The sequence below is a fragment of the Pogonomyrmex barbatus genome, unplaced genomic scaffold (genome assembly GCF_055798465.1).
Source record: "Pogonomyrmex barbatus isolate J1 unplaced genomic scaffold, ASM5579846v1 scaffold1, whole genome shotgun sequence".
Classification (NCBI taxonomy): Eukaryota; Metazoa; Arthropoda; class Insecta; order Hymenoptera; family Formicidae; genus Pogonomyrmex; species Pogonomyrmex barbatus.
In genome coordinates this window covers 5,789,247-5,861,335 of record NW_028297098.1, presented here as the reverse complement: position 1 = coordinate 5,861,335, position 72,089 = coordinate 5,789,247, and the positions used below count along the sequence as shown (strand labels likewise).

At 40.6% G+C, this 72,089-nt stretch overlaps 1 protein-coding gene across 1 annotated transcript; it reads left to right on the top strand.

The window, feature by feature from the left end:
- Window positions 1-24,307: 24,307 nt before the first annotated feature.
- On the top strand, window positions 24,308-60,815 carry LOC105432409 (uncharacterized). The gene is made up of 3 exons (XM_011647209.2): window positions 24,308-26,228; window positions 40,791-40,963; window positions 58,276-60,815. Exons 1-3 carry the CDS (start codon window positions 25,316-25,318, stop codon window positions 58,549-58,551), a joined length of 1,362 nt encoding a protein of 453 aa, XP_011645511.1. The 5' UTR covers window positions 24,308-25,315; the 3' UTR covers window positions 58,552-60,815.
- The last annotated feature ends 11,274 nt before the right edge of the window (window positions 60,816-72,089 follow it).

Genomic DNA, 72,089 nt, shown 5'->3' with positions numbered 1-72,089 from the left:
ATTTCTATTACGCAATACATGAAATTAGCAAAATTCTCTCTTGAAATTTAACAAATTATAGACCGTCTCTAAAGCAGGCTTGAACAAATAGCGTCTTTAGTTCTTGCAACTAAGAGAAATATTAAGAAAGTTTTCAAGTTGTATGACTTCACGCCAGTCGTTGCTCATAATATCAAGAACCGCTCTCGATTTTATCGGCGGCTACGAGTTAATCATCGATAAATGATTAATGCGCGTTCCGCAGGAAATTAAAGCTCCTCGTCGTAAAGTTGTGCGCGGGAACACATATCGGTATGGTTTAATAATAAATTTCAACTTAATCAACACATGGGAAAAAGGAAAGAGAAAAAAGAGCGAAAGAGAAAGAAAAAGGGAGAGAGGGAGAGAGAAAGCTGGCGCGTCTTGCGAGTCTTGTTACACGTTATGAAAGAGACGGGCCGTTAATATCTGAGAAATCCGGTCTTTAGGCGAGATACATACCGAATGTTCTCTCATAGTATTGTTTGACTAATTGGATATTTATATTTTCTAAACAAGGATATGTATATAGAAAGGCATATCTTTCGGAAACTTAACGATTAAAAGCAAAGTTTTCAAAATAAGTTTCAAAATGTCAAATATACAACAGAGTAATAATTTCCAATTAATCTCTAATTTTAATTTAAATTTTAATCTTTAATCGAAATTTCATTCTTACGTTTACAAAGAAATATGTAATCATCGATCATTTATTAAATATAATCATTTATTTATAGAGAAATTTTTAATTTTCGTTAAAAAGAAGTTAAATTGGCCAATAATTTGTCACAAAAAACATTCAATGTTTTGGTTTGGAACATTTTATATGCACGATGGACGGGCGGTAATAATGTTATCGGCATTATTAATCGAAAAGAGTGGTTCACAGTTAACAGTTTATTTTTGGGCATAAATTAATGTCGCTCGGCCGCGACGTCCTGTTGAAATTACCCGCGATGATTAATATAGTCATTTTGTTTGCGATATTTATCAAGTTAGCGTGACAAATCCTTCAAAACGTGTCATTTATATCGATAACTCGCTACTTTCTAGATGAAATCTTGGTGTTATTAAAATTTATAGATAAATTTATAAATATCAAGGTAACTTGCGCCGTGTCTCTCTCTCTCTCTTTGCCGAAAGGCGAAAGGTCTCTGTATGAGTCTCTGTATCATAAAAATTTGTGAGGAAGATTCCCCATAATTCTTTTTCGATGTTTAACGACGAAGCGATCATCGCGCTTGTCTCGCTTTACGAACGTAAATATTGAGCGCGCGGATTTCGCATAATGAATTCGGCGGCGGATCCGGATGATTGATGAAATATCATCGAAGAATGCCATAATCGGCGATCGACTTCTACTAGACCTCATTATGAGCGGCCCCGAAGTCAGCTGGACCGTGTCTTTATCTCGGATCTAGGGGAGACTAGCCTTGTTAGCAAGCTGAACTATGGACTATTACATTTATCTAACCTGATCCGACCGAAGTCGGAACACCGTCGTGTCGTGGGTTTCTCAGTAAGGCAGTGATGGATACCTCACGGTTAACGTCCTGACACCGTCGCACGGTGAACCGAAAGCCGCGTTCTCTTCGCGCCGTGCTGCGCACGAGGGAAGAAACGTGTCTCGCAAACCTAATTTCGGCCCCGGCCCTTCCCTCACGATCGTCAGGACACGACCCGGGATACCGAATTTTTCAGCCCGGCCCTTCGTATCTTATCAGGTATCGTGTTTTTTTGGACCCTCGCTGCTGAAATACAGCCAAAACAAAGTCCCTTTATATTAAAAGCGTTCAAGTAAAACCTTTACGGAGATAAAACACTAGAACTAGAGCTAGGCGCCAAAGGGCAAATTCACAGGAGGAGACAGAATATAATAATAACGATAAAGAAATAAAGGTTATTGCGTAATTTATGAGACGAAGGTTTCGAGAAAGTGGATGGCCCACACAAAAGTCGACACTTGTATTATAAATCATACACGATCATATTTCATTTCGCGTGGAAGTTCGTGTTGCTTTTGGCAAGATGATAATAACGACGTCGAGTTCGCCTCGCTCTCATGATTATTATACAACCGCCATCGAACAGTAATCTCCGTTACTCTTTCTCGTAATATTATTCCTCATGGTGCATGGCCGTTTCATCAATTTCGAAATCACCATTAGATCACGAGGAGTCGCCGGGCGAGCGGACGTCGCGACGTCAAGCCACGACGGCGCTGCCGCCCCGAGAGATAAACCCAGAATTATGATGATGCCCGTTTAAGACAATTAAGGTGGAACCGGTTAGCAACACGTGTTACAACGAAAGTCCTCCCCATGAGGCTCCGGCATCGGGCTCATAACCCGGCGTCATGTCTTCTAACTAGGGCCCGCTTAAGCCACCCTTAAACTGCGGCGAAAGTATTGACCGTTCGGACCGTTCGTCGACGGGGACGATCGCACGACAATACTTAGACCGACCGACCGACGGTCGACTGGCCAAGTGTTGTCCCGGGTCCGACAATGCCGCGGGCCTCGTCGGGCCCGACAATATTTGCCCCGTCGTCGTCGTGCGCGAGATGAAGAGATAGCCAGCCGGCGACTATACGCCAGTTCGACGATGTCATTTGTTACGGCTGTATCAGATGCGCGACACGTACGCTTGAGCGCGGGACGGCGGGGCCCAAAATCGCGGCCGCCATGACACGGTGACATGTGCCGAAGAGGACACTGCGGGCCCCGCCGAGGTCTCGAGTTAAGCTTGCCGGGGCAAGCAGGGCCCCACGGAGAAGCGAACCGGCGAACCGGCGGCGACTGGTCAGGCCCGTTTTCCCGCGGACGAATACGTGAAGGAGCAGGAAGAGATGGAATTTAGATTATGAGGGCCCGCTCCGCGATGTTGATCACGTTTCCGACGAATTTTGAGAGGACAAAAGGGATCGTAGAAACGGGAATCGGATCGTTTGTGACTTTTATAGAGTAAACGATACGAGAATAGACTGCTTAAGACCGGTTGAGGTGTAGAATTCTTGAAAAAAAATCTATCTGCTAGTTCCTTTTTTTTTTCTTATGTATCTTTGTCTTATAATGTTAATAAATATTAATGAATTTTTACTAAAATACACAGAGCGTATAATAAATTAAAAAAAAAGATTAAACATATCGCGATGATCAGTCTGACGTTTTAATTCGTTAAGATTTCAAGATATATAGATGCGAAATATTCAAAATATAGATGGATTTATTGAAAAAAATGATTTTTTAAGTAGAAACAAACAGATTGATCAGACAACTTTGATAGCTCTTCAGTTATGGATATCAATTGCGATATCAATTGTATCGAATCGTAAGGCGTATCGAGGCATACGGAAGCGAAGCGTCGATATTCAGTGAAAGTCAAAACAGTGCTACTATAGTAGCGAGGCAGGATGATCAGGATGATTCGGAAGATTTCGGTGTGGCGTTGCGGAATTTGTCGCGTCACAGGATGACAATTGCAGATACCGCGGAAAGTTTTATTCGTCTGACGTTATTAATAGGAGGCACGTGATGCGCTTATTCTTCTCGAACCAGCAGATGTAAGCCGGATAAAAGGAACGACCGAGGAACACGACTCTAACTCGAGTTATGAACGTTTTACAATGTATTACATGGTAATACATAAAGCTCGCTTCGAAGAGATGTATTTTTGCAAAAAAAAAGTTAAAAGTTAAATAACAGCTTTTAATTAAAAAAATATATATAACTAGCTATAAGTAGCTATAACTAAAATAAAATTAATTAAACTAATAACTATACTAAACTAATAACTATAACTAAATAGCTATAACTAAATAAATAACTAAATAAATAAATAAAATAAAGAGTAATATTAATAAAAATTTTTTTAGAAAATATAATCCATTTTATATATAAAGTAATATATTGCATAATAATTATAATTTTTTTACATTAATGTTGTGTGTAATATTAACAAAATTCATCGATTTCCGGAGAATTATGAAGAAATATGCGAAAAAAATCTTTCAGAGTAATGTAATAACATCAATATTAGTCTTAATCGATTTCTCTAGTCCCATTGTTTCTCCGCTTTTATCTTCACAATAAGTCATTCTACTTCTTTCTGGCGAATTACTATATCCGCTTGGCGAATGTCTTAATTCACGAATACATTTTACTGCCTGTGGCCACGGAATGAGCAAGACGAATTGCCACCGACTTACATTTAAGCGGCAGATAAAGCGTACCCGGGAGCAAATTAATTTGCCGTTTTATTTCTTTTTTGCGGGCATGATTGTATCAGACGAGGTGGCTAAGCTTTCGAGAACACGACATGTACGAGTATTCATTCTTTGATCATTTTGCAACTTATCAAATTGTCCAATCGACTATTACGTTCAAGCTTAGTCCATTGCGATGCTTTTGTCGTCTGTCGCTTATCAATTATTTGATATATATTCTTTTAAATGAAGATTGATTGAAGAAAAACAAATAAATTAAAAATTTCTTTAATGAATTTGAAAATCATATATTAATAATTTAAAAAAAAAGTTTAAAGGAAAATTCCGATTTATCTATCAATTTAATATCATTAATGAATTACAAAATATTTCTGTACATGATAATTGTACATATAAAAATGAAATACTTTGGTTAGTCCACGAGACGATTGCGTTATTTGTATGCTTGCATGTGAATTGATATTAGAGCCAATTAAATACCGTTTGTGACGGTAGGAGTTTGACATGTCATCTCGCATGCCGGATATGGGTAATCTTCAACTTAATTTGTGATGATGATACGGATATACATATATTTAAGAATGCGTATCGTGGCGCGGATTTTTTTTCGAACATCTGATTGGCAGATTATCATCTATACTAGGATGACGTTTAATCAACGCGCATCATTCCGTGCAAAACTAATGCACTGAAACGATGTGCAATTATATAATGACGTGGAATGAGGAATCGCAAACTAACTCTTTTTTGCGAGTTATAACGGTAATGAGCAGTTAGAATAGCGGAATATTCTATTAATAGAATTATATGGTAATGATATAAAAAAATTAAAAATTTTCTCAATCAAATTTTTTTCAATCTTCTTATTATAAAACCTAATTATTACAAAAAATAATAAAAAACAGATTTTTTTGCATATTTAAAATAAAGTTTAAGTAGCATTTGTTGTTAAAAAATGTTGTTAATAATGTTAAAGATATTATTAAATATTTAACACTTGTACTTAATAATATTTCATTATTTTTATACCTTTTATTATTCGATTAATTAATAAGTTTTAAAAACTACCTTTACTACTTAATTAACAATAAGATATTTCGTTTGAAAAGATTCTCCATTAAATAATAAATGATTTGTGATGTAAAACTTTATTACAAATAATTTTCATTATAACAATCTATGATGTGTTCGCCGAATTTCTTTATGTCCTTTTAATTCGTCATTGGTAGGACAGTAACACTAGTAATTGAGACATACATTATTCATCGGTCAGGATATGGAAAAAGACATGAAATCAGATAGGCGTAGTTGAAAACACGCCGTTGTCGTGGAGTCGATCTGAGAATCAATTTGACGATTGCTCGTTCAAATGGCCATTCAAATGACCCGGATAGATTCACACCTGCGAGCGTGGGTGTCGTCCCTATCTTCGAGCAGATTGCCACATTTATTGTGACATTAAGTCCGATCCATTCGTCAATTATAAGAATTTTTGTAACAAGAAAAAAAAAGGAAGAGTCTGCGACTCAATTACTTCGTAGAAATTTTTACGGATTTGTCTCTCTAAATTTCTCGTTCAATCCAATACGCAAAAGAATGAAAAAAAAAATATATATATATATATATATATATATATATATATATCGGTAAAGAACTTTCACCTGTATCGAGAGAGATACAAATTAATTGCACCGGTAGTTGTAATTTAGCGAACGTAATCGTCGCGAGTTATGTTGTCCGGAGTAACAGAGCGCCCCTCCGACACGTTGATATTTCACTGGTTACGACCCACCCCCGTCAACCCCTTCTGCTTTCGTCCTGCCTCGTAATTATATTTGACTTGTATGATTATAGCACGTGCACACATTATTATTTCGGTCTGAATTATTCATGCCGCCCGGTTGTGCGAGAGAAGAGTTCGCGCATCGCGGCCGAAATTGAAGTTCGGATCGTATATCGCGCGATCTATCAAGATGAGCATTAATCCCCGTCGATATCGTTGTTATTATTATTATTAACGCTCTCCCTCTATCCGTTGTCGGATTTATTTTTTCTTTCCCTGTCCTTTTTCTCTTGGTGCGTCGTTCGCGGGAGACGATGCGGCGCGATCCCGCTCCAGGTAAGAGGGGCTCGTCGATCTCGATCTCGTTGGGAACACGCCTCGATCCTCCACCCCGCATTGTCTCGTATCGCGATGCCTTGCTTTTCGACGGTTCGACATTTTTCGTTGTATTCATTCGACTGTATTCATCCGATGCCTCGATGAGCATAGAGAGATTATCAAAAATTTATGAACGGTGATGTCACACTTATATATGTAGCAATTTCAAAATATAATCTGCACCCGCAAATGTTTATTATAATTTATAAATATATTACTAAGTAATTATATTTTTTTTATTTGGAAAATAAACAGGTTTCATGCACGATTATTTATTCGGTTTGCACATTTGTCTGAAATTTGTCTGTTGTTGTTTTGCTTTCGCCCTAGCGTTTTCAGTATTAACCCTTTCCCGTTCTGTTTCTTTCTCCCTTTGATTTGACGAGCAGACAGAGGGAAAGAGGGAGAGACGGCGCTCGAAACGAGGCTTGTTGTACATTCGAGTCGAGAGATCAATCACGCGACTATTTTGCCCTGTAATCATACGGTTCTGTAACGCCGCGAGACGAGAGTTAGCGACGTTTAGAGTAGCGAACGGCGATTCTGACGGTAATTAACTTTAATTAAAGACGCTGCGGTTAAAGAATCCTTCAAAATTCATAATCAACGCCCTCTCATTTAACCCCGAGAGACCGCCTGACCCGTACAGCTCTCCAACTTCCCTCTTCTCAGTTCTCTTCCTTTCACAACAGTGATGTACTTATCACTTGACTACTTTGTAAATTTATTTTGCAATTTTATTTTATTTTTTTTATGTAAAAGAAACTTTTATCGCATTATAGTTAGAATTGCTAAATAATTAATGGAATATATCAGCAGCTATCTTTCATTAAAATGAGAGAGATAAATAAATGACATGTCAACCATTCCGATCATAGAATCTGATTAGTGTTTGGGAAGTTAATAAATAACAAGTATAAAAATCATGTAATTTATAACAGAGTTGTATATGTTTTGATGTTATATATTTATTATTAATCTCGTAATTTTTCGTAACCTTTTTACAATACAATGATTTTCAATTTATAATAAAAACATAAATTTTACTTGCCTCTACGTGTTTATCATTTTCTATAATAATCCATTATTAAAGGGGGTTGTACGAGCTCTCGCAAAGATTAATTTTTAAAATAATGTGTCGAGGGCCCGCGGCGCAGTTTCACATTCCTGGTGTTCGTTCGCCTCATTCGAACGATATATTAGAGTTGTAGGACCGGCTCTACTCGAGAAACTATTTTGACATGTTGATTATACACACCCTCTTTCCCCAGAAGGCAGCAGAAAAACAGAATTTCTACAATGACGGGTCTCTCCTAATTTCGATGGAGATTCCACTAAATATTTCGACCGTGCGCGCGTTATAATGATCTCCGTAATCCGTCTAACTATTACGGTCACGGAGGAGGAGAAGGCAGCGGCGGAGGAGGAAATAATCGCAGGTGGAAGTCTCGTGTTAAACGCAAGGTGCTCAGAGGTGCCTAATTTTTCTGGACAGCCTCTTACGTACGTGCTGCCGTCTACTTAGTTTTTAGATCTCGATGAATCTGTGCACGGACGCGACAATAACGCAAATTGTAATTCACATAATAATAATTTCGAAATTTATCAACATCTCCAAGTTTAATACTTTCAATTTTTTATTGAAGAAGAAGCGAAACGCGTACGCGTTTCATTATCGCGATTTAAAAATCCGGTCACGCCAGTTAAACGTCTCAATCGCGTTCTTCTTGTACGAGTCGCGCCGCAGATTACACGACATGTCGTGCGCTCAGCGCTACGTCGTATTGCGTTTCTCTCCGATGGAAAACAACGATCGTGTGCGATCTCGTTACGTACGTACATACATACACGCAACCCTTCAACCTCACGCTCGCGAAATAAATAACGCTAATGCGAATCGGGCAGCGTGCAGCGCGCATCTCCTTTCCGTCACGCCGCATGATATAAAGACATAGACATCTGGCGATGTAACGAAGAGAATCGTGATTTGCTCACGCAAATAGGTCCTACGGTGATGAATGCCAGCGCGCCTCCACTAGGACGCTATCGATGGCATCTTCAGCAGCTACCCTGAACGACCGGCCCGATCGCAAGTCATTCTCTTCGCGTCCGTTCGCGACAGTTAATGTAGGCGGGTGACTCTACGGATGATAAAACATGCCTCCATCCGATCTGGGATATCCTCCGTCCGAAATAAGAAAGACAGGATTGCAAATTTTAGCTTCGGACACTCGTTAAACCGACAAAATTGCAAGTCATAAATTTGACGTGCGCGAATTAACTACTGTATGAAAATGATATATATATATATATATATATATATATATATATTTCACGAGTTAACGTTAAATTTATTATAATTAAGTCTACTTCGGATGATATATAATCCAAGTTAGAATTTGAAGTAGAATTTTATTCACAAATTTATGTGCCGCGAAATGTACTTGAGATGCGATCAAAATGTACAACATAAATAAAACATATAGATTAAAGATTATATAGACATATATATCAAAATACATGGAATGTAAAATTATGAATAAAATTTACAGAAATGATTTTAATTACAATGTTTAATGGGTATTTTATTTTTGATTAAATGTTATACGCGCATAGTGATAAATTGAAATTTATGAGTTCAGATATGTCTTAGATATTGAAAGAAGAATCGTGCAAATATCTTGCACGAAACTATATAATTTTCAATCTGCATGACAGTTGAGTGGCTCGATAAATTTATTCGTTCACATATAGCCGAGTCATTAACATATCAGAAAATGAAATCATCTCATCCTCCATTTATAAATTTTAATTGATTTCATCAAACATTTTATGATATATTTTTCATATTCATTTATAAATACCAATTTTTTAGTTTCAATCCACGGTAGACGCGTTTAGATCGGATATGCCTTTTGATATATTTGCGACACGTTCGCGCGGTGTTCGCGATATTGCATATAACTTCCGCGATCGATCTCTCGATCCCTCAATTGACGTCGGAGTCCAAATAGCGGATAGCGGCCGCAATAGGAGACCGGCGGTACACGCAGGAAATCCGACAGGGCATCGGCAGTCACGCCCCGCGGCTTTAAACTGTTGGTAGATGTGAGAGCGGTTTGTTTTAGACACGGGTCTAATGCACGAGCAACCTGTAATCATCGCCGAGGGAGAATGGGTGGGATTGGGCATATATCATGGCAAACGAAACGGAATCGGACCGTCCACCTTGCCAGCGATGCTTCGGCATTCGAGAAGGAAATATTTTTCGCCTCTCGCGCTCTAGTAATCCCCTCTCTCTTTTCGAAGGAAACGGATATAAGCCTCATTACGATATGTTTTAATCCTTTTTTTTTCTAAAGGAAGAATTTGTTTAAATGAAGACACGTTTTGGAACGTGCAGAGACGGGAACATTTCTTAAGCTCGGCTTTTGAAACTAAACTAAATTTTAATCTTCTTAATTTTTAAATTAAGGTTCCTCAAATGTGTATATCGAACATACAACAAACATAATGTTCGTATCAGAAACGAGAGTGAAACCGGTATAATTTTAATGGGATCGCATTTTGCATCTCTATAGCATCGGAAATTGCGCCCGAAAGTGCTCCTGTTATTATAGCGATTACACCGTCTTACGTTCGCGGGATCGCTCTGAATTTCTTTCCTTATTTATTTTTTTTTTTTTTTGCTTTTTCATAACGTGCGCAGATTTCCGCGAAAGTGCCCGCGTTTCGGAGCCAGCTAGTTCGTGCTGGAACGAGGGTAGAAATCGGCATTCACCGGAATTATACTTTCGGCTACTTTGTGGCTCTACCTGCCTGCGGTTCACGAAACGATCGGCTATTCATTAATGACCTGTCATTAAGCACTTCATGCGTGATTACGCGCGGTTCCTCGGAAGTCCCGCGCTCGAATCTCGCAATTTAGAGGCCCTCCCGATTCGTCGATTCTCTTCCTGTCTGCGGAGGGGCCTTGACAGGCTCAGCCGTGGCTCCCGAAGTCCTCCCGCGAGTCCTCTCTTCGAGAGTCCCTGCGCCTAAACAATCGAGCTGCCTCTTCCGCAAAACGGTTTACGACATGACTCGTCAAACGTTTAGGATACCTTCGTGACTAAGTCGAGCGCTTCTTCGAGCCAGAATCGTCGATCCGATCATCGCGTGGTCCTTCTCCGTCTTGCATCCCTGCTCGCATCTCTCAGAACTTTATGACGACCGCCGTTCGCGGAATTGCCGTTGCGCAAGATAACGATCGCTTTTTGCGAATTTCTCGACGTTAACGACGTTACGTTGCATCTTGCTTGAACGCGGAGAGAAATCTCTAGCTCTTAATTAAATTAATTATTGTAAAAAAAAATCTGTATCTAGTATAAAAAGAAAAATTATGAGAAATAAAATAACGTTATATACACGATTTATATTAAATATCTTATAAATTTTTATACCTAATGAAGGATAAAATCGGAAAAACAATTTGCATTAAATTAATTAAATTTGTTCAAATAGAATTTTGTTGCAAAGCGCAAATTTATATCATAATTCATACGATCGACTAGAGGAGAAATCGTCGATAAGAAAATTGATGAGAAAGATGAGTTTCAACTCACTTAAAGAAAGAGAGAGTTTTAGTTTGATAACTGAAATTAGATGGTTTCGGTTATAATGCACAATTAAATTGCGGGACTCGAAATCTGCGAGCGGTAACGGTCAGCAACGAACGAGCAAAGATCGGCCCTATTCCTTCGGTACAGACATGAAATCGTCGATCCGTTTCTTGATAACAGTCGAACACGAACATCGTTGGAGAGTCGTTCGTGCCCGCCGCGTACGTATTAATCGTCGAAACTCCATGCCAGCTGTCTACGGAACTATTAATTTATCTCGGGAGAGAACCGCCAATTTGTATCCCGTGAAGTGAATTCTGGATATTTGCGTTTGAAATGTGCGTGGCATCCACGTTGTACCCGGTCGATTATTCCAAGTCGTCATCGATCATGAAGATTCTCTCTGGAAATTCGACGAGCTTTCTATAAATCGCAATTCAAATGTTGAAAACGTTACTTTCATCAATTAATAAATTATTATTTCGTTATTTAATGTGTTAATGTTGGATCCCTTAAGTTCTTGAAAACAGACTTAGAAATGGAAATGGATCCTGGAATTCCTAAACGTTTTTAAACTTTTCTGAACATTAGTTTAATATTTTCTCTGTTCGAATTTTCCTTAATCTTGATATATTTTTTTAACTATAATATTACTGTTTTCCATATTATTATTTTTTTCTATTATATCCATAATATATATATATATATATATATATATATATATATATATATTAGCATAGATCCAAATTGTAAATCAAGATTTGATAAAGAAAACATAAAGGAACAAGTATTAGACAGAAGAAGTATTTTTGGCGTTATCACCACTATCACGAACGTCGTCACATTCGTCTACTAAGAAATCGCGGAAGTTCGGAAATTACGATTGGCAGATGGACCAATCGCAGACTGAAAGATTTCGTGCACCCACGAATCGATCTCTGCGTCCCTGACAATCGTCGAAACCCCATGCCCCAACTGTTATCCGGAGAAACTATTAATTTATTCTTTGCGGAGTGAGTCCTAAGTACGGTGTAAACGCGCTCGGAGGTATGAGATACGCGATGTATAAGTGCCGATCGTTCGATTCGATACATCGACGAAGAGGCGCACGATGAAGAAAGAGAGGAAGCGAAAGTGGAAGAAAGATAGCAGGTAAACCGAAGAGGCGCGTTGTGTAGCTTGATTGCAGGGTGCCGCACGGTGTTTGCTTTATAAATCGTGCCTTGAACCACGAGAGAATGAGAGGAGAGTACGGATGCTGCGTTCGAAACGAAATATCCTTGTTTGAAGGCAGTCGAGTCAGCTAACAGGGACGGAAAGACAGAGAGCGAGAGAGAGAGAGAGAGAGAGAGAGGGGGGGGGGAGGAGGAGAAGGGGACTGTTGCGATTGATATCATTCTGAAATTGGATTATGATTTATCGAATTTTCGGGCCAGTCTCGAGCAGTAGAGAATGTCCGATTGAATATCGTGCTCCGTAAGACCTCAGATAAAGGGTATTTTATTATTACAAATCACTGGGTTCTGTACCAGCCAACGTAGGACGATACACCGGAGAATCGAAATAAAGCCGCAATCTGGTTGATTTTAGAATAAAATGATTGACGATAGAAGATCAGTCTCTTGAGAAAATATGATGAAATTATCGAGGTGATAAAACAGCCTATTGGGCTTCTGATGTTCATTATATGAACTATACATGAATCTCGAGTATTTTATCAGAAATAGTACGTCGATGACTGCAATTTGTACAAAAAAACGAACATAATTTTTCTTTTACTTCGAATTATGATTCACGATTTGATTCCTTTTTATTTGATGATCTATAAATTCTTTTAAATCATTTATTAAAACGATTATTTATACAAGTCTTCGATTAGAATTTGCATTTAATCGGAATGATTATGATTAACTTTCATTATACACCATAATATAGATATTAATAATCAAATAATAATCAATAATAAAATATTTTTTAATCTAATCATATATCTTTTTAAATCAGTTACACAAGTCTAATAATGAATGCTAAAAAGCGCATCAACAATCACGCGAGATCTGTCAATATATAAAAAGTGATTAGAATAAAAATAAATCATAATGCTATTTTCAAACAGATATTATGCAATGTCAGTATTACATGCCACTTCGATATATTTCATCATAAACTTTTTAAAATACAAACTGTTTTTCTCTTATTATTATATAATTATTCTTCAGAAAATCATACTCTAGAAACATGAATGTTTCTAAAATATTTTTCCTCAAAACTTTTTCATTATTTATTTTATCTTTTTAAAATACGTATTTTATCATACATATTTATTATTACTATATTAAACTTAGTAATAGGCTACAGTAATTAGGCTGACAGTATATTTGCTGTTCTCATATCGAACGAAAAAATGCACATCGGCTTTTAAGAAGCGCACCAAATTCATGGAGATGGACGGGCAAAACCCTTCCTTTTTTTCGCCATTTATTTTGATATCGGCACCATCCTGTTTCTACTTCGATACTTAGGTAATAACCCGATAATGACGGGCTCCGTTCGAACGGATTACTTTTTACTCGCTTATCGCCTCGCGCGCGCGGAGAGAACCAGAACAAACACTCCAACGTACAAGATGATGATGATGATGAAAATGATGATGATGATGATGATGATGATGATGATGATGATGATGATGATGATCATCGTAATAATAACGAGCGGCTTTACGCAACTAACTACGACATGAGAAGTATGCGTATGAGCATACGTAAGTAAATATTTATTTTTTAACAAATGAGAATTTCGATGATAATCGCTTTTTTCTCTAAATATATTTCTAAATAAATCTTGATTTACAATTTGAAGCGCGTATGCGCGCGTGTGTGTAATATATGTATGTATATAGAGATGTAATATAAAGAAAGTAATAATATGGCAAAACTTAATTTTTATTACTTACAAATAAGTATAAAAGTATAAGATAAATTACAATTGTTCAGTTTAATTAATGTGTCACGCTTTCTTTTTAAATATGAATTTTATTTGTAAATATGTATGGAATATATATGTATCAATTATCTCTGAGTTATATCATTATCTACTGATCTACATTATCATATTTTTTTATTCAGTCTTTTGCGTAAAATTGTTGTTAGAAAAAGAAATAAACATGCCACTGTACTAGTGATATTGTTACTTAATTTTTAATTTTAATTTATTTATATAACATTTTCTGCATTTATAATTTCTGACCTTTAGCTGTTATAAGATTATTATTTGTTTGTTGTAAGATATAAATTTCTGATAAGATGTAAAAGTTTTTTAAATTTTTTTATACATATTGTATAAAAGAATATATATATATATCTTTCAAACTTTTGATTCAACTTTTGATTTCAAACTCAGATTATCAAAAAACACATACATTTTTCACATATTATCGTTAAAAATTTTCAAACTTACGCATAATTTAAACCGTCTGCATTTGCATCGCTCAATAATTATATAAAAATAATATCCAATTTTTGTAATATCCGATAATAATAACTATATATTTACGAAGAACATTTACGCTTGATTTACCGAGAAGCAAGTCATTTGTATAAAAATTTATTACGGCTTATGTCGCAGCATTTTTAAATCTGTTTTATCACCTCGATAAACGCAAAACGTGCCTTTTAATCAACTATAGAGCCACGCCGGATCCCACGAAAGTCTCTGGTCTCCCGGTTGACTGCCACTGGTTTGCCTGGAGGTACCGCCCCCTTGTTTGAGAAACTAAGAGACGAGACATGCCTGCACGAGTGCCTTCTTTACTCTCCCGTTCGTCTCCTCTCGTTATTCGTTCTTCCTCTCTTTTCGCCGCGTCTGATTTCTTCTCGTTCTCTCTTCTCCCATCACCTTGGAGAACGGGGTTCATCCGTTTCTCCATTCCTTCTTCGTCGTCTCCCTTTCTCTCACACGTCGCCGTTTCTCTCGCGCGCACGCAATCCCCTCGACCACCTTCCTCGTCGATGGAAGGTGTGCTGGTTCGCGAGGTGGCCAGTAGTTAGCACTCCATTACACATGGTTACCTATCATCAGAGCACGCCACACGATTTGCTCCCCGGACCCCATGGATATTCATGGGTCGTAAGTAACGCGTTTCGTGGTCGTATCGTGCGGATACGGACGAGGAATGTCGGTGACACGAATATTGGCTAACGATAATCGATCGCGGTGGACGAAGATATCAATAGCTCATGACGTCCACATAGATTGCGATATATTGACGAAATAAAATGATATTTCGTTAGAAATGGTTCTGGAGACGCAGAAAACTTGTGTATTTTAATTTGTATCTCTCCGCTCTAATATTTTATCAATTTTTTCAACCGGTTTTAATGGAATCTAACGAGCAGATTTGTACTTGAGCCAATATTATATACTTAGACAGGTCTGCGTTCTACTATTATATGATTATATGATTATATGATTTCCTACGAGAAATATTCCTATTAGCCTAATTCCTCTTATATATGCAATATTTGCGAGATACGTTCGTTATCTCGACGGTCCGAATAATTAAAGCTCATCAAGATGTAACGCCGAGCGCATCGAGAAGATATTTGCCCAAATTGCCGCATAATTGCTTCACCGAACACGTTATGATTATAATATAAATATAGGCTATTAGATATAATAGCGCTCCGCCTAATTAAAAATGATTGCACGGTATCATAGGTGGACGGGAATAAAATATGACGAGATCTATTTGAATTATGATTGAAATTAAAAATTATACTTGGAGGCCGAGACGACTCGGCGGACGTCTCGGTGTCGACGAATCGTTTTATCTTGAAAACGGAGCTAATTGCAAGTGTAATTAACACCGCCGAATGACGTAACATCCCACGCCGCTCTCGACTTATGGATATTCATGAGCAATAAGTGACGTGAAGGATGTGTTGTTCTTTCAAGTCCTCCACCGTGAACGTAATTGAAGTCCAGTGGGCGATAATTATCCATAGATATTTACATAAACGGGAAAAACTCATTCATGTAACGTGTAATGAACCTTAGAGGGAAACATCGATGTCAGTATGCATAAAAAACGTATTACCCAATGTATATGATAGGATATATAATATAGGAAACGACGAAATATTTATCGCCATTAATTTTTGGAAATTTTCTATAAATTTTGTATCATGTAAATCATTATAAAAAGATTAAATTTTTTTTACAAAGACGTATTTGAAAATATTGGAACAATTTCGCTAATTTTATTAAATTATCAAATTTTTGCTTCTGAATCTAATCAGAAATTTGTTTGAAAAATTTATATTTTAAAAGTATATAATGTAAGCCCTTTACTAACACCAAGAGAAATTATTATTATTACTTTAATAAAGCGTATTCCTATTACTATTATATATAATGGTACTATAATTATCACAACTAAATAATCGTTATCGCGTATTAAGATGCATACCATGGGGATTTTATCACGCGCTTCCCGTAAATTTCCAAGCGATCTCGCCACGGGGAGGATCGCTCGTCTTCTCACGATCGAACGACCGATCGTCTGCACCTCGGGCTTCCGCCTTCTCTCGCGCGTAAATCCGCGCCTCCGCGTTTTTAAACAGGCGCGCAGAAAAATCGAGTGCGAACACGGCCGATCAATTTGCCCTAAAAAGCCGTTAATTTTCGGTCGATGCACTCCCACTATCTTCGTGCTCGTCGAAAATTATATTTCGTGCCGGCGAGATACGGCGAGGCATCGGGGCCTGGCTCTGCCGAGGGGCCCCACGAGAGGAGGTCCAGGCCGCACATAATAAGGCCGATCGGGCCTCTTTAATGAGGCATAATGGCCCCGGCAAGTATGCGTAATCGCCGATGATGGCCTCGAACACGATTCCATCGCGTTTTTCCAGCCCCTCCGGCTCGCCCTGCGCGCCCTTTGCCCATCCCCGACGAAGCAAGTGCGATCCTGCACGTCCACGTATGGTGTACGCGAGGTACATTGTATAAAATAATAAGCATCCAGGCGACATACATGCTGCATGTATAATAGATTGTTGCAGCCGTTAACGATTTGAATTTCCTAGATCTTAAGGTGCATAATGTGACACACACGCATACATATATTTTTGTAACTGAAAATATATGTATTACGCGACACATCCACATACACATCCATACATATATACTTTTTAAGTCATACATATATAATATGCCGTAAACACGACTGATTATCATAATGTGCCTTATAATGCGGCTTCCCAGTGGCTTCTTGCGAATCGCCGTAAAATTGCGTTTTACCATAAACGGTCAGATCCCTAACTCACCTTTTTTTTCGTGAATCACAAAAAGCATATCTGTGGTCCTTGTTGATATTTTCTCACAATAAAATAGAGAGAATTCTCGCACGGCGCTCTCGTCGTTCGTCCTGTCAATAATTATGCCCGCGTTCCGCAGTTCTTGTGGATCTTCCGCGCAATTTGTCGCGCGGTCACTTAAACTTATTTACTTACCGAGGCAAAACGGTGCGCAGCCTCATTTTATGCCCACCTTTCCTCCCGTTCGAGCTTGCGAATCAATTTAATCGAGCCGTCGGTCGTTCCAAGAAAATCATAGGTGCCGGCCGGTTATTTAAGATACGGGGACCGCGAATCGTCAGTGGTTCTCAATCCTGTTGAAATTTCATCTGCGCAATTCGCCTCAATAGAGCAAACTCACCTGCTGTCATTATCTGAATTCTTCACATGAGAACATTGATTTATCTATCAACTCCAAATCTGACATCTTTATTTGAATTAAATTTTTCCTTCACAAGTGAAGGACATGAAAATATTCTTTTTTGTGAAGTAATCTGTCTGCATCATAAAACAATTCATATTTACGAGAAACTGATATATGCTATTATATAAAAAATATTACATTGGAAATTAACAAATTGTCGAAAGAATCTGTTATATATATATATATATATATATATATATATATATATATAACATATATATATATATATATATAACATATATATATATATATATATATATAAAAGTTATAATAATATATAAATAATATTATATATAAATTTTTTAATTCTATTATCTAAAAATATTTATATTTCTGATTTGTCTTTAATTCCGGTACGATTTGAAGTAATCTCGTTGCGCCTCGAGGCTGTCAAGAAGAAGCTGACGATCAAGACTAGTTTGAGAAACAGCCGAGAAATCGCGATCGATCGCGCATCCGCATCGATCTGTCGTGCCACAGTCATAAAAGACAACGAGAGTGGATCCAGCGAAGGGTACCGATCTCGCGCGTCGTACCTGCGGGTAGAAAACCCCTTCAGTGCCGCGTCCGAGATTTCTTATTAAGGGCGATTAGCCTGAAAGTGGGCAGATCAAGTGGATGCACGTATAGCGGGGCCTCGCCTATATAAGTGGACGGTAATTGAATGTCAGCGTAACCTCGGTACCCCGGGACAGCTTTTTATCCCCCGGGACGAAAGTACAGCCGTGCGTTAGCCAGATCGTTTGGTACCGCTATCTTCGCGTAAATCCGCGCAAAGGTCGTGACTTCTCGCAAAAATGCCGTCCATTATCTAAGCGCCTCTTAACGTCCGCAAAGAGGGCAAAGCGCTATTTTTAAGCGTTATTTTTTTCATTTTTTATTTTTCTTGCGAACAACAGCACGGCGCCAGATCGAATATCTTGCAGCGAAAGTAAAGCCTCATTTTTTTTTCTTCACAATAAAGCTTTATTAAAGTTTTAGCTTATTATTTTTTGAAAGTTTTTTTTATCAAAGCATATATTATGTAATATTTAATTGATATTTAACCAATTAATGAAACATTCATATGTTTTCTTCAGATGCGAGATTGAATAAAGGCGTGAATTGTAATTCGAAATATAAAGCGAACTTGAGAATACTGAAGATTTTTTATGGTGGCTCACTGGTAGACTCACTCGCCTTTCTCACAGTTCTAGAAAAAAGCGAGAGCGACACTTTTGGGGGGGGGTTTCTTTGGGGCGAGTCAACGGTTCCCGACGGTGCTTCATTATGCCGATATTACAAGCTTATTATAATTGCATCGGACGCGCGCGTTACATATAATACAATGTACAAAGTACTTGGGTCCGGAGCGAGACGACGGGGCTCCGGCAGACGTCTCGGGACTCACAAAAGCTTCCTCGCTTTTCACGAGCAGGCCGGCCGTTGCTCGGCGAATAAATGGCCTGATTAAGCACGCCATTTTGCCTGTAATGCAATCCTTAGGCATACCAAGAAGAAGAGAGAAAGAGAGAGACTTCATTCGTCCCGCGCTACCATTGTGCCCTCGCGTACATACGCCTTCGGTCGATCATACGGCCGGATTAGTCCCGCTCCCCTTTCATATGCTCGATTACATTCGATTCTTGCGTTGAACAGGAGGAATGCGCATATAGAAGCCGCACTTCGAAAAAAATTAACATTCCCGAATCGGGTTTTTATGCCGCAGCCGATTTTTCGAGCCGAGATCTCTGGTGGATTTGCATGATTGTCAACAGTTGCGATAACGCATCCTGTCATAAGGTTTATGATTAAATATTGTATGACTTGCTTAGCTTCCGAAAAAAAATTCTAATTTCAATTTTTTTCGAGATTTTAATTTATGTATTCTATGAAATTCTATGAAATGAAACCTTTTTCTTAAATTATCTAAAATTGAAATGTTTTTCCCCTCATTTTATATATTTTATGACTTTATTTAAGATTTATTCTGCTAATTCGTCATCTTCATCTACATCTACTTCAATAATAATTGTTATCGATAAATGTTTTTGCCGCGAAATGTGCGTTTCTCCACGATGTAATTTGAAATTTCTCGTTGTCTCGCGCAACACCGGAACTTCGATCTTTTCGCACGTCTGATCTGTGTAACGTACACGAACGAAAAATCAAATTTCTCCGTTTGTTCGTGACGCGAGAAAACATGGCGCCAATAAAGGGGTCAATTTCAATCGATCGTGAAATACTTCGGATCGGATAGGAAACTAGAGGACAAAGGAAATCCATTGTTGCTCTGGGGCTATCAAACAATGGCATGCACAATGCCGACACAATCGACAATTGTATAGTAGCCGTTACGTTTTTTTCTTCTTTTTTTTTAGATATCACTCCTTTGCTTTTTTTCATCATGACAATAGTGGTCTAACGATTCTTACTAGTTAACGGAAAATGTCAACGGATTTGTCGAGCAGTTTTCGCGATTTTTTTCGCGAAATTCTAGAAACGGTTCTTTTTTTTTAATAGAATCGTGTTCTTTTTTACGCTGTAAACGGATATTCTTAACGGACCTACGTATCGGAAGAAAGAAAATCGAATAAAAATCGACAGTTATTTAAAAAACCTTGATATAATTTTATAAAAATATCTTATAGAAGTTGTTGGGAAACACAATATGACTTACACGTGCCACAGTTCTCTATAAAGGACTTCTTCTATAGGGAATTGAAGGAGAGGGTTATAGGAAAATACAATAGATTGCAAGTTCTATTATAGAGAAGAAATTTCTCTATATATAAGAAATTTTTATTTTCTATTCAAAAATAAAAGGAAAAAATATATTAAGTTATTACACAGAAATGACAATATAGTTTGTCAATAATAATTCTGCATATTTGACATTACATTATATTATTAGCAAATTGGTAAAAGTATCGAATACAATTATAATATTTATATAAAAACTTTTCATGCTAATTTAATTATTTTAATTTTTCCAAAAAAGTTTTCCTCAAAACCTTCCTTTTCTACTTGTAACTAATTTCTTCACTAAACAGATTCCATAACAGATAAAGGATATACTTTTCGAGGGATACGAATAGCTTCATTTCTAATACAAAGAAGTTAACAGAGAAGGCCAGAAAATCTTCAGAGAGAAAGTGAGAAGACGATAAGAAGTACGGCTTAAAGAGGAAGAAGAAGAGGAAGAAGAAGAAGAAGAAGAAGAAGAAGAAGAAGAAGAAGAAAGAGAAGATAGAGCCGAAGGGACTCAGGAGGAAATAAGAAAGCGACAAAGTCGTTGAAACGGGCGTGCTCCGCTGCTCGCGCATTGGTGCACCGTTGTGCACGATGTGTGCACAGTCGCCATGTTGAATATCCCCACTTCTGTTTCACGTGTCAGGGCACCTACACACGTGCTGCTGCCACCGTCGTGGCCACACGCGCCGTCCTCGGTAGGGCGAGAAATCGAGCCTCATCGGCTCCGCCATGGGGGCTGGTTGCTGTACACGGCGAGGGGACAAGCAGGAAGGGGAAACAGAAAAATATGAGGATTTAAGGGGTTGGATGCCAATTTCGGATAGCCGATTCTCTCGTCGTGCAGCCTCTCCTAATTGAAGCGACCCTGACGATGGTTCAAGCTGCACGGACAAGATATTTATTAGAGCACGGAGTGTCTTCCCCCCTCCGGACTTGAATTACGATCGTAATGTATTCGCCGTGAGAGAAAGGAGGATATTCTTGGGAACACATGCGACATTAATCCCACTGTACTTTCCCGTGGTAATTGCGGTTTGAAATTCTGGTCGAATGAGAGAGGCAATTTCTACAGAGAATCGAACCGACACAAAATTGCTCGATTATTGGAAGCCGCGAGAAATTAATTTACCAATATAAATTCGTTATTCCTTTCTCTCTTCCGCTCTTTCCCCTCTCCTTCCCTGACGTTAAGAATAGAATACCAACACGAATATGTTAGTTCGCCTCAGGCATAGAACGCGCGCGCGAGACGAAATTAATAATCGATTGATTGAAATTAATATTGATTGAAAGTATAATGATGCAAATCGTCAATCTCGGAACGCTTACATTTCTGCGTGCTGTAAATGCCGTTCGATATCATCCGAACATATGTAACATTAAAAGTTAATCGATTATTCCTGGCGAGATGAGGGTCCCGTGATTGAGTACTTCCAATCTCACGCGATATGGCGTTTACCGAGCGTCTCCGATCCGTCGTCCTTTGATACGTCGATTGATTCGTTCTAACTCTGATTAGACGTAGCGATTTAGCACGGAATTTATTGTCGCTATAGACTCGCTTCCTCGTCATGACGGAATATTTCTTCTTATAACATATCGAATAAGTCGATACCGATTTGCAAGCGAACGCAGTTTACACGTACTACGTCATACGCCTTTAATATCACTATTGAAATGAATATGAAAATTATATAAATATTTTAACGCCCTGTTTCTAACTCTGACAAATCCTATCATTTGGAAAGAATTAATAATGAAACGTATTCTTGCCACATCCATATAACGATAGATATTTCTTTTTAAACTCGAACTTTCTCTATAAGTTTCCAGAATAAATCTAATGAAACTCAAAGTCATAAAAGGACATAAAAATATTTAGATATAAAAAATATTAAATAAAAAATGAAAGTTATATCTTTATCACGTATTTAGTAATACGATGATATAATCACATAAATACGGTCATCATTTATAAAATAAGAGGCAATAATTGTAAAACGATATCTCGTAAATGTTAATGTAATTGTAACGAGTACAGTGTCATCCATTCCAATTTTTCAACGCGGTTTTGAGATCAACGATGACTTGATTACAATCAATGGTTAAACGTCGTCCGAAGATGAACGTCAATTATGAAATATTCGCTCGGTCGACAGTAGATTTTCACGGTTCCGCGATCACGAGTGCTTTCAACATCGTGACAGGAGTGTCAATTCGCGCCGTCGGTTGACGTCTTAATTGCGCAATTAGCGTCGATCAAATTATATGACAGTGTTGGATATTACTGTTAAATTCTCCGTAATCGCAATATCGCATAGATCAGACCAAGTCAGTCGACTCATGATATTAAGTTTCGAAAGATTTTAAAAACGCGCGAATGTGAACTCCACTTTTCGTACTTTTAATGGCAATCAATGTTTTGAGCATTTAATTTTTGTATTTAAATTTATTTCTTGACATTGTTGTATTGAGCAATTGATTTTTATCGATTAATGCGATGTTGAAAAGCAGTTTGTATATATGGAAATTAATAGAAATTTAAGCTTCACAAATTGTGAAAGAAATTTCGATAAATGTATATGTAAATAAATTATTATACTTCTTCGGTGATCTTTAACCTTTACAGCAGAATAGAATCCTAAAATAATTTTTTCCTAAATCAAAAGTCGCATATCTTTAATCTTTTAATAATTTGTTAGGATAATATTTTTATATTTTCTATACATAACGAATCTCAAAGAAAGACTATGCGTTTGAAAATATTATAAGAGAATTTTATTTTAGGATCTTTTTAAATTGTTTTTTTTTTAATATTTGTTATAAGATTACTTTCAAAATATATCCTCTTTCTTCTTTTCTGTATTTTAATTTTGAAAAATGTCAAATACGGGAATAAACATCTTATGTTTAAATATCTGATTTTTATGAATTCATATTTTTCATGATTCTTCAATTTTATGAGAAAACTCTTCATTTTTATTTGGTATTTCTATTTTATTACTTTGTAAGTAATCTTTTTTATATTTTTTTTTGTATTTAACAATGAAAAGAATCTAAAGTCATGCTTACTAAGTAAAATACTAAAATTACAAAGAATAAATAATAAAAGTCATACTTAATATTCTTTCACTTCCAATACCCAAGTGAATAATCTATCATAATAATAGAACTCATCATTAATATTGTGTACTAATCATTTCTAGACCTTTCGTTTGGAATAACTTGTCAACACTGATTATTTTAGATCTTCTGTTTAGAATAACTTGCTCAACAGCTAAAATTACATCGAAACATTTCTTTATTGGGTAAAATCTTTGGTCATTATTCATTTGAAATGTAAAATATCTTCTATTGAAAAGGTTACCTTATACAAAGAATATAAAGACGGTAATTATTATACAAAGAAAAGGTGCTTCGCAGCCTTGTTACGAACTCTTTTGACCTTTCACAGCTTTTTCTTCGCCTCTCCAGCGGGATTTTATTGCTGCTCTCCAGCAGAGAGGAGAGCTCGAAGAAACAAACGGATCCATACGATTCGTAAAACGTACGAGTAGCTTCTCTCTCGTTTCTCCCACGGGAGGGGATAGACGGGAAGGAGAAAGGGGAAGGATTAAGAACCAGGGGGGGCGGGAGGTTGGGGGAGGAAACGGGGGAAACGCGGGTGGGAGCGCGAGGGAGAGCCAGACGTATTAATTAAACGACTCATTTTCATCGCACGACAAAAACGTGAGTTTAACGCCCATCGCCGACTAATGCGTCGCCCCACTGCAGCTTCTACGTACCTCGCAGGAATCCTGGTAGCCACGTCCGCGTTCTGGCCTCGCGTCGCGGCGAATCGGCCAATCGGATACGAGCTGGTGCACGCCTAGCTTCGTGCGCATTATCATCGAGCAACGCCCATCCACGGTCGATTTTCTGAATCCCCACTTTGCGAGGTACCCTCAGACTGGTGAGGGATACTCTGGTGGGGTATTGGCTCGAGGCTCCCTGCTTCACCAGACTGGTCCCCACTACGGCGAGGCAAGCGCCTCGTTTAGCCTGTAATTTGCTCAAACACTAGCAAGCTCTCGTGCCAGGAACATCCGTCAGAGCTGGTGCTCGGAGTTCGCTCTTATAACCTGGAGCTCAATTTTCATAGAACGTGTGACGTGTACTCACAGATTACGTGTCCTTTTACATCCCATTTCTTATCAAGGTTTTAAACGCGTTGCAAACAGGTCGATGGAGAGTGTTGGACGTGACGTACAAGTGAGTGTCGTGAGACCGCAGCCAGTGCGACGGCGTTCGTGATTACGTCAGTTAAGTTACGTTGATGGGTAATTTGGAAGTACTTGCGAGACGACGAGTTCGCGAATACGTATCGCTCGTATCCTAGTGATGCGTGAACGGGAGGCTGGGACTTAATTGTCCGTCGTGAGTGACTGTCGAGGTAACCGAAACCGATCCAACGTGTTCGGAGTAACGGACCTCATTGATGATCGGTTGAGGTGAAGAATTAGAAACTATTCCTAGTTGTTGAAAAAAAAAAAAAACAATCGAGAGATCAAACACCTCGAATTCTTGGAACTCCTGATGAGGTGATTGGTGTGTCTTGTGATAATTAGGCGGTGTGATTGTTTGGAGCAGATACGTCTGGAAGTAGGCCTAACGACGGAGATCGCTCGATCGATCCGAGAAAGGTGGTTTCGAGACGATCGCGATGACGCGGCGAACCTAATTTCGACAATTCATCACTCGCAGATCCATTGGTCCCGTCAAAGTGGGTTGTCCACCTGGGAAGCGTACGATAATCGTACGATGATGCCGCTCGCGCCGACGCCAATCGTCCCGGTGCCATCCAGGCCGAAAATCGGCTTTAGCATCGACTCGATCGTCGGCGGCGGGCAGGGTGACCGCGAGGCGGATCGGTTGGAGCGAGTCGAAATCGATGGCAGTCCGATGGAGATAGTTGAGGGCTCGTCCTCGCCGCGGGCACGCCGGGTCGCCACGAGATCACCCGGTGCACATTCCGAGGGTTCCGATCGGCCTGTTTCCAGGAGTTCTTCCGTCGAGTCGTATCCGAACTCGCGACGGACACCGTCGCACGCCACCGTCGGTGGCGGCGGTGGTGGCAGCGGTGGTCATCATCATCTTCACAGTTCTCATCACCATCCACATCATCACAATCTGTCGGCAACGACACATCTGGATTTTGGTCGGACAACCGTTCACAGCCATAGCGGCGGCTCCACACCCAACAATAGTCCCAGTCCGCCACATAGGATACCACACGGGGACTCACCGGTCGGGTCGCATCCCCAACCGCCCCCGGGGGTAGTCAGGCCTAGCCCGAACTACCTCGCGCCACCACCCAACGCCGCGACGGCCGCGGCCATGGCCGCGGAGCAGCTCAAGTCTCTGTACGGTCTACCTGGTCACAGTCCCGCGGGACCGCAAACAGGACAGAATGAATATCACACGCAGCAGCTGGCTCTGGCCGCTAATTTGGCCGCGGCCCAACATTTCCAGGCGGCGAATATCGCAGTGGCGTTACAAGCGCATCACGGCGCATCGCCCCATGGACCGCCGCATGGGCCTTATCCGCACGGGGGAACCCCTGGTGGTCCACATCCACCACCTCACCCTCACCAACCTCCCAGGGACAGCTATCCCCTGTATCCCTGGCTGCTTTCGAGACACGGCAGGATTTTTCCACACAGATTTCCTGGAGGTACGTCTTTTATGCTCGACATTTGTTTCTATTGAGTAGAAATCATATAGTTTCATATTTCTCTATAGGTGAACATTAATCGTCATGTACTCGGAATCAGACAATTATCTAAAAATGATTTATGTTCCTTTTTTTTTTTTTTACAAAGTGTATCCCTTTAACGCCCGTCATTTAATTGTGTTGTATGATTTGTAGTGTCAAAAAATTTGTAATAAAAATATAATGTTTTCATATTTTTTATTCAGGTTTTTCTATCTTTGCAAATGCTTTTTTTCTGGGATTTATTGGGATTTATGTATATTAACGTCAGCAAATGTCAAAAATTCTATTCAAGTAAAAATATTTATTTAGTTTAATAAGAGAGACATCGCTGTTTGTCGGGGATATGTTTGTATTCAGTAGCTAATATCATTTCTGAAGAGTCAAATGACTTGAAAGAGTCATTTGACCTCTGTTTAGCGATTATATTTATTACGCTGAATATATAAGTTTAAATTTATATATGTCCGAAGATTTCGGCAATAACTTTGTAATTACATTTACATCAGGCTTATCGCGTAGTAATTTATCTGCATGAAAGCTATTCAAACAGATAAACTATCATTCGCATTCCTTATCAGAAATCATGCGAGATCAACGCATAGAAATATAATAATATTTATAATGAAAATGATTTGTCGCGGCACTTTGAATATCTCATGAACTTGCCGATCCGGTATGTCAAAGGACATTGACACACATTTTTTTCGAGTGTTATCGGACCGAGTATGTCAAAGGACATTGACACACATTTTTTTCGAGTGTTATCGGACCGAGTATGTAAATAACTAACAAAGTCACACAAAATTTGATCGATGTGCGATTAGAAGATCACGGTTACGCGATTTAATAATAATAATAATTATCCCTGGTTACATGCGCGCGCGCGCGCGCGCATCTCTTCGTTACGTAATTATTTCGTTACGTAATTATTTTTAATTAAGATTTGGTAACATTGTTGTCTCAAGTATGGTTCTCTTATCGCGCGCCACGCCACGCCGGGCAAAACAAGTGTCACAGTTTTCCCGCGTTTCTCGGCGTCGTAATTAATTTATTTCCCCGCGTTGATATCGCGCCAATCCAATTACGCGCTTATCGCCGTTCGTATTACTATTAATGGGAAACAGAAAGAAATATCGTCGCTCCCCGAGTGTTCCCCTCTCGGGTAACGTCTCGTTCGGCTCCCCGCGGCTCGATCGTTCCGTTCGCGCGATGCTGAGGCACGCATGCACAACTTTATGATGGATGACGCCGCTTATCGGTTACGCCGAGATAACGATTTCTCTCGTTCAATATGTATTATTGAACAATCTGAGATATGTCGAAGAGACGTTTAATGTTTACGACATAAAGAGAAGCGACACTGTCGTGAGATTAATTTGAGCCTTATTGAAGGTTCGCTGAAAGATCAATATTAATATCATGAACGTCTTATCTCCGGCTATTAGAGAGGCTATTAAATGTATCTCATTGATCAATTATAGGCGACACATTTTTTTTTTTGCCTGCGAATAACAATTTAGTCAATGACTCTCGAAACAAGTTTAAGAATAGCGTGTTGGATTTTCAAATAAGCGTTTTCTTTTTCTTTTTACTTTAGATTATAGGTTTATCAATTCTGGATTCTAGAGACATTAGCCATTTAGGAATCTATTTTATTCTCGTTCCGAGAAGCATGATTGTTAGTTGTGTACACTTTACGCCAAGTCCATTTGATCTTTTTTCGAACAGCAAGATAGAGTCTGTTTCGCAAACTTTTTACAAACTACTTAAGATACGCTGGCCGGCAATCAGACAACGTAGGCCTCGTTTAGTGTTACTTACGTGGTCGGCTACAAGAGGCAGGCTCGGAGAAGATAGAACATCCCCGGCAGGTAGAGAAGACGATTATCATAAATTTACCGCAATCGGCACGTATACGGGGGACAAGGCGTGCCACTTGGTAAAGAAATATATCCGCAGAGACGAAACTAGTTTCCTTTGAGAAAAGCTCCACAGGACACCATATTAGTCCTCGGTATTTCGTATGTTTTTTTTACAAACTTTTCTCTTCCTGTTTTGATAACGGTGGATATGTCCAATGATTGAAAATTATTATCAAAGCTTTGCAAATTAATTGGAAATGAAATCATATATATGGAAAGATTATAATAGGACGTTATATTTATATAGTGTAAATATTTGTATAAGACGTTCATACTAGTGGCTAGAATATTAAAAATTTTTTAAGTAAAATTTATCATATTTATGTAAACATCTTAATCTATAATTATTTTGCGAATTCATTTTCAAGTTGGCACTAAATTTTGAGAAATCTGGAAATTTAGAGAAACTTCAACAAAACCGTTTTCTCCGTGTACGAGTATAAATATTTAAATGTCTATTTAAATATGAATATTTATTATCTATTTAAATATGAATAACGTAAAAAAACAAAAGCGTTAATCCAAAGGAATCTTTTATTATCCTCAGAGAAAAGCTTTTTTTAGAAAAAAGAAAAAACAATAAGGCGACTATAATAATAAAAAGTACTTAAAAAATAGATTAAAAAAACGTCAAAAAGTCAAAGTTTAAATGAGCACATATTAATAGTATTATAAATCTAGAAGAACTAAAAAGAAGAAACAGAATGTCTATATTTATTATCATATTTGACAGTTGAATGTCTAAAGTAGTAGATTAACAGTAAAAGTATTAAAAGAGACGTCATGAAAGATCTTTGAGAAACACTAAAAGGGAGTGTAGTATTGCGACTAGTATTGCGAGAAAAAAGATAGTGAAGAAGTTCTAAACTGGTTAAGATTGATTTAATGTAAAAGAAGAAATGTAAAATGGTGAAAGTTGAATCAGATAACTTCGTCTTATCGCAACTTTGTTAAAAATAACTTGTAATTAATAGTGTCAAATAGTCAAACGTTAAGAAAGTCAACGTTTTAAGAAAATCAAGAGTTATTAAACGATTAATCCATTGTCTACTGGAAAAGTACCAAATAAAATTAAAAAGAGTGAGAAAGAAAGAGAAAGAGAGAGAGGATGAGATGAAGAGAGATCACATTACAAATTTTGCAAATAAGGATGAACAATATTCACTTATTTTAATTTAATATAATCAACGTAATAGTTTCTAATAATTTTAAAATTATTAAATAATACAAATCAAACTAAGAAATAAATTCTGCGGAGACAGAGCGGCTATTTTCTTCTCTTCAAAATTCTGAAGACAGAAATTCAGATTCTACGGAATCAATATATTTACGATTTAAACGACTTTTTCAGATATCGATTAAGATATTTCGCGTCGGCTTTTTCGGTTTTTGTGGCGATTATTCCCGTTGAAGTGTTGACCCGATAATGCGTGCTCAAGATAGAGTATTACGCCCGCAGTATTGCCGTAATAAATATCTCCTATATATTAGAAATTGCGTGAGATCTCGCGCGCCGATCGGGTTTCTCTCCATGCAACAAGAGCATCGGGACGCATCGCGATGTATCCGATCGGAGGTTCAGTCACGTAGAAGGGGCAGCCGGCTTATCTAGTAATTAGTCGGTATCGGTAATTATCGTTGAGAGGAGCAAGAGATCCTCTCTTCCCCCGCTATTTTGCAGGCATACATGTACGTACGTACACGTACGTCTGAATGTACGAATGCACGCTCGACCGAGCGCGCGAACGTGAAACCGTCTCGATAAGCGAGTCTTTGATTATTTTCTCTAGCCTATTTCGCCTCTCCTGCCTGCCAACGTCTCTAAAGGCTCTTAATAGTGCAAAGAGAACTTCCTTCTCCGAGTCTCCTGTTTCCATTCCGTTTTACGTTGACGGACATTACCGTAACGGTTAATTGCCCCGGGTGTTTTTTTTCGCCGCTTCGCTTCTGCATAGATTTTTTTAGAACCGATACCGATATCGTGAGTGTGAAATCTTCGGCTGTCGCAAAATGATTTATTTTATGAATTAAATATAAACGCGTGGGAAATAAAATCACGAATCGTGTTTGAATTTTCCATCGACGATAATTTTAAAATCGGGCCTTTTTTACAACGCCAATGAAAAATGGCGTTGTGGTTTGGTGATATTTAAGGAAAGGACGACAAGTTAAATGAGCCTAAAATCAACATTAGTTTAAATGTTTAACTCTGACCGATTAAAGCTTCTCGCGTCGAGAAAAGATTAAATAACATTTCTCATAAACGTTTAAAGAGTAAGAATTCTTTCCATCTGGAAAACATGTAATCTCAGTTAATTCGCAGTTAATTCGCAGTTCATTTTCAATCTCCGTTTACTCAATCAATGGCTAAATACGGTAGAGAACATTCCGCTATCAACGCCGGCAGGTATTACTATTGCAATTACATCTGAGATTTTGCAGATAACTAGCAGTCTCTCATCCTTGAGAGGAGTCTAATCGCCGGCGATGCGAAAACAATGCTATATTTAACGGCACGTCTAGTCGCAACGCGATTACAAATCCTGCTCGATAGGAGCTGCGCGCTAGACGTTGGTTGGCAAAAAAAAAAAAAAAAAAGAAACAAGTGGGATTCGCATCGTGTCTGTCGTATCCTAATAGCGACGCGTGATCAAAGAAAACATTTCTTCGTTCTCCATTCATACGAGAAGTCCATGAGTCCATTTTTTTTTTCCGCCGCGCGGCTGTCGCTCGTCGCGTCGTTTCGCGAGGAAATCCTTCGCTTTTTCGCGCTATTTTGATTGCCTCTCCATCCTTTCGCCGGGACTAATCACCACTGACGGTAAATTGCGTTCGGCCTGTTTTTCCATGCTCCCTTTTCAAAATTCGACTCGCGCGACGTCTTAATGACTATCCCGCGCGAATGACCACCGCGGTCGCGGCTCTAATTGCCTGTAATGAAGATCCACGGACCCGGGAAAGACTCGCGATTGTGAATACACATGCGGATTTGCGTGTAGTATTCGCGCTGGTTGCCACATTCTATTTTCCGAGATTGATCTCCGAGACTTATTAAGTAGCCTACTGTTTTTTTTCTTCTCCAAAAAAGACACGAAAGACACGGGACCACTCTGTGGTTATGCTTATAATACGGCGCCGGCGCGCGAGAAAAAAAAATATTGTTTCCGTGGTGGAGAAAACGGAAAGGATCGATGCGTGCGTATCTGGATCTGTCATTACGACTAACAGAATGTTGTGCAATTTCCCATGCAAATGCGGATAATTGAAATGATATGTGATTAATAATATCGAGGAATAGTAATTGAATGAATATTACGGAAAACTTCAGGTTTCATCCCGTTCGTAAACAATATATCTTGCAAACGTTAAGATACGAGATTACGTTAATTAATGGCACACGAAATAATTTATACAGCATCACGCATAATTATTTCTGTAGAATTGAGACGATTAATATTTTTTTTCCATAATAAGAAAAAAGAACTAATGAGAGTCAATTATATGGAAATCAGTGCAGCAAAAATAAATACGTATAAATTAACTTTATTTAAAAATGATACGAACATGTTTCTGAGCAATCTTCAGCAAATCACATGTGATAAGATTGATCCTACGCTCTGTGTCATAAATAATGTCGAATACGATCTTTCAGTTTTAATATTTTTTTGGTGTTATGTGTTAATTTTGTATTATAAAATTTTATTGATGTCTTTTTGACGTGCTTCGCTTTTATTTATCTGTGATTATGGATTTATCTTTCAAATCTAAATGCTTTTCTTTCTTTTCAAGAGCATACGAGCAGAGAGTATATATTCGAGGATGTATAATGAATCTCCTGATTTTAGCGTAAATGTCCTTTGGTACCTGGCGGGCGTGTAATGTACAAAGGCTCCGCCAAAGCTGCCGAAAAGTTATTGACAGATTCAATAACGACTTAATCAGTTAACATTACTAAAATGCCATTTATCCGTACGTTCGCTGCGGGACATCCACAATGGTTTCGACGATACCAAATGGCCCGTTCTTTTCGCTACGCTTCGTGTAAACGTTTTTTCTCGCACGACTCCCGTCGCGTTTCTTTTTTGTATCTCAGGCAACGTCTTTTTTCAAAGAGGAAAAAGAGGATACCATTGTGCCGCGCCCTGTTGAAACTATTACTCTACATTTCATTGATTTTTCTTTTGACACTTTTTGTCGAAATGATGCCAATTTAAAGAGTCGATGAATTTTTCATTTGGAACAAGAATATACAAGAAACGACTATTTTTAGTTTAGTTTAATTACCGCTGGACACGCGATGCATTTAAATATATTCCCGCAATGGTAATGTACACCGATGCTCCGCCGTCGATTTTTCATGCGGGAATACGATTATGAATGCGCAGGTGATCGAGCTATCTATGCATTGCGTATCTCTCAATGAGAGTGCACGAGTACGCAAATAAATTGGCGGAGGCCGACGACGATGATTGCATATTCCCCGCGGCTACTGACGTTCGTGGCCTCATAGTATCGACACGACACGAGTTATTTTACGAAAGAATAAAATCTTATTTAATGAATTTTTTGCGCAGTCCAAATTAATATTTGGGGGACGGTGTCGAGATACGTATCGCGGGATCTTTCTTTCGGCATCGATTTTTAAAGAGCTCTCATAATTGTGATTAACATATCCATTCCAATGAGTACTGCATAAAATTTATATTACGCAGCCGACGGCGGCGTAACGACATATACATGCACCGTGCACTTTTATTGTAGAAAGTAGGCAAATCGACGGAGGATATCTCTTGCGCGGCGCGAAGGGGCAAATCTTTTACTCGTTTGTGAAATGACGCTGGATCATTTTCATTTGCAATTCCGCGAGCCTTAATTGAACGTTATCACGAAACGCGACACTAATGCGAGCGACAAGATAGAGGCCGGAGTATGCCTGAGCGTTAAATAATAACAGATTTCTGCGACTCTCCCGATCCCGCGATTTCTCGCGGATCGGGATAAACGCCGCTTTCCGCTAACGATCCTTAACCAACAGTTAGTTCTGCCCGCGGAAATGCGATACCATTGTCAACAATCGGCTCTGCGGCGCGCCGTTAATTGCGCGCGCCTCTCGCGATTCCGCGCCGGTCAGCCGCGGCGAGAAATCGCTGATATCCGGTATCAAACGGGCTTGGGGCGAACGCCCCGTACGTGTATTCCGCTGCCGTGTAATTAAGTAGTAATCATTCACTTACCGACACCGTTTATCGTTATTGTGCATACGCCCGGAACGTTGGGACCAATTGGTTTTGGGTGGCTAGCCAAGCGGAATTCTCTAATCCGTTCGCCGTTCAATTCTTTCGGTTCTGGGTATCTATTTCAGAGAAGTCTCGTTTTGCATTAACTCGCCTTTTACTGAAAACTTTCTTTTAGAATATTTTTTTAGAACGGACTGCTCTTTCGCAGTTTTCAAACTTGGATTAATCTGATTACATATGAACGAAATTATAGAAAATTACAAAGAATATTAAATGACGTAGGTTACAATTTAGAATAATTTTCATATATATAAATTTTGAAATTATATATATTTACTATAAATAAGAGAAAAATATAATAAATGAGTTCTCAAAAAAATAATAAATTTTTCATTTTTTATTTGTCTCAGCCGTAAGTCTATAAAAAAAGTTTGCGTAGGAATTTAAAATCTATTAATTTTTTGAGATTTTTATTATATTTATATATTATTTTTATTGTTTCCATTTTTATTAATATAATGTGTATAAGGTGATATCCAAAAAGTGTTGAAATAACTACTATTTTATAATAAATGGACTGTGAAATGCACTGAGATTTAACAATGCAGACATAACCTGTCATTTATATTAGTATATAGTGATAAAAAATAAATATACATTTATGATTTTCTAAAAATAAATATTATAAAAATATAGAGATTTGGCTGATATATTTAAAACATTTCGACAGACTATGAAAGAAATTTATTTGGAATTTTTCGAAAGCACATTATTAATGTTAAAAATATATTTACAATAGTTTTTTCTATAATATTTCAATTATTATGTAAATTCAGATGATTATTTAAAAAATTCATTCAACTAACCGAATTTTTGGTTCCTTTATATTAAATTTATTCGTATTACATTTATTTTATATGTATGCATATCTCTTTTATATGATAATAAAAATGTCACTTCTATTATAATCTAAAGAATGTTTATCTTATTCATTACAAAATAATAATTCCTTAACTTGAATGATTTTCTAAAATTGTCATCTTGCAAATAGATTCTTTTCACATTTCTTTCAGAAATACAATTAAAATAATGAATCGTGATTTTTAACAATTTAATACTTCATAATTTTAGTATTTAGTATTTTGTGTAATTCTATTCTCGTATGAACAACAGAATCCAACAAACAGTTAAATCGCGAAAATAACGTTAATGCGACACCAAGTCAGATTACACAGAAAAAAAGAAAAGATATAAAAAGAGGATGAGCCGATTTAATTGACAATAGCACAATTAATCATAATCGCGATCATAATAAACAATCGTGACTCAGTTGACTCGCCGAGGAAGATACAACATTTAAATTATTATTTAAATTATAACATTATTTTTAGATGCATTATAATTCACAGCTGTTGTTGCGTCGATATCCAGGAAGTTATGAGCACTATTTACATTTCAAATGGTAGCGCCTACGCGTTTTACGACGCGGGTTAGAGAGCAGGTTGCTGTTCGTATTATCGCGCCGATATCTACGTAATCGCGCGGTCCATAATATATCGCTAATCGAAGTGTTTTATGCAAGTACACGACAGTTCGCGAAAACCCTCGTGAATATGGAGTTACAGAACGCAAAGTTGCTTCGGACTTGCCTTGCGTTATACATAGCGTATGTAAATGTTTCGGCGATTATCGGTCCTTTTGTTTACGTGGCTGCGTGCGATTGCGAAAATGGCCTGACAAAGGTACGTAAAGTGCAAAACGGTCGAGGTTATTTACGTTTCCATCGTGTGTAATAGCTGCATTATGAGCATCTTTATCGAAGGTGTGAAAATGGCAAATATTTCTATCGTTGTGAAAAATAACGCGCGCGCGTACGTAAGCACGAACCGTCATCGTGCATATGCATAATCATTAAATCATTAAATTATAAACGATACAAAATAAACAAATAAATTTCACAGGTGACGCAATAATCTTTCTTTTTTTTTTTTTACACATATTTTATAATGTGAATTTTAAACAAATAAATTTCACAGTTGACACAGTAATCTTTCTTTTTTCTTTTTTACACACTTTTTACTTGACGTGAATTTTTAACTCTTCTCCTCCGTGCGGCTCGTGGCCGTGTAAAATTTTCGATTTTTCATCTTGACCCTTTCGCGTTGCCGAGTCTCGCCGCGAAATCCGCACGTGCACGCGTTGGCGCTAATAATCGCCATTAGCGAATTCGATTATGCTTTAAATAGTCGACCTCGTAAAACCTGTCGCGGCCGCGTGCACCGAGCCGGACTTTACGACTACGACGTGCCAATCACCCCTTTGTCGCGAGGGAAATGGGATTTCCTCGCGTCATTTCTATTCCGCTCGCAAATTGCCCGGTAGCGAAATCAAAGGACCGCGTCGCCGACCGATCGATCGCGGGCCGTTAAAATCGTTAAACGGCCTAACCCGCTTCGGCGACCGGAAGGTGTCGTTTCGTAATTGCCGCGCGAGTCGCATGTTTTATTAACTTATGCATGGATTCTTAGGCGACGCGTTTGTGACCTCATGGGATATTATGACGAGGATACTCAAGACGACACGCTGTCGTAACTATTATATAAAGTCTAATTAATGGATATTATCTAATGGACGGAAGTAGATACACGTGACGGAGGTACAGAATTTTATCACGTTGTATCGAACGATTAATCACTTTTGTATTAGAATAATAGACGTGGGAAATGTTTCGCATGCTCCCGTAATTAATTACAATGATAATTGTAATTAATTGCGCAATGTATATTTATGTAAGTTTACACGAAGATTTTCTTTGCGAGGATGCGATGGAATGCAAAGAATTTCATCGCGGCTCTAGAGTTCAAGGCTATCTCCACCTCGAACGAACTATTGGTCCAACTTTTAATTAACCTCCCGTTATGAGATTAACTCTTCATCCCGCGCAATCCTCGGCTCGCTATATTTACGGCGAGTTGCCGGCTCAAAATTATCTGAAGGCAAATGGAATTAAATAGATCGGTCTCGAATAATTAATAGCGTCACAGTTAATTATTTCAGATACGTGACGAAATTACCTCGTGAAAAAGTTCGATGGTCGCCAATGAAATTACGGTAGTCGCGAGAAATAATAAAGTCGAGCAATCAGTATAATGCCGTGCTATCACGCTATAATTCCTCTGCGATTTATGGACCTTTGACTTACGACGAGGAAGAAACCTATTCGGAATAGCGGTTATATTTGGCGTTATTTCTTTTTATCTTATATTCGCGCGCACATTTTCCTTCAGATTTAATTCGTATTCTTTTAACAAGGAAGATTGAGCTTTCGCCTTTCTCGGAAGCCGAGACTCGTTTTCTCGCCGGATGTATTAACTCAATTTAACCGAACGCCGGCGCATCCACCTTCCCTTATTTGCATTTTCATCTGTTTCGCGATATATTGTCCGTCCGTTGCTTTCGTGAGCGAACGTCGACGTCTCGTCGCACGCTTAGCGACAATTAAAAACGCATTAGCGCGATGCACCGAGCGGGCTTTTGTCAGCGAAATGCGGTACCAGAGACAGAGAGAGAGAGAGAGGGAGAGAGAGAGAGAGGAGAGACAAAGAGAAGGAGAGAAGACTCGGTGGTAGCTCGGCAGGCTGCATGAAGGGAGAGGGGGCGGGAGGAGGGGATATAATTTGATACGTTTACCATTTGGTCTTATTTTTGAGTAATTTCGAGTCGCTCTGGGCGTCTCAGCTGCGAAAGCCGCAGCACAAGCTTCCCGTAATTACAGGCCGTCCGACTCGCCTCTTCGTTCCTCCGCGTCGTCCTTCTTCGTCCTCCGCGCTATGTCGTCCTCGTCGTGATCATGGTTTCCTCCTTCTCCTTCTCCTCCTCTTCTCCTTCCTCTTCTCCTCCGCTTCTCCTCCACGCGGCAATGGACGAGTTAAGCACGTCGCTCCGGGCGATGTCTAGGAAGTTCCTAGGGAACCGCTAACGACGAAGTATTCGCGATCTCGTCACGGGATCGATAGGGATCGCGGATCGATCGCGCGTCGCCCACCTTCGTGAAAATCGCATTTCGAATATAAGACTCTTTCAACGATCATAATCTTCTATTATTGCTCGATTAAGGATTTAAAAAGAAATTTGGAAGTAACATTAGAGCTTGAATTACGTGCGTGATGTGTGTGCGTCATTAAAACTGAATAATTAAAATATGGTAGCAGATGTTTCTCTATGGTATGATAATTCTTAATAACGTATGATTAAATAATTTCTAACAATATTTTAGATTTCAATTCTGCTTGCTGTAGATCATAAATTGCAAAAACGCGAATAATTATTTGTCACGTTTGCGCATTGTTTCGCACTTTTCTCGCGCCGTTAAACGTAATTCTAGCCGTCCAGCCAACTGATTAATTATTGGCGAAACGCGATTGTTACCTCATACCGGTGGACTGTAGTCGTGGTATGCAACATATGTCGCGCGCATTCAAAATCGCAGCCGAACAGAGTCGCAGTAAGAGTCATCGCATTCACTATTCATTACCCACATAAATAGCGATCGCTTCATGCACGAGCGCGCTGCTAATGATCCTTTATTCCGTCGCTGTAATTAGCACCGGTCGTGTACCTGCAGAGAATCGCTCGCTCATGTAATTCGACATAATTTACATTTATTCGGGTTCACTCTCTCTTGTGCAAAACTAGCAGAAGGAAATGCTTGTACAATGCAAATGTAAGATTTAATTTGTAAACCGATATGTCGCAATCAAGACTTGCTTCAAAAATTATGACTACTTCAAAAATTATTAATTTATAAAAAAAAAAAAAATTAATATAATTCCGTTGTAGGAACATCCGTATGCGAACGTTTTTGCAAATATAAAAAAATATAGCAATTATAATGCTGATTTCTTCAATGGGATTTACGCATGTGGATTATGCGAATTACGCCGGATTGGATGAAGCGACTACATTTTCGTTCATCTCAGAATGGCGCTGATTAACGCGTCTATTCGCACGTGAAACGCTTTGATCCTATCAAGAACCTTCGCCGCGCGATTTGCGAGCGAAGGAATGCGCTCGCACGTGGAAGTTCTCTTTGAGCAGCACACGCCCATATACGCGACGTGTTCATTAAGGCATTCGCTTCGCGACTCTTCTGAGAACGGGAAATGAGCTGTTGGACAAAATAGTGACATAAAGTCATACGCATCAAGAGGTGTGCCACTTAATTAATGCCGTTGAAAAATTCTCCTCTTTCGATAAAAAAAAAAAAGGGGTGATTGATAAAACGAATTCAACTGGATGTTAAGTATCCTTTCGTGCGGGTCTTTTGTTTTTTGAAATGAAAAAAAAAACGCGGCATATGTACCATTATGATGGAAGGCCACCTGGAATGATAGGTCACATGATAGGCCTGTAAAGTCAGCCATGGAAATTATATGGTAGATTCTTTCGCGATGCAAATGGGATTAATATCGGCATGAGTCGCAAGCGGTCTCTACCCGGATACCAAGTCATACTCAGTCATTACCCAAAGTTACAGGTATCCGAGTATATTGACAGCATTAAATGTAATGATTCATCGGTCAATTGCGATACTACTGGTCGATGCGTTTAACCTACTTCTCGATCACTTTGTCAGCCCTAATGCCGCAATTGAGAATCCGCCGGCCGGCAAAAAAATATGGGAAACGTACAGATGGCTCGAGGATATAGCAGTCGCCGGACTATCCAGCTATTAACTTGTCAGTTTCAACCGCGAAGATCCTAGTGGATAAATTTTTCGCAATGCAAATGATACGATTCACCGTTGCGGCTGGTCGCGTGTACGTTATACCGGTTACTAGCTGTAACCTACTGCGCGTGACTTATTTAGATCACTTTGCGCGCTGACGCTGTAATTTAGAAACCGCAATGAATAATAACACGGAAGGCGCATGCAAATGCTAATTGATGTCGGAGATCGTCACGGGGGAGGGACAGAGGAAAGTTCAAAATTTTGCTACATATCGCTACTTCGAGAGTGCGGAGGCTGATTTCTTTCTGAATATTCAACTCGAATTATACTACATGTACATAATTACATGTAATTATACATCAGAATATATCAGATTTTTTTTAAATCTGCACACAAATGGCTTTTCGTTAGATCTTAATCGATCCTGAGGAAATTTCAGTTTGATTTCACCTTTGTATATCTTTCCGAGGATTTCAAAGACTGATTGCCGAGAATCGGATTAACACTCGTATAGCACACAGTCGCGAAGTATAGTCACGCGTCATAGGGAAACCGTACGGGCGACGTGGCGATTTATCGTCCCGAGCTTTCCGCTAAAGCATCTCGGGTGACTTCCGGCAGACGTGGCTATCGGTCGATCGACATGGCTCTTTCGTGGTAGAATACTCAATTACCTGGCCCCAAGTTCCTGACTCTGTACACCTTCTCTCCGCCTCCACGAGTAGCACAGTGTTTCTCTTTTTACCCCCGGCACGCATTGGTCCTACAGTTCGTGAACGAATTCGTGGCTTGCGTGTCGATTATTTATTTTCAAGACGAGGCGCGCACACGGACACCAGCCGGATGACGTCGTGGCATTTAACAATTAATTAATCGTTAATAAATCCTATTCCCCTCCCCCCTCCTCCCCCCATCCGCCCATGTTAACCGACTAACCATCTGAAACTTTATACGGGCAGCTCCGCGCGTAATTAAATTACCATTTTAATTTGTTGGCTGTGAATTACGCGTTCTTAACCAACATCGATTCATATCGCTGATTCATTATTTAGATTCAACATTTACCTTGCTTCTTAATGATATCTCATCAACATCTCGGTAATTTCGTGTTCTCTTTTTCTCCCTTTTTTTCTCTACTGCACTTTCATCTCATTTTTTAAATTTCAGCAAAAATGGTACCACGATCGTAATCAAGTCGTAATCAAGTCCCATTAAAACTTACTAATTAATGCAAATTAAATTTAAATGTTTCCAAACAATATTTAAAATTTCAAAAAGAAATATGCAAAATTGAGAAAATTTTGTGGTACCAATTATTATGAAATTTGACATAGACATAATATGAAGTAAGTTATGAAGAAATTTAAACAAAATCTAAGTGGCTAAATGAGTGGATCCTGAATGGATCAAAAACCAGATGGATCCAGTGGATCGTGTTCAGTGTTCATTTGCTACAATCTCACTTTGATAATAGAATAACGTCCGTGAATAACCCTTGACAAATACTACAGCTTTGCCGGCTACAATCTGGTTTTTGACCAGGATCTACTCATTTAGCCATTCGATTTACCACAAAATTTTTCCAATTTCGCATGCCCCTTTTCAATTTTCTTGACATTGTGTCTCTCAGGTCCTGACATACCCGGCTTCTTGCTTCAACCCTTCAGAAAGCCGAAGAGAATAAGGACGGCCTTCAGTCCGAGTCAACTACTTAAGTTGGAACACGCCTTCGAGAAAAATCACTACGTCGTCGGTGCGGAGAGGAAACAGTTGGCGCAGGCGTTGTCGTTGACGGAAACTCAGGTAAGCATAAGAAATTTTAACGTGAACGTTCTACTTTGATATCATCATCGTAGAGATGGATCAAATCAGATCACGATCTTACTCAGTTCTCAGTCACAGTTTTTAGGAATTTATAATTCAATCGGGATTGCTTCTATTGCATTTCTAAGAAGCCAATTACAATAATAAGCGCTATTATTATTTGACTAATATGAACGGTTTCAAATAAGCGCGTTAACATCATTAAATGTTTAATAAGATTTGAAATCGGTACGATTAATACACTCAATCGTTTGATTGAGAATGATAATTAGATTAAAATTATCTGATCTGATGCACACGCGTTTTATAGTCGCCGAGATCGATACGCGATGCAAATGGTATACAGAATTAATAAAGCAATGTCAGTGGCGACTTGACATTAGCATTCTCGTGACGTGTTAAGAAAGATTGATATTTCTTACAAGGATCGCGCCGTGAGAAGAATCGCGTTCTCGCTCGGAGATGCATTCGCGTGACGCGGCGATCCTCATTGTTTTCTCTGCCTGTTTCGCAGTCAGTAATAATCGTCTCATTTGCACTTCGCTCGCGCGTGATACACTCTTGATTCATAAAAAAGAAATTACCGTCGCGGCGATGTAATACTTCTGACACTTTGTAGACGAGACACGCAAGAAAATAAAAGTTATATATTTCTTTACACACATCTCTTTTACACCGATGTACATGTAATATATACGTTAATTAATTATAAACATTAATTTTACATAACTAACTATATATATATATATATATATATAGTTATATTACATATAAAATTAATGCTTATAATTAATTAATTATATATATATATATATATATATATATATATATATATATAAGCATTTTTTATTTCCACTTTCACTAAGTTTCAAATTGTTTATGTGGTAGATATTTATAAATTAATCTTCTTTGAGTTTAATATATGAATTATGAGTATAGATCGATCTTATAATGACGTTGATTAACCGTAGTTTTATCGATTCTCTGTTTCTGTCTCGCAAGACCGATCGCAAGTGTAGACACAGTTACGTTAACCACATGATTACCACAAATCATCATAAGTAGAATCGCTTCTATATCGGATTAGAGACGCGCGAGAAAGAAAAGGCGGTAAGATCGACGAGTATATTGATGATCTTGTCTGCAAGGTTTATGCACAAAAACTCCATTAACATGTATGTCAGCTAATATCGTATTTCAACATTAACGCGGCAGTAGAATATAATACGGCAGTCACATAATGTGCAATAGATTAATGCCATCGACAATATTTATTAGCGATATTGATATTTATTATCGTTAGGCTTAAGGATTACATTAATCTTTCATTAATGTTGCTGTACGGTCGCTTCGAAGAAATTCTCTGGTTATTAAATTTAGTTTCACTTGTCTGCAATCTGTGATTGTGATGTATAGAAACCGAGCATCGGATGACAGACCTAATTCAAAATTTGCAATTAGCTAAAATTCATACGTCAAACAGAATTTTTAAAATATATAACTACCTATAGTCCTGGTGTATTAAGTAGAGCCCACGATCGAAGGTAACAATGGCTATGTACTTGCGTGAAACGTTAATGGCGTAGATCAAGGGGGAAAGGGATAGAAAAAGGGTGAAAATGAGAGAGAAGGGTGAAGAGAGAGAGAGAGAGAGAGAGAGAGAGAGAGAGAGAGAGAGAGAGAGAGAGAGAGAGAGAGAGAGAGAGAGAGAGAGAGAGAGAGAGAGAGAGAGAGAGAGAGAGAGAGAGAGAGAGAGAGAGAGAGAGGAGGGAGAGAGGGAGAAAGAGAGCTGCGGGATTGTCTAACAAGGGGATTGATATGCAAATCTGTGACCGAGGGGTGTCTTTCGGTGGTGTCTGATACCGTTACGAGCACGCATGCACGCGTACAGACCAAATGTGAAATCGCGCATGGCTCCGGTTGCGTTCTACGCGCGTACATCACGCGCCGCGTTTACGTATTCCATGGGCGTAACGCGCACCAAAAAAGGGCGAGATGGTAAGGGTCGACCGACGGTATCGGGAATTAAGTTAAGAAAAGGAGAGAAAGAGAAAACGGGAAATCACCGAGCGCGGACGCCATCTTGGACCGCCACCGTCGAGATGCCTCGGACAGGCTTTTACCTCTTCGTCCTCTTCTACGTGTCGTCCTCCTCCTTGGATATATCGCGTATTCGCGTAGAAAATATACGATCGTACAGCCAGACATTTTTTTTCTCGCGCGTGTCCTTTGTTAGCGTCGGGAAGTTCAAGAAACGAGTAGGCAAGTTTACAGAGTCAAAATTTTGTATATGTAAAATATGTTTTATATATATATATATATATACAATTTTTTCCATTCATTAAGCATGTGCATTGCAATTTAATGCTGCGAAAAAAATATTAATTTAATTTATAAAGAAAAGATATTTTGTGGACTCACTATTTTGTTTCTAGTTATAAAATATTATACGCCAAGAATATCAACGAAATTTTTTTCTTATAATGAATGACAAATTTAAATAAGACAAACTTGTAAACTTTTTTCCATAGTTAGAATCAATGTTGTTCAAATATTCGAAGGCAAGCAAGTAGAATGTAGAGAAGGTATAGATAAATGATAGCAACCGCTATCGTATCGTAAAGAAAACTCGTAGTCACTTGGTAATGCAAATCGTTTTTTGCATCATGAATAAGATAAGCCAAACTGTGTAGACAATTTATATGACTGCCGTCGTACTTTTGTTTCCTTTAAAAAAAAAAAAAAAAATGACGCAACTCATGATTGCGTCTCTGTTAATTTCATATAAGTATTAATTTCTGCACACATAATTATTCATACGTCCAAGCTCATTTTTTCGCACATATTTATCTCGATAAATATACAATCACGCATGTAAATGAGTAATTATATAAACTCCTTCGACTTTGTCGTTGAACGTCGACGAGGAAACGCGGTTAATAAGTAATGCGGCGAGAATAAGTAATAATATCACGATGCCATCGACTTTGTCCTTAAATATCGTTTCGCATGAGAAGGCATGATCGCGAGAATAAGTAGTTGCGGCGTTTTTTTTTCTGTTGGCGAACCGTTTACTCTCCACTGTGGGCCTTATGTTGACAAGGCGTGAGCGCCGGTCGGCGGAATTCCACGCTTCTAGGCAAACGCACGCCTCCGGTTCGACACAATCTCTTTCTTCGCCGTTACACATTTCTCTCGTCCACGTCAACCCGGCGAGAGATTCGTTTCCATGACGTTCGAGGAACAGGAGGCCGGGGCTCGGAGACTGTTAACTGTACTTTATTACGTGCTGCCCTCGTGGACCGCGCGACGACGAGGTCGTTAATAAGGCGCGAATATCCACGTGGAATTCCGACAAGGCCTCCTCGCATGACTACAAAGTCCCGCGCGGATTATCGGCCAACAAAGTTTTCGCGCGCGGCACTTACACGCACCGCCCCGGCGCGTGTTAAGCTGCCTACACAGCGAAACAGCAGCGGTGGATTAACGTGTTCAAAAGACCCTAGAAGTGTGAATCCACTTGGGGCCTCTTATCTAAGACAACGCGGCGAACGCTCGAAAGTCAACAAGTTTCGAAAGAGATCGTCAAGTGCTATTACTACATCGATCGGTCGAGTTTACGAGAGACCGACGGAACTTGGACGATTTTTCCTTTTTTTTTTTTTTTTTTATTAATGAAATCAAAACGTTGTTCGTGCGTGCTTCTATGATATGTACGGTATGCGCGCGGTTTTAGATCGGTGGATGTGTTTCTGTCGAGCAGCGAAACTGAGAAACGCGACGCCATACGCGACGTCCGCGTGATCGCGATTCGGCGACTCGTAATGTATTCCCCGAGTAATTGCCAGGATAATCGCACGCAATTAGAGCTCTAATGAGGGCCACCGGGTCGCGTGTAACGCGTGTTCGCCTTATGAATCTTAACAAGCGCGAGAACAACCGGCGCGTGTGTGCGTGCGTATATGCACGTACACGCGCGCCTCTCGTCGATTTGCGTGCGCGCGCGCACGCGTATACGTGTGCGAATATGCACGAAAGCCGAAGGATATAATGTAACTGCTAATTACGCGCCTCTCGCGACGCTGATTGGCTTCCGCGGAGAAGGACGCGCTGTAGGGATACCGTTAATGGTGTATCATCTCGATTTGCATAACTGCGGTCGCCCAGGGGATCATTCGAAACGAGGCGGATGGACCGATCAATGGATGCTGCGAGTTAAACGACGAAGGAGTATCGAAATATATTAATGCATAAAAATGTCATTATATATATATATATATATATATATATATATATATATATATATATATACACATATATAATAAAATTGTTATTAACATATTATATATAAAAAACAACATTAAAGAATAATTTATTAAATCGGTCAATTCGAGTCCGGCTATTAAAGATACATGTTCGCTCAAGTGAGCGTCAATTTGCTCGAATCGAACATTTTTTTTTTACTGTCTCAAGACAAATCGCTACATAAAGGAAAAAATTAATATTAAATCAAGAAAAATGTTCTCTATAGGAATATCATAATCTTTTTAAAAATCTTTTTAGTCTCGGTTTGATTGATGCAGGTGTTACTTTTGCTTAACTCAACATATTAAAATCTTCTATATGAAGATTATAATATGCTCGCTTATATACGAGAATATATAGTCTTGATTTAAGATTAATTTTTTTCTGTGTGACAACTGATATTGTTGAATTGCGTGCGTGACGCAAACGGCGAAAGATGAGGGCGCGCTGGACCATGCGAGTATGTTTTGCGCGTCGCAATTAGCAGTTAAGCTGTGTGCCGCGAGCAATTGCGATATCGAAGATAGGGTAAGAGGATATATCGAGCCGAACAAAGGACGCAAATTGAAGATAGCGAAGTCGAATGTAGGTATTATCGGACATCGTGAGCAGGGTATACGATTATGCATTTTCCACACTTCTTCTTCGAATATCTTCATCCCGGCATCCTCCTCAAACTTGTAATAATATCTCGGGGCAATGTGTATCGCGAGTCTCTTTCAATTTGCGCCTCGTTTTGCTTTACGCGAGAAAACTTGTTCCCTCCCGCGAGCATCTCTCTCTCTCTCTCTCTCTCTCTCTCTCTCTCTCTCTCTCTCTTAAAGAACTTTAAAACGGCAGATTTTGTTTATTAACAAGCGCAATTACTCCAACGTAAAATATGGAATTCTCGTCGACGACGTCGGCTTTCTCCGTATTTGCAATAATGTCCGTGCGTGACGTTAATTATCGTTCGCGAGAATTTATTAGAGAAAGCATGTCGTATTTTTCGCGGGACCTGCCGATGACTCGTTATTAATTTATCGTCGATTACGACGACGCCGTTATTATGGCGACGCTGGCGTTAATCATGCGCGCGGTCTATCGTCAGAATCGACTCTCCGTGGATTTATCATTCCCCTCCCCCTCCCCCTCCCCCCTCTTCCCGCCGATGAAACGGTGATTAATTATCGCGATTGCCCCATCGGTATACGGCGAAAAGAAGCTCGGACTCTATTTAAGATTCACCCGGATCATTAATCTCGCCATTAACTTGACAATTTTTCTCGACGATTGTCTTTGTCAGATATATTTTTGCCAGCGGAAATGTTCGTCAGGGGTTTTACCAGAGTTTCTTAATCGCTTTGATGACTGTCGTCTTTTAAGTTTTCTCCTTTTTTCCTGAAGTCACCACCGGGTTCTAAAGCCCTTCAAGCGGCAAGGGAATTTCGAAAGGCCTGCGTACGCGGGCTTAAATCGTCACGAAAAATAACTGCCTCGCCGCGCGGTCAAGAATCGCGATCGAGGCATTTGCTTGACTCATTTTCCTTCACGCACGCTCTTCACGCTTAATGAGCGGCTGCATTAGAGTATATCGGCTGCGTACCGAGAGAGAGCCATACTTACACGGACGATTGCGCTATCACGGAAAATTGACGCCAATCAACTTCATCGGCCTCCCGTCGATCCGGCTAACGATCGTTCGCATACGCGCGCGGCTAACTATTATATATTAATTACATCTCGATACCTCCCCCCTCCCCCTCCTCCCCCACCCCACCCTAAAATTCACGATTCAACGACGCCTTGTTGTCAATCGTAATTGAACGACATCCATAATCCAAATTAATTATCCTCAGAAAACGATCGACGGGGTGTTCGATGATTAATGACGTCGAATCAAGAAGTTCATCTGCGACAATCAATAGCGAGATATAGATTAATAGCGATATTACCTTCGTGCTATTGCTGCTACACCGTTACATTGCTGCGCGTTGGGTTACGTCCTAATATTTTCTTAAGTAATTTATACGAAAGTTCACCTCGCCCCCGCCGCGATATCGTTTTCGTTGCTTGCGACGGCATTGTTTAGACAGGAAATCCATGTGTGCGCTTGGGCGACCGATAAATAAATGTCGCCGACACGCGAAACGCCGTATTTTTTTTTTTGTGCGAGCGCGTAAGTGTCCTCCCGAAGAGGATCGTTACATCATCGTTACTTGCTCCGTGGGCGCGCGCGCGGAGGGTATTATTAACGACGATAATTAACGACGTATCGGACACATGGCGTAGAAAGAAGGTCAACGATAAATCAGACCGTGTCGCGCCGCGGTCGTTCGTCGTTTACAAAGTAATCGTCGTGGCAACCGGCGAGTCAAGTCTGTAAATCATGCCTTTAATTGTTCCTTATCAGCGTGTCCGGGGACGTTCCTTCGTGTCTTGACGAAAAGCCGTGGACAATCGTCGATCGTCGCGCACAAGTTTCGAGATCCGATAAATCGTTTTATGTCTTCCTACAAACCGGTAATGTGGGAGCATGAACATGTCTCTGTCTACTTCCTGAATATCGGAGGATAATCTAGAATTACTTTGTAGAAGCAAAAATTCAAATTGTGTTTGCTCAATAGAGTTTTGAAATTTGAACTTTAAATAATTTTAGTATAACATACATATATTAATTTTATTGTATCATGATACAATTGATACATTTTTAGTTTAATACATAGACATAAATACAATAATTATGTTGGATTCTTCTGGCAATTATAAGTTGATGTTAATTTTCTGTAATAAAATCTTTTTATTTTTATAAAATTTCAACTTTTTTCTTATTTTAATTGGGACTACAGGTTGGTGTCTGTTTTGAAATATTTTGAAAATATTTATATAAATAAAATAGATTTTTGTACGGAAAATAATTAGGGGCGAACTTGGCATAATTTTTTTGGAAAAGATAACTTTGTTCGGTCTCATGATACAATTGAATGAAATTTTTATAATTATCATGAACACGATTATAATGCTAAAAGCAATAAAAGTGAAATGGAAATTACTATGTTAATATGAAGATTATGTGATAACAATTTCACTGTCAAATCGCGAATTTGGGGAGAGAAGAGGGAATAGTAAAACAAGTATCCTCGCTATCCTGACTCGTCGAATCAAGCCGCCTGGGAAAATAAACGGCGCCGTATATTTCCACGACGCAAATGCTCAATGATACTCAGCGTGACATTATTAGCATGCCGAGTATACTGCCGGAGTAATTTGCATCCGCATCCGTGTTGGTGGGCGCGATTGCTACGTGTCCCGTTAACAATCCTTTTAGTACAAATCGCATAATGCGTGATAACGCGAATAAACCGTGTAGAAGTCGTAAATTGACTCTGATCTGTTTCTCATTCTTTTTTATCCTTTCGCTCTCATTTTGACAAATGATCGACGAAGACGGAGAAAACCGACGGCTTGCTCATCTTTCTTCTCTTCGTGTTATCATAATTTTCAATCGCGAACGAATTTACGATTCGATCGACCTTATCTCGACGCGATCTAAGAATGCGTTGTTATTATCAATCTTACATTAGTGGCAAACGAGACGCGGTGCGCCGTAAAATTCACGTGCGCAGAATCATAAGCGGTTTATTATGCGGAAATGCAGTTGACGAAGAAATTCAGCGAGATTTCGAGAGGAAGCGTCTAATAAGCGGGGCGATGAAACTAATGCAAGCCGATACAAATCCTCGCAGATACAAATGCATTTTCTTATTCTAGCGCGAGAATTAATTATGCCTGGGCAAGCGTGAGTATAATGATAATTTATTGCACGTGCGCGATCACGTGCGACTCTAACTCGCTGTGTAACGCGATTTTCGAGCATGTTTCTCGTTCAGCGAAAATTGAGACCTGCGTCTAATTTGCTCGGGGTCACATTTCACGTTGATGCGTTTGCGTATGCGAAATCCTTCTTCGCCAGGAAGAAGGATCGTGCGCGCATCACGCCAGATATATCTGGATGACAGCGCACGCTTTATTGTTAGTCCGACGACGACACGCCTCATTATGCATAGAGAATCCGTACGCGGCCTGCATAATATGCAAAACTCCTTCCATTACCGTCCGCGACGGGCGTAATACGCCGATCGGCGGGCCCGCCGAGATTGGCCGGGAATGTATAGCGGCCGTGCGCATTATTACATATCGCCTTATTCTCCTTTCTTTTCGTTATCGCGCGCGCACGTCGCGACGAGGATTTCGACGGGGTATAACGGTATACGAGCAATTTATCGGCATTAAGGACGACAGCGGCAAAAATGGAACTAGAACACCACCGGTATACCGTTCGTGTCCTCGTGAGAAGAGCGCGCGCGCACGCGCAAAACCTGCGATGTTCGATGGGGAATATCAAATTACGTTTGTGTCCCGCATATATCGGATTATAATTAAAAGCGGACCGTGTTTCTTTCAAGCGTTGAAAAATGATGGCGGCCCCTCGCCATCGTCGGCGATCCCAGTATAACAGTTGAGTTTCGTCTGTCGTGACGAGCGTTATCTCGCCGTATAAATTGCGATCGGTTCGAGTCTCGGCGAGGCGAGTAACTCTGTATTCGCGCGACACGTCGGAACGCGGCAATAATTTCAAACGCGAGACACATCCCGCCGTATGGCACGGCCTGTCACGCAAAGCGCACGATCTCGCTGTCGGCGCTGTCGAGATAGCCACCAAACAAATATTATCGGCCGTAATCGGCGCGCCGCTTCGTTTTAATCGATACTATCGACAGCCGTTTAAATCGAATCGGGCCGCTCGAGCCCGACCACTTACCGTCGCCCCTTATCGTCGCCCCGTCGCGCGAGAGAATAAAATTACGCCAACAATATTGCGCTTATCCCATTTTTACGCGGCGTTACATCGGCCGGCCTATCGAAACGAACAATGGCTAATTAAAATGGGGAAATTTAGAGTCCCATTAATTTAGCCTTTAAGAGACGCGACGTTTGCCCGACGGTACCCCACGGTGCGACTTATCGCTCGCCTAATTACGCGCGGCCATATATTTCACGGTCGCTTGGATATTTATCAATTAATTTCTACGAATTATGAGACGATCTCGCGAGCGGTCTTGAACATGCCGTTGAACATGCCCACCTGCTCGCCGCTTCGATCTGATATCAATGCCTCAAATAATATTTAGATCGTGAAACCTGTAATATATCGACGTAAGCTGACATTTAATTTAATAGGAATCTAAGGGCAATGGGGGAAATCTGTTAGACTGCTTTATGCCGGCATTATTTTATTATTCAAGCAAGCGCGGAGAATGTTTTTTTTTTCTTCTTCATACGCATGTATTCTTTTATAACCTTGTCATTTGCACGCGTTATAAATAAATAATTACAGGAAGCAATTAATGGGAGTAATTGATGGCAGTAATTGATGGCGGTTCTTATAATCTCAATATTCATATCTTTTCCGTCAAATCTCCGCCACTTTACTTTCACTTATTCTTCATTTCTTTACATAAATTATTCATAAAGTTATTTTAAAACAATATGATTTAATATTACTAAAATAACAATTGTGTAGATAAATACTTTTGCGATAATATACAGGGTGTTCCGTAAGTCGAGATCAATCGATCCAAAAATGAATAGGGACCCAAAAACAAAAAAGAAAATTGATATGAATATAGATTATTTTCGAGTTAGCGCCATTTTTATGTTGAAATTACTTTGATTTCAAAGTTTTTTGTCAAAATTGCAAAAAAAGATAGGCTTTATGAGTTTTACAACATAATTAAAGTGATGCATCCTATATAGTGCTAAAGCAATCTGCAACTTTTATTTAACTTTAATTTTGTTATAAAACTCATAAAAGACTTTCTCTTCTTTCAATTTTGACAAAAAAAAATTCGAAAATAAAGTAAATTTAAAATTTCAATATAGAAATGATAACTCGAGAACAATGCATCTATATTCATATCAATTTTTTTTCTCATCTCTTCTTGGATGTCTAATCATCGAGCGACTGACCTTCACTTTTGAAGTACCCTATATATTCCGTTTCGCTTTATCTCTTGTGCGCCTCCCGAGGAGGACATTCGTTACGTAAAATTTGCAACTTAAATCGTGCGCTGTATACGGCGGGACGCCCAAAGGATCGGATGTTCAAAGGTTCCGAAAAGCGAATAGTACCGAGTCGAACGATCGGCGTAAACGATAGTCGTCGGTACCCGGTATCGATTCTCTCGCTCTCATCGCCTCTTCTGGAATTGGATAGAGGCAGGATGGAGGCCTCCTTGGTTTCCTCGTCACGATCCCGGCATGTCACTGTCGTGCGTGTTGTCGACTTCGCGTGCGTACCGACGACTCGACGAAGTTCTACACAAAGTTTCGAGCCGACGCGAAATCGATCGATCGTTATTAAAATCGGAGGCAACATTCCAGACGTTTATCGGCCGATACTTGTTTTTGTTGATCTGTAACATCATAATCTGTAATACAAAGTGTTTAAAATCGTGACGTTATATCGTATTATAATATAAGTTTTAAAATTGATGTTGTGTTATTCTAACATGAATTTACTATTAGTTTCAACTATTTAATAAGTGGGAAAATGGATTACACTTAATTTGATGGATTCAATGGCATATTCAATCAATTTAAAATCAATCGATTTAAAAATATTATATTCTTTAGAAATTCTATTTGAAATACCATTGGTTAGAACCTCCAAAGAAATTCTACGTTGAAATCGAATGGTCTCCGACTGACACGACGACCATTTCTCCCTAATAAAATACAATTGTACAATAAGATACCCTTTTATATTTTCTACTTTTGCTCATAGTTGACGCGATTACCCTCGTAGAGCTTAATCGTGACAACAATGGCGCGCGATGATCATTCTTTTCCCTAAAAAAGGCAAAAAAGGAGAAAAAAAAAGGAATACTCGCGCCCGGCAAATATGGCGGATGGAGAAAACGCATATCCGAGGAAATTGGCGTCTCCTCGCGCAAGATCACGCTCAATTTCATCCTAACAAAACACGCGCCGCTCTTCATCCTGTAATCCACACCCACATACGTACATACACGTCCGCGATGGCTTTTTCGTACGCGCGAGACCAAGCGCGTGCGCGCTTTTGTATTTTCCAGGCCGTAGCCGTGGAATCGGACCCGATGTCTGCTACTTTTTCTCTCTTTCTCTCTCTCTCTCTCTCTCTCTCTCTCTCTCTCTCTCTCTCTCTCTCTTGCGCGTGTACGGTGTGTACGCTCGCGACGATTGAAAAATAATATCGCCGGGTTTATTTAGCCCGACGCGTCTCGCGCAATAGGGGATGCGCGAGGGGCGGCGGATTGTCGCGTCCGTACGGGGGATTAAAAATAATGTTTCGAGCGTGACCGCCGAGCCCCCGGGGGATTAGGGGGCGACTAGCTCTCGCGCCGGCGATTGGTTGCTATCCAGCTGGAGATTTTATTTGAGGGCTCGCCCGTGTACATATTACAGGCCGTTCTGTCTCGCTTCCTTTCTCTCTCTCTCTCTCTCTCTCTCGCTCTCTCTGCAATCCCCTCCCTCTCTGTCGGCGAAAAAGCGGACACGACGAAAAAAATCGCTCAGCACACGTTGTGTTGTCGAGCTGCCGTTTGGCACGGCACGGCTTCGCCAATTATAAATCGCCGGCACGGCCGGATTTGTAAAGCGCGCTTGGACGGATAAAAAAGCGCTGATTGAAATCGAATACGCGCGTACGGCAGTAGGTAGTAGGTAATTAAATAGACGGGTAATAAACGAAGACGACCGAACGAATAAGGGACGTATGTCCTTTAGCTCCAACATTTTAATTAATCGGAATCAAATTTTAATCTGATTTTATTTGAATGCTTTTATATTTAATTTTTGAGATTTGACTCAATCTAGTCTTGATATATTCTAAAATATATTATTCTTCTTACTTATCTTTTTACGGATATATTCGACCCAGCTTTGTCATATTTGATTTCGTCTTCATTCGTTTTTTTATTATATATTTGCCTTTTTTTTTCTACGAAATGCGATGGAAATTTTTTAAATTTCTAAACGCTTTAAATCTCTTTACTCAAATTTGATATTTTCGAAAAATCCGTTTACCAAGAATTCTTGACAAATATTATAACTCAAATTAATCCTTTAATGGAAATAAAAAATCATTGCTGATGTAGCATATGAGGTAGAAACGTGCTCTATGAAAAATCTTCTATAGACTTCTTCGGGATTGAGTCAGGCAAGATTACATCGAAATTCTAAAAATGGCACGCCAGCTCGCAGTCGAGAAATACGCAGCCACGCGAGCGGCGCGGCATTAATTTCCATTAGCCGAATATCCAATTTATCGCGGGAGCAAAAGGCGGCCAATCGACGAACGTGGCCGCAATAAACGTAATTATATTTAACGGGGCGCATAAAGGCCTCGATAGATTAGGGGCCTCTCTTTTGCCGCGCTCCCTTCTCCTCTCCCGGCGTGTTCTCCAGTTGCGATTCGTCTCACGCAGGGCTGTCCGTCGCGATCGCCGAATGCGCGGCTTGGCTCGCGTAATTAGAATATCAATTAATAATCGGGATTAATTAAATCCGCGATTATCGATGCACGTCGCGGAACGACGTGAGCTTTCGTCGTCCGTGCGTTCATGTGCACGCACACGCCTAAAGGCACATGCCGAAGATGGAAACGGGCAGATTAGCTCGCGCGAATGTACGGCTCATGTCACCTTTTTTGTCCTTGATGAGTCCAACGACATTCGTCGCGCGCGTTTATTACACCGTTGTCGTCGTTGCATTAATTACCTCGCTCGACACGGCTGTGCGCGCAACCGGTCCGCAATTGATTCCAAAGTTAATTTCCTTTTGAAAGACGTCTCGGGCTTATCGCGAATATCACGGGGCATAATTTACATTGATAGGCAACTATTTGTAACAGTTTATATAAAGGTTATATATTTATATATAAAAATACATATAGATTGTGCGCTTTACGTGTACAAGGCGTTTCAAAAGCGAAAGTCAATCGCTCAGGTGAATCGAGATCCAAAATAAGAAAAAAGTTAAGGATGCACAACTATGGAGTCCTGATTTTTGCCGAGAGATATTAAGCGGGCTATATTTCCACGTGATGCATCCTATGTAGTGCTAAAGCAACAATTTTTATTTAATTTTAATTATAAAACTCATAAAGACTATCTCATCTTTCAATTTTGATAAAAAAAAAATTCGAAAGCAAATTTGAAATTTCAACATAGAAATTTCAACAAGACATTTTCGGATTTATGTTCATACTAACTTGTTTTCTTATTTTCGGGTCCCTAATCACCTTCCGAACGATCGACTTCCACTTTTGAAACATACTGTATAAAGCGCACAATCTATCGCGGTGAAAATGTTCCTGATGATTCACGATCAATTATTGGCAGCATTCGTATGCATAATGCACTCATGAAGCACATGCGATTCCGACGTTTGCTGCGCTAAAATTGGAAAATTCTATTTGCAGACCTCTATTCCAAGTGTAATACTCCCCGTTGAATGCAGAACGCTGTTAAGCTCTACCTTTGACGTGCGAATTATTTATTTAGTTCCAGTTAATCCCCATATGCTCCGCAGATGATGTCTCATTCATTTCACTACTTCGCTATGTACGTGTATGAAAAAAGAAAATGTAACCTACAATGCAATTTATAGTAGTGAGGTTATATTTCTTCTCCCTCTAGAATGAACAATTAGATTTTTCTGCGTAAGTTGAATTATGACGGAGGATGGTACATTTTAATTTAGAGAATAATCGAATTGAAGGTAGGAGCAAAAAATTCCAAGTTAAAAAGAATGCCAGAATAAGAATCTCCTATAAAACGGCAATCGTATCGAAAGTAACGATCAAGCGTTCGAGCGGGGATTAAAGCCGTTTTCGACGAGGAATCTCCTCGTGCGTGGAGGAGGGGGAGGGGGAGAGGAGCGGGGGAGAGGGGCGTTCGACGAACGCGCATCTTCGCGGACGCAGACGAGCGGAAAAGTGTCCGTCGATCTCGCGAGATAACGAGTACGCGCTCGACCGGGTTTACCTTGCGCGTTTTACCTGCGTTAACTTGACTCCTCGCTTACCTGGCCGCGCTAACGCCGGGGATAAAGGCCGAGCACGCTCTCGCCGTTGCCTACCTTCCAGGCAGGTAATTGAAGCTGCTCCCGGAATAACGCGCTTAAGTGACAGGTGAACACCTTATACGCGAAGCGCGTACCCGTGACAGTCGTACATACGTACGCGCGGTGTGTCCGTCCGACGGCCAAGAGAGTTGGCGGTTGCGGAGAGACGAAATATAAAAGCCGAGTTACACGGTAGAGGGAATAAAGTGTAATCTTGGCGACGGGAAAGGCTGGCCGGGAGAGAAGTAGCCAATCAACGGGTGAATATGATGGAAGAGTCAAACGTACGGGAGAAGTAAAGAAGTAACTCGTGGAAGTACCTCGACACATTGCGATCTGATTGGAACTAAAGTACTCAAAGTATTCTTATGGCGGAAAAGAGGAGATATTGTATCTCGGCTGACAGTTGTCGGCCATCGCGCCGCGAAGTTCGATTCCGAACGGGGCTTCATCTATTAACGGTAAATGAAGTTTCACTGGGTGACACGAGATTTTCATCGAGGAGTCGTCGGAGATAACGTGCGTGGGATCCAACTGACGTCGACGTCGGGCCATTTTCTCGTCGATCTCCGCTCAACCTCGACACCGACGGGAGCGAATTCCCAATCGCGCGTTACCGTCGTGCATTAAACTCCGCGGGGTAATATATCAGGGAATAAATCGTCGAACGTGTTGGAAGCTTTTATAGGATTTTTACAACGTGCGCGTCCGTGAAATACTGGCGTAAAGAAAGGAAAACGTAAAGAAAGAGAAAGAAAGATAGACAGAGCGTTACCGTCGCGAGAGGTGAGGAGTGGTTAAACTGAGTGTAAATCCAGGTATCGTTGGTGTGAGCGGAGAAAAAGGAGGGGGGGGGAGAGAGAGAGAGAGAGAGAGAGAGAGAGAGAGAGAGAGAGAGAGAGATGTGAGAGGGAGTTGCTCGAGAGGGATGAAGGCTCATCCTGGGGGATGCAGCGTGCGGTAGGGGATGCCTGGGTCTTCGCGTGCGTGCGGATCCGCCAATCGGGCTTCAGGACCGCCCGTGATCACCATGGCAACCCCAGGGGTTGACGGATAGCGATTACAAAACGGGGGTAACCCGATTAAGCACCGCGATGCCGTTCCTGGAGGCGACGTCTGGGGATGCGGGCTGGCTTTCAAGAGAAAGGGGAGAAGAAGGTAGGCCCAAAACTACAGTCTGTTTGAAAGGGGTTGCTTTCTCTATTTGCCCTCTTAATCACCCGTTAAGTGCCACGACCCCCGAAGTGGTTCCCTCGGGCACGCAGCAACGAATTGGTCCCTGCTTTTACGTCTCTCGATTGGTCAGCGATGAATAAGAAACCTTGAGACGGTCCCGAGGGGTAAAAGATATTTAAAGCCAGCTTAAAGGTAAAATATTTCGGTTTGAGATTTTATTACATTATTTTTTAACATGGGGTGAGAGAAATTCAAAGACTTAACATAACAGTGATTCGACCAATTCTCTTTTTAATCTTAAAAGAATTAAATTTGCTTTAACTTAAATTAATTTATCATTAATTAATCATAGAATACATATTAAATTAACAATTATTTTAATGATTAAATGCTTTTTACAAGAGCAGCGATGAGTTAGTTTGTATTTTAAAGATGTAGCTTTAATATATCTTTATTTGTATTTTTATCGTATTCAAATAATCGACAACAAAAATACTTGCATAAAAATTCCATATATATTAATGAAATAAATTTTTCATAATATAAATTTATATTATTTATCCCATTTATATTGTAATTTTTATCATAGTAGCCTCGAAGCCGTGAAATCATACGCTTCATTCCATCTCACTGCGGAAGTTCATCCCGGAGTATTGGAAGCTAATCCGTGTTTTGTCGAAACCGCGCAGCCACCCAGGACGTTAGACAAACATCCCCGTTTCAATCCTCGACCTATCCCTTTTACTGCGCGCGTGTGTTCCCTCACAATGTCATAATGCTGATTTTCCACATAGATAGCTCCAAAATGGAGCTTATTCAACCCTTTTCTCACGAACGGCGCGTTATATCTAACAGTCAACTCCAGAACAATGCCTCGATCGAGTTTATCGCCGCTCCTCCTCCCCCCCCCCGTGTATCATCCCCCTTTTCTTAGGACTGACTACACGTACCATTGTAACCGGATACTCCCGTTTAGGGGTGGCTTCTTGATATATCGGGAGGGGGATTGACCGAGCCCAGGCTTATAACTAGTTGCCACTTAATTTGACAAACCCGGCAAGAACGAGGGGTTCGATTCGCCCTCTGTCTCTTGACGGGGGATTGGCCCGCCGAGATCGATTGGCGGATACGTCGGTATTCGCTGGGGACGGCCACGTTTGAATTACCTCCCGTTGAACGTCGCGTATCTTCTGCCTCCATCGGGCTCGTCAGAGAATTATCTTTCGCAGCGCGCGTTCCCTCCACCGACACGATCGGAAATCCTTAACTACACTTTCTCGCAATAGGCCTCCCTCCTATCGTGAGCCGAACATCTCAAAATATATATCCGAGCTGATTCTATAATAATCACGTTTTTAGACTCGATTATATCGTGTTTTATGTGAAGGATGTGGATCGGATCTGATTTTCTTTCGCTAGATATTCGTTTTCACAATGTTGTATAAGTAAAATTTAATTTCGGTGGTTTTATTCGATTTTATTCGATTTTATTTACACTTTCTATTTGTTTAAAATAATTATGTAATGAAATTGATCCGTCTCTTTTGAAATGAATTCAAATTCAAGTTAAATTCATATTTCTAATCTACTCTGATGATTACGTTAATCTAAGATCATGTTGGATTTTTGGAAAATTAATAGCAGTGAAATTATTGATGTTTCAGGTAAAAGTGTGGTTCCAAAACCGGCGGACAAAACACAAGCGGATGCAACAAGAGGAAGAGGCGAAGGCCCAGCAACAATCGGGTGGTGGTGGCGGCGGCGGTGGTGGCAATGGCGGTAGTGGCAACGGAAATGCCAACAACAATAGTAACAACAAAAACACTCATCACGTCAGCAAATGGCAGCAGGAGACTGGCGATTACCATCATGAAGACGAGGAGGAGGAGGAGCACATCGATCCGGAAGCTGAGGAATGCTCGAGCGGCTCTGAAGCGTAGCTAGACGTTCTCTGCCTGGATTAAGATCCAGGATCGAGTAGATTATCCTGAACAAATTCTGAAGAGAATTCGATCGAGATAGAAGCCATGCAATGAAGAAAATCTCGAAAGATTGACTTGGTCGACTTAAATTTCGAGTCGGCTAAATAGGAAGAATAGAATCGGATTCTCTCTTGGTTGCGCCTACGATCGTGTAATTCACAAGTGGTTAACAGCAATGAGTGAGTTCCCACGAAGAAGTAATCGCGCGGCGATCTTCGCATCACGCTCAATTTACGGTTGAAACTTCGTAGGAGATCCCCATCTCGATGTAAAACGAAAACCGAAAGTTTCGAAGATCGTTTGAAAATGACCGGCGGCGATATTTGCCGTATCGGAAATAGCTGAAAATTGACCGTACGTCGTGAATGGAAGAAAGGTTGACGAGTTTTAACCTTGAAACCTAAAGAGCCTTTCCGTCAACAGAACCGGAAAGGATCCGTCGATTTCCGAATTTGCCAGATGTAACATATTTACTCGAAGTAAATGTATCATTTTAGGGACCTGACATTGATATTTTTCATAAACTCGCATTTATACGTTATGTTCTTCATAAATTTGAAATTTTTTTTTAGACTGAGGTCTGGTCGATAATTAAAAACAAACAAACATTAAAGATAAAAAGATTTGATGCAGGAACAAAATCTGTACGTATAATTTTACGTACGTTATTTACACAAACATAAAATTTGTGGAATAAATAGATGAGGGAAATTCTATATCGCATGTTTATTCATCGACAGGCGACGTATGAGAACAGGAATTTTGTTTCATCTTTATTTATTTTTTTTTTTTCAAACCGGAATCACGATGTAGTTTCTTAGCATTTTCGTTTCGCGGCGTTGCCCCAAAGGCCAAGGAACAATCGCGGAAATCCGTAAATATCATCGAGATTAAGATATGGCATTCTCAGACTATGCTGTCTTATAACGGGTTCGGAAAAAGCGATGGAGAAATCGAAGGCGTCCATCGGAAACTAGCTAATGGAGGCATTGTCTGCCGGAGACGACGAAGCTAAATGGACGCGCTTCCGGCGGAAAGCGGCGACGCTCGTATCGAGAACTTTGATCGATGCCAACTTCAACAAGGCAAATCATTTTTCGGTTGACTGCTCAAATTGAAACTCTGAAAATTTTTGCGACAGTTTTTCGAAAGAAAAGTATTTTTCACAAAAGCTTAATTCCGTTTATTTTCATTATGGACTTTAACTAAACTTTTTTTTTTCTTGGAAAGTCATCCACGATGATTATTTAGAAAGTTGCACGCAATAATTTTCAAAGTAATTAAAATTTAGTTATTAAAACTTAGAAAACGGTCTGAGATAAGAATCGATTCGCGACAAGCCGATCGCCATCGCGACGCGCGCCATTTACGTTCATCTTGCCATAAAGAAAAATAAAAGCCATAAAGACTAACTATCGTCGGACGGTGTAAATAAAGTGTAGCAGAAGACTAGATCCTGGATTCTTTCCCAGGTGCATTTTCGTTTCGAGGACACGAGTGTAAATAGATAACTGATAAGAGACATCCGATACACGCAGAATGCACATGTGCAGGCAGAACCGTAAGTAAAATGAAACTTGAAAGTGAGTGCCAAACTTCGTAAACCCTTAGCGAGAAAAGAATCATCCACGATGATTACTCAGTGTAAACGCGTTGTATTTGCAATTGTATTTAAGTCGTTGTTCTACGCGAGCGAGCAGTATTTCTTTTGTCAATCGATGTTTCGAGATATACTGACAATTTAAATTATTATTGCTAATGTTATAAATCGGGACTTCGTGCGCCATAACGGAGCCGTCGCAAAATATCAATTTCCGATGTTTCAGTCTCGAAACCATAATATTAATGTATCGACATTTCATCTCGATATTTTAATATTATAATATGATATGTTGAGATATTATGTATCGAGATATATTGTATGTTATCGAGCAGCGCATCGCGTTAAAATCGTAGACTTTAATTCGATAAATTTCATTTAGATGGAAATTTATTCCCCCAAAATAAGACGATTTTATGCCGAATTTCGTCTAGGAAACATGTTCCTATTCCGCGCAAGAATCCGGCCGGTTGTGGCGCAGGGATTTTCGCTTGTAAATAATCCTGTAAATAGCAGATTGTGATTTTACTCGACGTACAGAGCCATAGAATTGTACGACCATCAAATGACTCAGTTCGTGTTATTTAGCGAATAGTGAAATAAATTAAACCAACTATGAAAATTTCCGCTTTTATTTTGCCCGTTTCCAGCAACTGTCGATCCTAAAAAAACATTTTTATCTACAAAAATGTACACCTGAGAAGACGATCGTGCGAGAACTTATTAGAAAATGAGACAAAACATCGTGTCCCGTTACGACGTTTTCGACGTAAAGAGATCTTTTAATGTAAGAAGAGAAGAATTGCGTTGGAGCGTTTCAGAAAAGAGAGGGATCATTTAAAATTCTAATAATATCCAGATGGTAAATTTCACGTTGTAAACGTTGTAAACGTTGTAAACGCGGAGCTCGAGCTCGTAATTTCGAGGCGATACATACTCGCGTGTGTAGATACGTACACGGACGGAGGGGTTCGGCGAAATTGTTTGTTTTCCGCACGCGGTAATTTCTCGCGCAGCGTATTATTTTAGGAGGCAGCCCCGCGTGCGAAAAATTGAATAATTTTCGCCGTCGGGCCCGTCGATAAGGAAACCCGCGCCGTAATAATTCCTGAGCACACGACATTATCGCAATGGCCGACCCGTAATTACCGGGATGCGCGCAAAGGGGTGTCTTCGCGCCGCAAATTGTTTTTCGCGAGGACACCGTCGAGCCCCCGCGCCGACGACGATGGCGGGGCCCCGACGACGGTGGAGAACCGCCACGCATACGTCCATATGCGGTCTGGCCGCGGGAGCGATCCTTGTCGATAATTACTTTATAATCGTCGCTTCCAATAGGAATAATTTACTATGTCGGATGTGGAAGTCTCTCTCTCTCTCTCTCTCTCTCTCTCTCTCTCTCTCTCTCTCTTTCTCTCTTCAGTTCCCCTGTAATTAAACATGCTGGATCTCTCCTTTCGTGCCCGGAACAACGGATGTGTGGACGCGGTTGATGCCAGTAGATCTTATTCGCAGATTCGCTATCTCTTGCCATTATTATTTTCGATAAGATACAAAAAGCTTTGCTCGTGAATTCTTTTTTTTTAAATTTGGTGCGGATTTTTTTTCAATAGAAACATTAAATTTGCATTATCAAAACTTCGGCATTTCTATTAAAAAGGATCTATGAGAAATTGCGAGTAGTAAATTGTATATAAGATAAGAATATGAAGAATGTTATGAGAGTCAATTTCAGAATCTTTCTTATTAGCTATCGCGATGCATTTAAATTCCATAATTTCATGACATCGGTGATGTTGTAAATCAGAATTTATAACTTACCCAACAAAAATTAATAGCACGATGGTAAGGCGACTTGTAGGCCATTATCGACATATTAATCGGTCCATGCTAATGAATTTGTAAATTGAAAGTACGCGCGGTTATAAATACAGTTATACGTACGGGTTCGCAAACCTGTATAACGAAATAAGGTTTCAGAAGAGAAAAAAGAACGAGGCAACTACACGTAAAATAAATCATACGACATATAACAACGTAAAATAAAAGTCTCGAGTGAATTTTGACACATGCATCTTTTTAACCTCCGAGATATCGGACATTTTGACAGATGCATCTTTTTAACCTTCGAGATATCGAGAAATGAATACTTAAGTCTTTCGAAAGAAAAGTGTCGGCAATATTTTGAAAAATTCTTCTATCGCTATATAATCTTTCTAACAATTACATAATAAATATATTTCTATGCTGCAAATAAGTGCAGTTACTATATCCTTTCATATCCCTTTAATGTGACATGTTTAATGAAGTTTTAACAAAGTACGTCGCCCTAATTTATTCTCAACATCTCCATCGCGAATTCCTTCAAAATCACCATGTTCCCGCGATTATTAATCATTAATTGTCATCTCATTGCATATTCGACTCGTTCGCCAGACCGGAAAAGAAGCCGACGATCGCCAAGATTACTCGGCCGATTTCCACGTCGCGCGCTCGCTTATCGATCGATCAATTAAGGGGCCAAATTAATCAGCGTACATGGCAATCGCCGTGCAGACGGGATATGAGGAATCGTACGGGTGCTAATGAAGCGCATTAATTGGAATGTTGACCGGGACTCGTTAATTAAATGATTCGCGGGCCGTCGTAATCGTTGTTAAATCATGCGACCGATAGAGATTGCGGAGATCGATAATTAACATATAATAGATTTCATTTTTTGTTCGCCAGTGGATTTTCCTTTTTCTCATTTTTGCAACGTTCGTAGCATTTTCCGAGAGATTTAGTTCCATTATCATGTGCGCGCAGCTGGCGATCGTTAATCCGTCGATTAGCGCGCGAGACAACGTATCGGCTGCGTGCGCTTCGCGCTTCGTAAGGTATCTTCGGATCTACCGATTTTTCGACGTACTCGTTAAAGGCGAATTTACGGCGCGACCGTAAGTGTCGCTCCCGCGATATTACACGCGTTTTAAAATGTCGGACAGGGCGGGACTTCCGCGGGAACGCGCTTTACGGCAAGCGATACTCACGTGGAAACTTGATCGGACGCGCGGTATGCGTGATTGCGTTAGATCGACGATAATAAAGTTGTCGTCGTTATTATATTTCGGAATGCCTCGCGCTGTTTCTCGCGGCTCCGAGAGGCGATCTTAATCTTAACCCCGAACGCTATTGCGATGTAATAACGGCGCGGTTTGAAAAATTATCGCGAGGCCTCTATCGCGGCCCGGTGTCGCGTACGTGGAGCCTTATCGTATTTCGCGTGCCGGTAAATGAGTTAAAATAATACGTTTCATTAAGTCCCGCGGGATTAGTTTCGCTGTTACGAGCGTGCCGGTAGATAAGCCGGGCTGGATTACACGCGCGCGCACGGGGGCGCGCGAGCGAGGCATAACGAGGGGAGGATACGCCGCATTCTTGCGCGAGAGTTGAGTTGTTCGCATGCACAAATTGTTGTTTGCCGCGCGCGAGGTCACGTGTCAACTTAGCGCCGACGCGAGTTTCAGCGACAGTCCCCCTCGAACACGGGCGTGATTCACATGTGCGATATCAGGTTACCGTGCACCACAATCAGCTATTAAAGGGGAAAAAAAGGAACGAAATGTCGATTCGTCGCGCGAACTGTATTACGTCAATTTATTCTTCGTTTATTCACCCCTCATCGTTTCCCTTCTTCAAATTGGGAGGGGGGGGAACGGACTGGGTCTGATTAAAATATATTTAATTTGGTTCTTTTGAGGGAAGAGCGTAACTCAATTTTCCTTAAAGGATGAGATGAATTTCTCGAGTCCCACGGTCGTGAGTGGCGGAGCGATTTAGGCGTATCTACGAAGTCGCAATTGATACCTCGTTTGCCTCTCTGATGGGGTAACGCCTACGCCAATGTACGAGGGGTAAAACAGAGACGTGTCGGTTTGTTGGGCGAAGAGCACACCACGTAAGGCCCGCGGCCAGGTGAGGAGAATGGTGGTCAAGGGGGAGGCAGACAGCAGCGGAGGAGGCGAAGGTGGCGCGGGAACGGGAAGGGAGGAGACAGAACTCGGAACTCGGGGCTCGGGTGGGGGAACGTCCGAGGGTTCAGAACTGCTAATTATGTAAATTGCCGGTGTTGCAAATTACCCTCACAGTTTGCGTTCATTCTGCACACAATCCACACGGTCTCCGCACACCTCGCATGGAATCCATCCACTTGGATACTGTTACTTCCTCCGGCGGATGAGGAGGGAACGGGGAGAACAGAAGAGAAGGAGGAGAAGGAGAGGGAAGATGGCGGCGGTTAGAACGAGATGGATGATCTTCCCGAGGAGCGAGAGCCTCTCGTTCGGTGCCTCTTTCTTACCTCTCATTCATCATCACCGGTACTCGACGATGCGCGGGTACCAGTATCCGCTAACAGATACCGATGTCGGACAGCTCGCAGCGAGCGATCGCAAACATTTTCATCTCGGGTGTCGCATTACCGTGAACGGGGAATGCGAGCGGTCTAGGGGAAAATAGAATAAAAATTCGATATTCGACTCGAAAGTGATAAATATCTAGAAAATAATAAGATATATCGTTAAAAATTGTGGTCAATCTTACACGACATTAACGATACATAATAATAGTCGGAATTTTATTGGTCGCAATATTGGTCGCGAGAATATTGTAAATATTTTGAAAGAAAAACTATGTATATATGATTTCTGATACTCAACTGTCACTGTATTGAGGCTCTATCTTTCAACTTCGTTTCGCGTAAATTCAACAATGTAGTCCATTTGCATGTCACAGAGATACAAAAAGTACGGACAGTACGAATTACATTTCTGGCACTTACATCGTTTGCAATTCCAGTCCGTAATTTGTCTTGTCAATCGTAAACGAGATGAATAACGAGACAGATCCGTGATGCGTGCCGCAATGTTGCGACTGTGTGTCAAAATCGAACGTTTTCGTCGGGTCGTATACGCGAATCGCATGCAAATTCAACGAGACGTAGAGAGGCAGAGAGGAAGAAAGGTCGAGAAGCAGAAAGAGAGAAAAAGTGGAAAGACAAAATTAAAGTGAAAGAGCGGGAGGAAGAAAACGCAACAAATCACATGCGAGAGAGAGAGAGAGAGAGAGAGAGAGAGAGAAACAGGTATCTTTCGCAGCCTTCCTCTTCCTTACCTCGTCGAAAACCGGTACTCGAGGCGCGGATACATAAATTCACCGCGAAACGGCCGGCCGTCGGAAAAGTTAGCGGGATGATCGTTTTCATTTGATACGCGATCCGCAGATGACACCAATTGAATCGCGCTGGACGCAGACGCCGTCGAAGACGCAAAGTGCAGGCTGGAAATCGCGTGACCACGGCGAGTTTTACCTCGTTCGTGCTGCAGGTGACGCAAACTTAGTTGCATATCACGAGGAACGGATAGCGTCTGGGAGTACTTGGAAGGAATATGACGATGTGAGGGACAGTATCGCGGTGAATATCGCGCAAAGTGATCGCGTATGCAAATTTGAGGATGGCGCGCGTACTCTATAATTAATGTATGTCAATGAGCGCGTTAACGAGGTACTTATGATACGGCTTACGTATTGTCGGGGAGAGACGAAAAATACGCGCACGGCGCAAAACGCAGCCTTACGATGAGAATTTATAGCTTCGGCGAATTCAGGTCGACCTGCCTGGGCTAAACTGCGAAGATAAGGTCGCGAGACGATTAATTACAATTAGGGCGAGCCTTGTATAGCCGGGGTGGTACAAGTGAGCGAGAGTAACCTACACATGACGTGGACGGATATATTGTCATTCAAATTTGGCGCAGGAGGTGTTTAACGACACGAAACGTCGTTCAGCGGTGCTGAACGAAACAAGCTACGTAAATTAGGGAAGATAAGTGGTCGCGCAGCCTGCAGGATGAAGAAGTTCAGACACGCAGGTCTTCTATCCTCTGCAGGAAGTATTTGATACTCGGGTAATTGAAGAGCCGCGTATCCCGTCTCCATCCAATCATCCTTAAACCATCAACTGATTCGCATTCACTGATTTTTTTCATAGAAAAAAAAAAATAAAGATAATGACATAACAAAAATTAAAATAAAATTAATCGCGCATGATACGTCTAACTCAATCTTTGTTCTTTTAATTTCTTCGATATTTTTACATACATATCTGTGTAATGAATTTTCTTACCAATAACGTTACAAAGTATTATAGAATAAAAGTTATTTTTAAGTTTAACAAACGTATTTTAATGTTAATTCAGAGAAATGGTTTCTTCATGATCGTACGATAATCACGAAGCGTAATTACCGTCTGTCCGCGCGAGATTATCGCGACTGAACGTTTAGCGGAGAGACGGGACCAAATTTTACATCGCGCCGCGTCAGACCGGCGTAACATTAAGTATCACGTAGTAGACGTCGGCCAATAAAGTAGAACGTGCACACGAACAAATCGTTTAATCCAACTCGAGGCCGATCGAGGTAATGACGGCCATAAACTGCAGCGCCGAACAGCGAGAGCTCCAAGGTCCTGGACCCAAACAGAATTGGGCCTGACAGGCGAAATGGGCCCAGAGTCCCGGGGCATGTATACCTGGATCCCCGCTATGCCCCCCGCGCTCCGTCACTTGTCTCACGCGTTCCCTTCCTCCTGGGCCCGACGGGCCCACGACTCGGATGCCACAAGCCTGGGATTCCAGATGGAGGATCCGGTTCCAGGAACCGAGCGTGTAAAACACCGGTTAAAGCCGTGCTTTCCAAGCCGGAATCGATGGGAAAACAATGGCCCGACAGGTCCTAAAGTGTCTGACAAATGTTCCACGCGTGTCGCGAGGTCCGTCCGGGTGCGGGCCCACGTCTCGAATTTTTCTTTTCCGCCTGCGCGCGAAACTCCGTGTCCCGGCATCAGCATCGTAATTGTATTGTATCGGTCAAGCGGCGTGCGGAATGCGGTTGGAAGTAAATATCGAAATTCGCCACGCTGGACCTAATGCGAGGTCTCATTCTTCCGAGAGGAGAGAAAATAAAATGACAAAGCGCGGAAATGGCAAAGCTATTCTCTAGAGGGTTACACATTTATATCAATTAAATATGCATGAATTAACAATTCTGCTAAATCGGATCAAAACATAAATAACGCGCTCGGACAAAATCCTTTTCGTACAAAAGTCATTCGATATTTTGTCGAGAGATCCCTCTTGGCGAAAGATTTGCGATCTGCGATGCTCATAACTCACCTAGCCAGACCAATATCCCACGGGACGTTGTTTTCATTTGAATAACACGCGAGCGACACGATCCTTTTCCGCAGATTTACAAAATAAATAAATTGGTCGGAACCAGGTGCGAAGGTGATAGGACCACCGAGCCGACGAGGTAACGACGCTCGTAAAATCCAAATTAAAGTTGGAATTAAGTAGCGTGGTGAAATCTGCCGATCGATCGTCGCTCGCGATCGAGCGGCCAATTCTCTTGTTACGTTTTCCTTGCGTCGAGGGATCTGACTTCTCTCTGACTCGTCTCGTTATGCGACGTCTCGAGCCGGTCTCTCCGTGCCTCTTTCCCTCGTCTTCGTGATCGATCGATCGTGCGGCCGAACACGTTACCGATTAAACGAGTCGCGCGCCGTTCGCAAATTAAGCATGTAAGACGAGCGAACGTATAATCGCCGATGCGATGTACATTGAGACGAGTTCGATTTTCTTAGGAATTAATCGCTAATTATTAGCAGCTACGCGTGATTATTTTGTTTGTACGTTGTTAAATGTTGATTCCCCGATATGTCTTACTATGTACGTCGATGGCTGTCGCGACAGATTCGTTTCGATACTCGAGTTGTGAAAACTTAAAAAGTTCCGAGTTTGTCGAAGTAATTAATTTATCTGAACGTCAGATCTTACGTATATAAATAAACCTGACGAAGGAGACGTGTGATGAAAGGTGTACCTCAGGAAAAAATTTCTTGCAATTTCTTGCCTATGTCATCACAACCAAACGTGATTGCACCGGCCAGTCTGGTATTCTAACAAGCTCCCATCATGGATGCATCCGCAATTGAACGAATGAACGTTACGGCACTCATCATTTCACCCAGAATCCTTCCTGAGCAACAACCTCTGTCATTTCTGTCATTCAATTTGAACGTTTGCGGAAAGTGGGATCAAACACTATGGAGCTGTAAAACAAGGGGATAGTCTTGAGAGGTCAATCGGTCGTGGATTCGACTTGCGGAGTAAACGTACACTTTAAATCGAGCAAATCGAGTATCAGCGCAATTAAAAGCGAAGATCTCTTAGAAAATCACTCGAAAAGATTCAAACGACGGAAAAAAATTGTAGAACGACTAGTAATTACTTTTTGCAGAATCATAATTTTAGGAATATTGATGAAATATTTCATTCTTCGTAATATACTTTAACTTCGAAAGAAATATTTTTGTATAATTTCAAATAGAAAATTTTTTTCCACGATAAAAGAATATGCGATAAAGGAGCATGATTGAAGAGCGCAAAGCAGAAGATGAAAAGGATGCAAAAGAAGAAGAAGAAGAAGAAGAAAAGGAGGAAAGAGAAAGAGAAGGAGGAAGAAAGAATGCAGAAATAGAAGAGGCGACGGTGGAGGCGATGTGTGTGGGTTCAACGCAGGGGTGTCGGGTTACCAATGAAATAGTGGTACCATTTTGTTTACATTATTGTCGGGGGTGTGCACCGGGTGTGTGTATAAGGAGACGCAGGCGTATCCGATGCGAGCGCGTGTGTTACGCACACCGATCGCAACACTGATGTAGCGTGTCCGAGGTGAAGAATCACGCTTGCACGATCAACGTTTGCGCACTACAAGAATTATCCCTCGGCCCTGGACTCGGTTCCGAGGGAGTAGTCCTTGATTGGACCGATCTCTCCTCGAAGATATTGTATTTTCTCAGCGTTTCATTCCCCACGAAAGCAGATGGCCGACGAGGGTACCGAGAGCTCATCGCCTCACCTGGATGACACGTGTAAAACTACGTTCTGTTCTTTGCCGGTTTAATGTAGATTAGACTGATCGAATTATGAAATTGGTCTCTCGTCTCTTTAGATTAGCTCGTCGGTGCGTTTTTTTTATTTACACTTTCCATGGCACCAACCAATACTAAGATGTTAATAAATTTGGAACATCAAGTTGTATTAAATTACTCATTTTCTTTTATGTATTTAAATTTTTCTTGAGAAAGCTGGACCTGTAAGTTGATGGAAAAAAATATAATGCAAATACTTCTCTTTATATTGATTACATTAAGTGGAAAAAATGTCAAGAAATTTGTCTAGAACTTTAAAGACTGATGACAACAACTGGACAAAGTATATCGATAATCGCATGTACAGTTGTTTGTATTCGACATTACCAGTATTTTGAGACGTAACAATGCCGAGATATGAATTGCCAGTTTGATCGTTCGCTCGGCGAAAGAAGACTTCCGTCGGCGACGCAATCAGCATTGTTTTCAGATTTTTTCATATCGGATAATTCGCCGTCGCTGAATACCTACCAACATTGGTCGGCATTACCGCCGCGGGAACAGAAGCGACGGCACTCGTAGAAATGCAAATTCCGGGAGGAAATCCAGGGTGGTGAGATAGCGCTGGGAAGAGGCGATGAGGTGGCGGAGGATGGCAAGAAGAAACGGCAGCGAGAGAGAGAGAGAGAGAGAGAGAGAGAGAGAGAGAGAGAGAGAAAGAGAGTCGCGAGGAGGTTACCTGGGCAAACATGTGGTTACGCCGGGCCGAGGTTGGCCCAGGTTATGATAGGTTCGCGTGGTTGGCCCACATTAGACAGATCCACGGATCGAGATCTCGAATCGTAGAAATCCCCCTTCGTCCCGCTCTCCCTCGCCAGGATGATACTCGGTTATTAGACGTTACGCGCGGCGGTACCTTACGGGGGCCTCTGGCTTCGTCTTCTTCCACGGGCTTATGCCACGGGCTGGCGACCTCGATGGTCTCTCAACCGATGACCTATCGATGCTATATTCCTCGCACATGGACGAGAGAATCGTGAGGCAAATCGTGTAATTCCCCGTTCCTCGATTCTACGATTCCCCCGTCGTGGCGCAAATCAAACGTAGAAAATCGCTGGACACTTATATACGATGCGGAGACTTGTCTTCCGGATCGAGACAGTTCTCAGGTACGGAGATCAAGTATCGAAGCCGGTTCTGGCCCCGTGAGAGAACCCTTTTCTTCTTCGAATAATCATCGACGGGTCAATCATTCGAGCGATTGATGAATGTATTTGCTATACTGGATAATCCATGATAAATCGTATCAATCTTTCTTTCAATCGATATTAATACCCTTTCCGGGTCATCATATTCAACGCTTTCAGATTTTCAATAATATATAACTTAAGAATCAGGAAAAAAAGGATGAAGAAAAGTTCGAGATAAATTTTTGTTTGAGTTTCTGGAATTTTAATTCAGCCTTTTCTCGCTGTCGGAGCCACGGATATGTACGGGATTTTAAAAGGGTTTATTCAGAAAGGCAATTGGGGCAAAAAGAATTTTGCGGGTCATCCATATCGAGGATGTGGTCAATTTGATTCAACTTTATTCGATCACTGGTAAGGTCGCACGATCTGGCACACCTCAGACTCTTGTTGATCATTGAAATGGCCGAGCAGACGGGTTACGAATTGCTATAAAAACTCACGCACCCGGTCTAGAAAACTGATGTACTGGATGATGTTTTCTTTCGACAGCAGCGTCACAGAGAATATAAATGTAATTGATCATTTTACATATGATCTATGTGCAACGATATCATTGAACTCTGGGCAAATTAACGTTAAAAATTTTCTCTCTCAAAGTAAAATCATAAAAAAAACTTTTAATCGTATTTTGTTAGACTTAAATTTAAACTGAATATTTATCTTTAATCTTAGGAGTTTTCAGCTTGTTTCCCGCCGCGAGTAAAAGGCGAATCGAGTCATTTCTCTTTCCGCTTTTCTCTTTCTCTTTCTTTCGGCCTTTTTCTTTGAAAAAAAAAAAAAAAAAAAAGATCTTCTTTTCCCTCCTCCTTCTTAACTCCTGAATTCGAGGGCGTCAATGTGTTCGTGCGCATAGGTGTGTGTGTACGTATGCGAACCCGTGTGCTCACGAGCCTCACCGTAATTACGCGGGGCGACTATTCATTAAACTGATTACACCTTATTCCTTCTGCACCCCTCGCATTCCCCGCTGATTCTTCCCTCTTCCACGGACGCCTCTCCCGTCGCCGAGAGAGGAGCGAGAAGCCGAGAAGCGCCGTTTTCGTTCTCTCCCTGCTAGATGCAACGCGGCGGCGGGATTCATCTCGCCGCGCGAACTCGACCGTTCTATCTAATGTGCGCCGTGACTACGCGCGCGTTCGTACACGCGCGTTGGTGCCTCGTCGCTTGCAGGTATTGCATACAGGTATTGCATATCGCATAGTGCTGACAGGAATGCAAACAGGCACGTTGTTGGGGAGGGCGAATTTTTGCGTTGCGCCTATCGCTCCTAAACGATTGTCTGCACGAGCAGCCTCGCCGAGGCTGTCTCGCGAACCCGCTAACATTTGCGATTCCCGTTGTAATTTATGTCGGTGTACGATATACGCGCGCGATGTATGTGTGTATGTGTTCGTAAGTTACTGCCTCTCTTTCGTGGCAGCGACGGGCTTAATCGATCGGACGCGATCGTGTATCGCCGTGAGGAGTCTCGAGGCGCGCGATTTCGCCGGGGCACGGATTCCGAACTGGTTTAGAATCGCATCGGCGCTAAAAGTCCGGCCTCCGAGAGGATCTCACAGAGAGGAGTTACTCGTTCTCTCGAGAGAGCTCCGAGTAAATACTTTGGACCCGAGCAGACCTCGCAGCGGCGAATTATGTCATCTCTTATCTTGGCTCCCATTAATTCTCCTTT

Coding starts and splice junctions, on each gene's coding strand:
- LOC105432409 (XM_011647209.2), top strand. CDS start 25,316: ATGATGCCGCTCGCGCCGACGCCAATCGTCCCGGTGCCATCCAGGCCG. Junction 26,229..40,790: donor TCCACACAGATTTCCTGGAG/GTACGTCTTTTA, acceptor TGTGTCTCTCAG/GTCCTGACATACCCGGCTTC. Junction 40,964..58,275: donor TGTCGTTGACGGAAACTCAG/GTAAGCATAAGA, acceptor TTGATGTTTCAG/GTAAAAGTGTGGTTCCAAAA.